This window comes from Ictalurus furcatus, chromosome 23 (genome assembly GCF_023375685.1).
Source record: "Ictalurus furcatus strain D&B chromosome 23, Billie_1.0, whole genome shotgun sequence".
NCBI classification, from domain to species: Eukaryota; Metazoa; Chordata; class Actinopteri; order Siluriformes; family Ictaluridae; genus Ictalurus; species Ictalurus furcatus.
This window is the reverse complement of record NC_071277.1, coordinates 4,086,908-4,158,996: the sequence shown is the minus strand read 5'-3', so window position 1 is coordinate 4,158,996 and position 72,089 is coordinate 4,086,908. Positions and strand designations below refer to the sequence as shown.

General features: G+C 39.5%; 3 protein-coding genes across 5 annotated transcripts in view; 2 read left to right on the top strand and 1 right to left on the bottom strand.

Moving 5' to 3' along the window:
• Positions 1 to 20,202: 20,202 nt before the first annotated feature.
• Positions 20,203 to 28,544, bottom strand: xkr9 (XK, Kell blood group complex subunit-related family, member 9). Its single transcript, XM_053611645.1, has 4 exons — positions 28,132 to 28,544; positions 27,235 to 27,618; positions 22,863 to 23,059; positions 20,203 to 21,628 (listed from the first exon to the last, which is right to left on the bottom strand). The coding sequence occupies exons 2-4, from the start codon at positions 27,510 to 27,512 to the stop codon at positions 20,994 to 20,996; spliced, it is 1,110 nt and encodes a 369-aa protein (XP_053467620.1). The 5' UTR covers positions 27,513 to 27,618; positions 28,132 to 28,544; the 3' UTR covers positions 20,203 to 20,993.
• Positions 28,545 to 31,301: 2,757 nt separating this feature from the next.
• On the top strand, positions 31,302 to 43,288 carry tram1 (translocation associated membrane protein 1). Its single transcript, XM_053611644.1, has 11 exons — positions 31,302 to 31,749; positions 34,330 to 34,393; positions 35,920 to 36,041; positions 37,467 to 37,583; positions 37,671 to 37,729; positions 40,091 to 40,175; positions 40,299 to 40,369; positions 40,540 to 40,644; positions 41,173 to 41,316; positions 41,613 to 41,758; positions 41,987 to 43,288. Exons 1-11 carry the CDS (start codon positions 31,627 to 31,629, stop codon positions 42,058 to 42,060), a joined length of 1,110 nt encoding a protein of 369 aa, XP_053467619.1. The 5' UTR covers positions 31,302 to 31,626; the 3' UTR covers positions 42,061 to 43,288.
• Positions 43,289 to 50,755: 7,467 nt separating this feature from the next.
• ncoa2 (nuclear receptor coactivator 2) overlaps positions 50,756 to 72,089 on the top strand; it is a 71,937-nt gene continuing 50,603 nt past the window's right edge. Inside the window, exons 1-2 of one of the 3 annotated variants that reach the window (XM_053611138.1) lie at positions 50,756 to 51,758; positions 70,165 to 70,240. The gene's annotated coding sequence lies outside the window, so the exon portion shown is untranslated. Of the gene's footprint in view, positions 51,759 to 54,744; positions 56,196 to 68,843; positions 70,241 to 72,089 lie in introns of those variants that run through there. The other 2 variants (XM_053611140.1, XM_053611139.1) reach the window with 2 other exon arrangements.

Below are 72,089 nucleotides of genomic sequence, written 5' to 3'. Positions count from 1 at the left end.
GACGTTGGACAGTTAAAAGGCACAGAAGCAGCTACATTTTTAGTATGATGTGCATTTGCGTACTGGAACATGACAGGCTTTTATATTTTATGATGCAATACACTCTTTTGTCATATGCTCAGTATAAACTCAGTGACATGTTTAGATGCTCCTTGTTCTCTGCAGGATTTTGCAGTTTAGTGCAATACAGTGCCAAGTGTCACACACTGACTACTCTGCACACTGAAAATAACTCCACTGAAACGATTTAAAGGGGCAGTTTGGAAAAAAAAAAAAAAGCCATTCCTTTGTTGATTTGGATATATGCTTTGGGTCACTGTCATGCTAAAAGGTGAACTTCCATATTTACTAGGAAGATGCTTGAATGCTTTGCACTAAAATCAACTAGTATTTGTAGCTATTCATGATTCCCTCCACCTTGATAAAAGCCCCAGTTCTGGCTGAAGAAAAACAGCCCTAAAGCATGATGCTGCCACCACCATGCTTCACCGTGGGTATGGTGCTCTTAGTTGATGTCTTTAAAATACTTTAAAGTTGGTGTGTACATTACAGGCTTGTTATATTCAAACACTATTTCTTACTGAATAAAGATAACAATACAAATGTGTGTGGTGTAAAAAATATGAGATGATTGCGTTCAAGGCTACAAGATGTTATCTGACACATTTAACCAACAGTGTTCACTGAACTGAATGGCTTTTTCCTTCTACTGTACAGTTCATTAACAATTATAGTTTTGGGGCACGCCAGAAGCAATGCTACAGGAGATTGGAAGGTGGAATTGTGTAGTAGAAACGATTCAAAAGATAATATAGTTCCAATTAGATTTATTTATTTATTTATTTGTATTTTATCTTTTTAAATACATAATTACGACATGTTGTTATTTTGAGAAAGTGCTTATGTGCTACTGGCTTTACTGAGCCAAACAAGGTCTTTCAACGTGAGTGTGTGATGATTTATGGGTACAGTTTGTCCAATTATAAACTGGCAGCTATAAGCATCTTTTACCTGACAACTACTGTATATTGTAGCTCAAGTACTAAACTAAACAAGCAAACATCAGACACCAAACTTGACTGATTGACTGAATTTGGGGGCAATAAAGTGGATATTTTTTTGGCTGAACTGTTTCTTTAACACTGAAATATAACTAATATTTGGGATCTAGATCTTGTCAGTTTTACCTCAGCTCACCTCTTTAGGGAATCACATAATGCATCCTTTGCCCCAAGTCCCACTAATTCACTTTAACTCATTATCTGTGTGCAGAACATCATATTTTATTCACACCTGGCCATTAATAACTAAACACAGCCATACACACCACAGGCCTGAGGCAGGATGGCTCAGAGAAACACGTACGCATGTGTGTGTGTGTGTGTGTGTGTGTGTGTGTGTGTGGCCAGTTAGCACCCACTGATGGATCTCCTACGTGTCTTTGGGACTGAAAACCTCTCGGGCCCTTAGTGTATCGAATTGCCTGTTAATTATACTGACTTCAAACCAGTAGCTGCTGACGCACTTGTGTGTGTGTGTGGGTGTGTGTGGGTGTGTGTGTGTGTGTGTGTGATGCCACGGCAAGAATTAAAGCCAGAACAACCTGATGATATCTCCTACACTTCCTCATTAAACTGTATTAATAATAATAATAATAATAATAATAATAATAATAATAATAATAATAATGAGAAGAAAAAATAATATTTCTTAAGACTGAGATTTCTCTTTTTTTAAACTACTTAGTTAGCTAAACTATGAAACCCTATCTATTTTCAATTATAGACGCTTCGATAATGAGGATCAGCTGTAAGTTTTTGTAAACTAGCGTAATAAATTAGGGAATTATGAATGTAATTCCTGAACTCCTTTTGGACAGCAAAATAAAAGAAAACAAATCATGCTAAATTGATAATCAATGCATAATTGAAGTAACATGGTCCTCTTTAAGAATCTTTCCACATGATTGACATTGATGGAGTCGATATTAGCTATTAGATTTTGGTTAAACTACAAAGAAAACATCAGAGAGCTCAACTTTGTTGGCTTTGGACTTGAAAAGTTCCTTCCTGTTCATGGAGATTTTTTTTTTTTTTTTTTCTGTGTTTCTTTTTATTTTCCAGAAATGTGTTTTGTTCCTCAGTTGATGGTGGGATTTCCTGAAAACACACCACAGTAATAATGAAAATGTGTTCCAGCTGAGGAAAAGAAAAGCATCTCATGAACATAGATTTTGGTGAGGCAGAGCAACTTTAATAACAACATAGTCTCAAACAATATTAAGTTGAGAGACTAATTTTACTATAACTGACTTATAGTATAGGCTACTTTATACAACACTAAGTTCCGGTCCACTAATTTGATCGGTCGTGCGGCATTCCAAGAGTGCTTATATTTAGTAGAACCGCAGTGGGACGTTTCACTGTGTGTGTCACTGTGTGTGTTCGTCTGTGTTCACCACATAAAATTCCACTTCCTAGTTTGAAACAGTTACTACAGTAGTGTTAGAGATGACATTGCAAACTATATTTTTCATGAATATACTGAAAATTTTTACTTTAAATATACAGCGGGGGAAATAAGTATTGGACCCGTCATCATTTTTTTTTTCAGTAAATATATTTCCAATGAGGCTGTTCACATGAAATTTTCACCAGACATCAGTATAGACTCAGGAAATCCGCACATATAAAGAATTCACAACATTAAAGTCCGTAAATAAAGTTATGTGTAATAAAGTGGAATGACACGGGAAAAAAGTATTGAACACGCTAAGAAAAAGCAGTTCTCCAAGGCAAGGTAAGGCAAGGAACCAGCCGAAATCTGTAAGTAGTTATAAAGTAATTATACCTCCTATCTGTGCAATTAATATCAGCTGGGTTAGTAAATTGAATGTCTATAAAAATGCTTTTCATTATCAAGATATCACACAAGAAACATCTCATGATGAGTAAAAGCAAAGAGCTCTCCCAAGATCCTCGCAACTTTATTGTTGTGAAACACATTGCCAGTCAGATGAAGAAGAAAAGGAAGAACAGACAGCAATGTTAACAGGAATGTACAAATCACTGTGAGTTAGCTAGTACGTGAGTGTAGCTTCTTTGGGATCTATTTCCGCTGGCAGAGCAAAAATAAACAAATCATTTGGCCATGTTGAGTCCGAAATAGCACATTTGCCTTGCACCTCCAGGGTTGGGGGTTCGAATCATGCCTCCACCCTGTTTGTGCAGGGCTTTGTTCTCCCCGTGCTGTGGGGGTTTCCTCCGAGCACTCCGGGTTCCTCCCCCAGTCCAAAGACATGCACTGTAGGCTGATTGGCATTTCTAAATTGTCCACAATCTGTGAATGGGCATTTCAGTGTTGCAATTGTGCCCTGCGATGGGTTGGCACCCTGTCCAGGGTGTCCCCTGCCTTGTGCCTCAAGTTCTCTGGGATAGGCTCCAGGTTCCCTGGCAACCCTGTGTAGGATAAGCGTTATGGAAAATGGATGGATGGATGGATGGATGGATGGATGGAGAACTGGTGTGATACTGCTTAAATCGAATGAAGTTTTAAAATAACTATGGAACAGAGAGTTGAGAGTTGACACTATACAGTTATCCAGCATACAGTATACAATCTAGCAACTCTTTCTTAGTGTTTTTACACTTACCTTTGTTCAACGGTTTTCAAGGTAATATCATTACCCAGGGATTATAGCTTTCAGAAAAATATCCAGCCATACTACATCTCAAAAAACACAGGTATTTCTGATATACAGACATTACCCACTCCACAATCCCCTTTCCTTCTCCTCAACTTTGCAATGTAGGTTACGGTAGAAATGTCTGTACATCTCAAAAACATTGTCTGTACTACTTCCCATGAGCATGGGGCACCAGCGTATGGGGCAGAGTGAGTCTTTTCCCAGTGGGCGTTTATTAGCATTTGTTGACTCTCATTTTCAATCATTAGAAACTCAGTTATTAGGTTAAGGTATATTCTTATTATTAGGTATAATAAGCTTATATGTCAAATAGCATATTTTTTTTATCATTGATCACTCAAAAAAGTTGTAAATGAGAATTTTTTGTCATTTGTTGAATTTGCTGATACACCTGCCCCAATGGAAAAGCACTGTGTTATAAATTTCTGCAAGATTTTTGCAACTTTTTTTTTTTAAAAAAGCACCGAAAATAAATGACTAAAGGCTTAGAGCGATCCTCTTAAAAACGACAGGCTAAACATTCAAATGTATGCAATAGCGACAGAATGTTTACCTGCAGCATTAATCAATTCAATTCAATTCGATCCAATTTTATTTGTATATAAGAGAACTAGTCTCCTTTGAACGGTGGAATAGTTCAACAAACAGACTTCATGTAAAAACCATAACGAACTTTCTTTTACTTTCACACTATCCGTTGTGACCCAGATGAGGACGGGTTCCCTTCTGAGTCCGGTTCCTCTCAAGGTTTCTTCCTCTTAACATATTAGGGAGTTTTTCCTCGCCACCGTCGCCACCGGCTCACTCAATTGGGATAAATTCACACATTTAAAATCTGTATCCCATGTTTATATATTTCTATAAAGCTGCTTTGAGACAACGACCATTGTAATAAGCGCTATACAAGTAAAATTGAATTGAATTGAATTAATATGCGTTACTAATCCGACTGAGAATTCGATCAGAAATTCCTCTCCAATCGAATGAGGTGGGTTATCCGTTAAATAATCCCTTAAACAGAAGAATAATAGTCATTTAAATGTTCGTCTCTGATTAATTTTACTGTCAGAATCTGCTTCTTTCAGCAAATGTGTGTTTGGGTCTTGATGCACTCACGCAATAAAATGGTCTTGTAAGAAAACACAGCTCATGTTACAGATGTTAATCGATTTAAAATGATTGTGAGGTTGGCTTGGCATCAAAACTCACATTTTGAGGCAGATGTAGGACCTCACTAAAGATCTGCATTTAATATTTGCCAGAAATGGTAAATAAAAGCTTTATTTCTTGTACAGTCATTCCCACACTGTCGGTGATATTAGAAGATGAGTAAAAGCATTATAGTGATGGATAACGTCTGGTATGTGAAAATTTTAAAGTAAAGGAATCGTGCGAAAAATGTACAGTGTGAAAATAAAATTCTGAAAATAAAAATTCTAAACATCATGTGAAACACCAATGGGAAAATAAATGAATCAGGTGAAATCATGTGAAAATGAATACATAATTTGTGAAAGAATCACGTGCAAATAAATCCATTGTTGAAATAATTAACATGCGAAAAAATTAATTCGTCATATGAGAAAATTGTGTGAAAATAAATGAATAAAAAATGTCAAACGAATGAAATGAATAAAAAAAAATGAATGTAAAAATGACATTTAAAATGACAGTTCATTTACCGACCGATGTGAAAAGAAACGAATCCATGTGAAAATAAATGAATCATTTATAGTGCATACTTTATACTCACTTACTGTAAGTACTAATTTAACAGCAACACTAAAACACTACGTTCTTTCCATTATGAAAAGCGTGAACTGATTTCACTAAAAATGAAATTTCATAAAATTCATTTCATTCTGTTTACAGATGTTCACCCAGATGCAAGGCAGGCTTTGTGAAATGTAATTTTTGGAAACAAATCACTCGACCAGCAGCCAAACAAAAAAAGTTGCTTTTTTGTTTTGGTTTTTAACTTTTCTTGATTTTAATCATCTACATTTTTAGCATTTATACAATTTACAGATATTTGTGTGATTTTTATGTTGTTGTTTTTTTTCTTTTTGATAAACTCAGATCTCAGACAACATACCACATGATTTAACAGTTTTGGCTGCACATAACGTGTTCATTTAAAAAATGTATTATTCATTTTAGAACGTCTGTATTCAGATGTTTAATAAAACAATATAATATAGATATATAATAAAACAGACAAAATAACACCTTGGATAGATCTTTGTTATACTATAGCAAAAGAGAAAGCAGATATATTTTAAATATTTTAAATAGATACACAGACAGACAGATAGATAGACAGACAGACAGATAGATAGATAGATAGAGTGCATGTGTGATTTTTTTTAACAGTAGGTTACTGAGATTAACGTTTCTTTAGAAGTGAAATTTGAACAATGTGTTTAATTAAAGTCTGAAATTCAATATTGAAGAGCTTGTGTGTGTGTGTGCGTGTGTGTGTGTGTGTGTGTGTGTGTGTGTGTGTGTGTGTGAGTGTGTGTGTAACCCACAGCCAGCAAACATGCTTTCCATATAAACCTCATCAGCGTTTATTCATATTTCCTCAGAGTGAATATGATTTAAGACGTAAAAGTTTAAAGCTGCGTTTTAGTCGGCTGGTTATTTAGAAGTCAAATGAAATGTTGCGTATAGATATTAAACATGACCGCTAATATTCATTACAATTGTTATTAAAAAATGGAAGTATATTAGAAGCAATGTATTACCCAGGTGTAAACCGGTGATCAAATCAGTGTGATATTAAAGATATGAATACAAATCATGTTCAGTTCGGATGGGGAGTAATAAATATAATTATGTTAATATAAAATTCAATTACTGAGATTAGAAACAATTAGACTTCCTGTATATAAATATGAACATGATGTAATCTGAGCTCATTTACATGCACGATCAAAAAACATGCCTTTTTCCTCTTCTTCTTCTTCTTCTTCTTCTTCCCCTTCTTCTTCTTCTTCCCCTTCTTCTTCTTCTTCCCCTTCTCCTTCCTCTCCCTCTTATTATTATTCTTCACCTTCTCCTTCATCTTCTTCTTCCCCTTCTCCTTCTTCTTCTTCTTCCCCTTCTCCTTCTTCTTCTTCCTCTTCTTCTTCCCCTTCCCCTTCTTCTTCTTCCCCTTCTTCTTCTTCTTCTTCTTCTTCCCCTTCTTCTTCTTCTCTTCTTCTTCTTCTTCTTATTATTATTATTATTATTATTATGTTTGTTAACATCAAATCATAAGCCAAAGCAGAGAAGAAGAAAAATGTTAGACATTAACTATTCATTATCTATCAATAAGTTATAATGGACTGGGTCAATCAGTGTGTGTATGTATATATTGCAATAATAATTTTTTTATATATATATTTTCTTTTCTTTAGACAAAGATCTCAAATTATACATTAAAGATTAAATAATCTGGTCATTTAAAACAGCTACAAAAACTCAACAACTTTTTTACAACTATAAACAAATGACAAATAATGACGTAACAAAATCAACAAAGGTAAAAAAAAAAAATTAAACAGTGTACACTTTTATTGTACAATTATCTTTTTTGTTTTGTTTCGTAGTTACAATGAAGTCATCACTGGCTGTTTTTTATTTCCTGTTTCTGTTTATTTTCCATGCAGTCGCAGCGCCATCTGCAGGACGATGATAGTAAACACATGCCAACCATCATTAATTCACATGATGATGAACTGACTCACGATTGACAGAGTTGATTCTTCTCAGGGTTTTGTTCGTTCTGAGCTTCATCTGAGTTAGTTTTAGGATTATAAACGAAGTGTTACGGTATTCTGTAAAATTCAAAGCAGTAAAAGGTACACTTCACTGTGTCCTTTAGCTCTTGCTAGTTCTTACATCTTTGTATAATTATTTAACTTTGTGTGCAAGTGAAATGCAAGTGTGTGAATATAATGGAAAATTCATTGAGAATCTATATATCTATTAGTCTACAGTGGATATAAAGATCTCCACACTCCTGTTAAAATTGTTGTTGTGATATAACACCCAGCAAAATTCCAGTGAAAAGCCAATAGAAATGTTTTGGCGGTTGGACGATAAAAAAAAAAAAACGCACCAAAAAAAAAAAAACATTCAAACTCATGAAGTGATTCTGATTTACCCCAAATAAAGACCAGCTGTTTCTGTAGGATTTTCTTCACATCTTCTTGGTTTCGTCCGATTGCTGAAGCCATGGTCTGCAAAGAGCTTACAAAGCATGAACAAGATCTCATTGTCAAAGGTATCGATCAGAAGAGGGGTACAAAAGAATTTCAAAAACATTACATGTACCATGGAACACTGTGAAAGTCATCATCAACAAGTGGAGGAAATGGGCCACCAGAGTGACATCACAAAGATCATAAAGTCTTGAAACCTTATCAGGGAGGCTGCCAAGACACCTACGGCAACATTAAAGAGCTGTAGGAATAACTGGTCACTCCCTGCATGTGACAACAATCTCTCATATCCTTTATGTCTGGGGTATAAGGTAGGGTGGCTAGACGGAAGCCCTTTCTCACAACATCCAAGCCCACCTAAATCACCCCAAATCATGCGGAATAATATGTTATTGTCTGAAGAGGGGTTTTTTTTTTTAGTAATTCTTTGCCACAAAAACAATACAGCTTCGCCCAAAGAATGCCACACCCACGGTGAAGCATGGTGGTGGCAGCATCATTCTACAGTGCTGCTTCTCTTCAGAGAGATAGATGGAATCATGGATATCTCCAAATATCAATCTGTTTTGGTGGCTCAAGGGGTTGAAACAAGCTCAAAACCTCTGGGTTCCTGATCAGAAGGTCGGGGGTTCAAGCCCCAGCATAGCCAAGCTGCTACTAAGTCCCTTAACCCTCCCTGCTCCAGAGGGGCTGTTTCATGGCTGACCCTGTGCTCTGACCCCATACCTGGGATATCCGGAAAAAGAATTTCACTCTGCTGTAACATATATGTGACAAATAGATGCTTCTTCTTCATCTTCCAGCACAATAAAAATCCAAGTCAGCTAAGGAATGCCATCAGAAGAAGAAGATCAGCGTTTTGGAATGGGTCCAGTCAGAATCCAAATCTAAATCCTATCGAAAACCTGTGGAATGACTTGTGCCCAGTGCCCAGGAGAGCCCATGCGGATTGATAGATCTGGAGCATTTTTGCAAAGAAGAGTGAAATACAATTCCCAAATAAAGATGTGCAACGCAAAGGGTGCTTTAACAACGTAATAGTTAAGGGGTGTGCACACTTATACAATCAGATTATTTTGGGTTATTGTAAGTATTTTCTCCCTAAAAAATTTCTGTTGCTTTTTCACATTTAAGCTGGAAAAAAAAGATCTGACACGATTTATCTTGGCTTCCTTTTTTAACATCACCAAAAAAAAAAAAAAAAAAAACCTGCAATTTTAACAGGGGTGTGTAGACTTTTTACATCCACTATATCTAGCTGGATAGCTGTCTGTCTGGCTATCCACTCAGCTATCCAGCTGACAGAGTGTCTGGCTGTCTGTCTGCCTGTCTGTCTGCATTCCTCAAGTCCTTGTCAATCACTGGAACAACTGCTCCTTGATTAAGGAATTGTATAAAGAATGTGTTAGAAGCAAATACACACAAAATCATACCACACATGCTACAAATCCAAGATGTGAGCTTGACAGCATAATTATTTATTCATTAAATAATGCCATTTGTTCAGACAAAGAGCAACCACGAATACATTTCTGAAAATGAGAACGGACAGATTACTACCTGATCTTGGATGGCAGAAGTAGACCACTTCTTCACTTCCCTCCCTGCTGAGAGACGGAGGGTCCGGTTTTTATCACCCTGATAAAAAGCCCAGCAGCATGTTCACGTCATGCTTTAGCACAAAGCACACTTCCCATTTCACACACACACACACACACACACCCTTCTGAAGCCCATTTTCTGCAGCTCTCCAGTGCAGATGGGCTACAATATCACATCAAAGAGTGCTTAATGTTTTAGTGCGTCTCTCGGGTTTCGGCACAGTATCGAGTTCAAAACTGTGCTGCGCGTCACACTTGGGTTTTTTACAGTAGACCGAATGGATCATGGTCCATAATCAGATTAGCACTGGCTTAATGTAGAACAAATTTCACAAGATCCAGCATCAAAGAGCTGCCACACACCCGCTTCTTTCCTAATACAGTATTTAGACTTATTCTAGACAGATACAGAGACAGATGGCCATCCATAAAGCTATTAACGAAAATATGTGTGCCACCATTCATTAAAGCCAGACCAAATTGGTGTTTTTCGATATCAGTGCGTCATAGAGGCTCAGAAACAACTCGGCGTACTTTGGGGTGATTTAAACATTGCTGAATTGGAGGCTTTTCTCATATACACAGTTTGGATGATGCTACAGCTGTTAAGGCTACAAGTTTACCTCAGACACCAAACATGTTTTGACTGATCGAGTTAAAGGGGAGTTAAACTGTGTACATTTACTTTTTTGGGGGTCAAAATGTTGCTTTGAAGGTATTAGAGTTAAACATTTGGGGCAGAAAAACAGACATGCTCTATTTCTAGGCGTCATCTGTCTTCCATAGCGTTTTGAACTGTCTTGGTGAGGCAAGGAATAACTCAATTCAGTATTATTACCTCCCATTAAAATGGCAAGCTATTATAGTTAGCCTGGAAATGGTAATTAATCACAGGATTGTAAATTCCAAAACTAAAAAAAAACGGCTTGATGGCTTCCATGGCTTGTTTTTTTTTTTTTTTTTTTTTTTTTTTTAGGAAATGATGTAAGAACACAAACACAAAAGAGCGAGCTGCATGTCCAGATTAATCAAACCTAGTTTCCTTTCTCTCTCTCTCTCTCTGTTTCCTCATCTATAATTCCTAATCTTGTTTCGTTGCTGATTGTAAGCACTGCATACATAATAGACATCCCCGTCCCCCTAAACTCCAGTCCTGCACAAATAAACACACGAACCCTGATCATCCATCTTCCTCCGACTCTTACAGAGCCACAGCATGACCAGCACGAGCACGGCTTCTGTTTTCTGTCTCTGTGCAAGAGGAGACCAGGAGAAACAGCGAAAACAAATAAGAAACACAGCAGTGCAAAGTAAAATGAAAAGATGAAAAGGGAAAAGGTGACGAAGGAACCTGAAGATTCTTCACAAGATTTAAGGTAGCTAGTGCAAAAATGCTAAATTAAACTGTAAAGCGAGCATCACATTGAACGCTCTCTCTCTTAATTTTACAGTGTTTTTGGGGAAACCTGACTATGAATAATTAAGGCTAGAGTTAGAGATGGGGTCTGGGTAAGGGGTGGATATAGAGTGAGGGGTGGGATTAGAATGATTGGTGGAATTAGAGGGAGGGGTGGGGTTAGAGTGGGGGTGGAGTTAGAGTGAGGGGTGGGGCTAGAATGTGGGGTGGGGTTAGAATGATTGGTGGAATTAGAGTGAGGGGTGGGGTTAGAGTGAGGGGTGGAGCTAGAATGTGGGGTGGGGTTAGAGTGGGGGTGGAGTTAGAGTGAGGGGTGGGGCTAGAATGTGGGGTGGGGTTAGAATGATTGGTGGAATTAGAGTGAGGGGTGGGGTTAGAGTGAGGGGTGGAGCTAGAATGTGGGGTGGGGTTACAATGATTGGTGGAATTAGAGTGATGGCAGGCATTAGAGTGAGGGGTGGAGCTAGAATGTGGGGTGGGGTTAGAATGATTGGTGGAGTTAGAGTGAAGGGTGGAGCTAGAATGTGGGATGGGGTTAGAATGATTGGTGGAGTTAGAGTGAAGGGTGGAGCTAGAATGTGGGGTGGGGTTAGAATGATTGGTGGAGTTAGAGTGAAGGGTGGAGCTAGAATGTGGGATGGGGTTAGAATGCTTGGTGGAATAAGAGTGATGGCAGGCATTAGAGTGAGGGGTGGAGTTAGAAAGAAGGGAGGAGTTAGAGTGAGGGCTGAGGATAAATGAGGGGTGGGGCTAGAGTGTGGGGTTAGAGTGTGGGGTGGGGTTAGAGTGTGGGGTGGGGTTAGGGTGATGGGAGGGGTTAGAGTGAGGCATGGAGTTAAAATAAAGAGTGGAGTTAGAGTGAGGGGTGCAGTTAGTGATGGGAGGAGTTAGAGTGAGGGGTGGAGCTAGAATGTGGGGTGGAGTTAAAGCTGCCTCAAAGTTCCTGACATCAATGAAAGAAATCTGTATGTTAAGTGTTTAAAAATACACAATGAATGAGTGAATGAATCCATGACCAAGGAACAAAATAAATCAACAGATTAACAAATTCAGAGATAAATTAATTATCAAGCAAATAAATAAATGAACAGATCACCAAATAAAATAATCAAGCAAAAAAGGAAATGAACAAATTAATGAATGTACAAATAAATGAATTAAAGAACATAGGGTGAATGAATATGTGAATGAACAAACAAACAAGTGAATGAATAAGCAAATGTTTGAACAATGAAATAAAAAATTTGTTGAATGAATGGATGACAACAGGAATATCAACAAATAAATGAATGAGAGAATAAATAAACAAATGACCGAACGACTGAACAAATTACCAAAAAATAAATAAATGGACAATAAGATAAACAAACAAATGAGTATGTAAATGAACATTTTTTTAAAAAACACAAATAAATGAATAGATGAATTCAACATAATATAAACACTTAGAACAGCAAACGTAAATGTAAATCAATTTGTTTATAATGAAAAAGCTCTACTGGACCCTCCCTCTCATCCCTTATTGACCAGAGAATTTCTGATATGCTATATGCAGCATTCACTCTCGCCATACGTTCATTTGTATTCAATAACTGCAATAACAGCACTCCCTCCAAACAATGACTACGTTTACATGGACAGCAGTAATCTAATTACTGACCTTATAGTGAATAAGACAATATTCTGATTGAGGTGTTTACATGGACAGCAGTAATCTAATTACTGACCTTATTCTGAATAAGACAATATTCTGATTAAGGTGTTTACATGAGTTGCTTTTAGAATATTCCTTTCATGTTCCTGTTTTACATGTTATAGAACATAGAGCGATTAACGGCACACGTCATTACGCCGTCTGACGTTCCCTCCAGAATTTCACGTATCGACATATAGTTGGTCTTCGTTATGGTACCGTATACAGTTTCGGGTGTTTTATTTTTAATCTTACGAAAGCTTCAAGTGCAGTTAATTATTTGTTACGCTATACGTGCTAATAGACAACAGCTCGAAGCCGTGGGCTGCGTCCCAAACCGCGTATTTACCGAAATACATGTATTTCACCTACTATACAGCAGGTAAGTACGCGGTTTGGGACGCAGCCGTGCTCTCTTGTTTGCCGTCAAACGATTGAGCGCTGCCGTGTGTGTACGTGTCCTGACGCAAAATGCGGTGAAAACTCCCACACAACGTTAATAGTGTGTGGACATGTCTGTAATACACGTTAATAAGGTGTGTACATGTCTGTAATACACGTCGATAACGCGACTAAAACAGGAATACTCCACACGTCTTAATTCAATTTGTGTTTGTATGACTTTAGTCGGACTAAGGTAATCAGTAATCACTGTTTACATGCTAGTTTCTTAATCAGAGTGTCGTCTTAATCGGGTTAATATCGGATTATTGTTGTCCATGTAAACGTACTGAATGGCGGAAACATTTCTAGAGTAGTATAGTATAGTAGTGTAGCGTAAATTTGATTTCAGACTGTTTGAAATTTGCGTGTAGAGGTGAAATACGAGGTGTTTTTTGTGGACAGTGTGTAAGGAGTGTGTAATGACACTGAACGCAGCTGAACTCTTTCAACGACGGCTTCAGTCGTAGAGAAACAGCTGCTGGTGGAAGCAACGGTGAAAACTCTAATGTATAATGAACGTGATAACGATACGAAATAAAGTTTTGCGCTGTTGCAGTAAACCACAGTAAATCACAGTTTTCAAACAGGGCTTCAGCAGGAAGTCTGTTTAAACAAGCATGCTAAAATGTTCACAGCTGAGATTTATTAGGTCGCGATTTCAAAACAACGTGAAGCTGAAATAATAAGTTAAAAGTTTAAGTTGGCGTGCGCCTCGGCTAAATCATTAATGAACCAATCGCTTATTGCTTAATCACTCCGATAATAACGCCCCAGCAAAATAAACCTTCTCGCTAGTACGTACATTTTTATTTTGAATTAAACAGTTGAATAGCCACAGGCGACTGTTTTCATTTATTCCACTACGAGAAACAAGTTTAACAGACAGAGCTACATAACTCATGGGCTGTACTGTTTATTTTCATGCATTGTAGTTTTATAATGAATCGATTGTGCTTTTATGTATTATTATAAGCCCTTTTATACAAATGGACCTGTAGAAAATGTCCGGGGAGCAAAACTTGTGTCGTCATCCTGTACAAATAAACCAAACTGAGTGTGCATGTGTGGGTGAGTGTGCGCATTTAAATATAGCACGCTATAACGTTATATCCGAGATATTTCCTGTCTCTAGCGGTCTATATTAGGGGTAAATGAAACTTGAATCACAAACTTCACGTGACATCAGTACTATCCTTTTTTTCCCCCTTTTCTTTTCATACCCATGCTTTACCTCTGATTGTTAAGCTACGTTCACACATGTGTGTTTGTCGCTGTACTATGAAGTCACCATAGTAACATTAATCAGTGAGCGACACGACTAGCATTCCACTTTAGACAACAAATCAGGCTTTCCTGTCTCTAAAATGAAACATTCTGGAGGAAGAGCGCTTGCATATAAAATTCCCCAGTGTATATACGCATCATATCCTACGAGCTGAAGACGCTGAAGCCATTACGACTATCTATCTGCGGCGAAAGTGCAAGTGCTGGTTAGCTTAGCTTAGCTTACGGCCTTAGCGTGTTTAAAGCAAAATAATAGCTAGTGAGTACAGGAGGGTCTTCATTCCCGTTGGTAGTCACTGTACCAAGCTGCTCCAAATTTGCATAAAGTTGAACTTTTCTCAACTTTGTCGCAGCGCTGGACACGCCCACATCTAGTCACCAATAGTCGCCGTCGCTCGCGTCGTCAGAAGTCACCAGCTCTCGTTGAAAATTAACGGTCTCCGGTCGCTTTGTCGCTACGAGTCGCTGTATGTGTGAACGTACTTTTACAAAGCGCTGGCACTGGAGACTCCTTCAAGAAAGTACCAGCGCTGTGGTATAAATAACATCAGCTAACATCAACAAGCCAGCTACTTAAACATTAGACTCTGCTAGGCTAATGCTAGCTATTGTTACCATTACTTCACAGTTGCACCTATTTGTTGTTAAATAGCAGGCCAGTTTTTCTCGGAAGCTTTAGATAAAGAAGTGCAGGGATGTGAATATATCAGTACAACGATATGCTGTTAGAATACCGGAAATATGTTGTAAGTTAAATTGTTAGATGTGAAATATTTTAGATTGTTAATGATGTCACTATACTGATGTAGATGGTTCTGGCGCTTCATATCGCTTCACCCCTTAATTCATTTGTATGATGTAATCTCACTTTGCCCACTGCATGTGCACTTTATTTAGAGAGCAGAAACAAAATGATCTAATTAAAATACCCCCCATCTGCCCCTATATATGTCACTGCCTTGGATAACCTTTTTAGCCCTTTCGCTATGATTAAAGGACCTTCGGCACTCTTTGTGTAGCACACCAGAGGCTCATTTCATCCCCTGTTTCCAGAGAATTCTCCAACCATGAGGCAAAGGCTCCCTGTTGTCAGAATTCGGACGTTTATGAATTGTTTTCGCTGCTAATGTATCTCTGTTCTGGCCTCCGTGAGCTCAGCCGTAATAATTAAAGACACACTGTTTCACCAAACCACATTAATCAGGCTTTATGCAGACTTTGAAGCCTTAATGGAAAACAGCCACGGTTAAGTCTGCTCTCCGTGTGTTTATTGTGTCTGGACAAATTGCGGAAAGATTCTGGCTCTGTATGCTGCATTACAGAGTGGTAATCAGTCAGGAAATCACTAAGGAAGAGAGGAGATTATCAGTGGTTGTGGGTTTGAAGAGACTGTCATGGTTGTTTCAAGACAGAACACAAACTGAGGCTTGTGGGGTCAGATATACATCCTCTGAAGCTTGTTCTCTGTATTGTTGGTGGTGTTGTGTGGATGTTTTAGTTGCAGAGACTCATTTGCACTGAGCTGTTTTCTGCTTTTACTAGCATTCAGGACACTTAAGCAATAAATGAATAGTGAACTGAGGACATCAGTTAATTATTCAAGACACTGTAATATACAGTATGACAGTGGGGCGGCTGTGGCTCAGGCCATAGTGCGGGTTGTCCACTAATCATAGGGTTGGCGATTCGATTCCCGGCCCACGTGACTCCACATGCCGAAGTGTCCTTGGGTAAGACACTGAACCCCAAGTTGCCCCCAATGACAAGCTAGCGCCTTGCATGTCAGCTCTACTACCATTGGTGTGTGAGTATGTGTGAATGGTTAAAAAAGTGCTATATAAGCACAGACCATTTACCATGAACAATATACGTACACTTAAAGGAAAAATCCATTCTGTATGAATCTTTATATTAATCTTCCATGACTTATTATTGATTCAAAGGCAGTTTTTTTTTTTGTTTGTTTATTCTTTTCATCAAGATGTTGGTCTCTTTTCACTTTAGTTAACAGTTTTCTACATTACCCACAATGTTGTTCGACTGCCTGCTGATAATGGAAGTCTTGATTCATCTCTACCTTAAGAGAGCGATGCAGCAGAGCTTTAATCCTTTAGTCTGTCCAGCTTTCTCACCTCTTCATCTGTACACTCTGCTCAAACAGATCAGCTTCCAAAGCTCCTATTAAACACCATTATACTGTGTATACTATTATGTCCCCCTGTAACGTCAGCTTGGTACACACCCACTAACTGCTCATGGGTATAATGAAAATACAGCACCAACCAACTAATCGGCACAAGAATTGCTAATCACATCACAAATATTTTAATATAAACGTACGTAAATGTGTTTCAGGGCAATTTTTACTCTTACTCTTAGATGTAGGCTTGCAGGGGGGCATGGTGGCTTAGTGGAGTTTGCATGTTCTCCCAGTGCTTCCTCCGTGTACTCTAGTTTCCTCCCCCAGTCCAAAGAAATGCGTTGTAGGCTGATTGGCATCTCCAAATCGTCTGTAGTGTGTGAATGTGTCTGCGATTGTGCCCTGCGATGGATTCGCACCCCGTCCAGGGTGTTCCCCGCCTTGTTCCCAAGTCCCCTGGGATACGCTCCAGGCTCCCTGCGACCCTGTGTAGGATAAGTGGTACAGAAAATGGATGGATAGATGTAGGCTTGCACGTGGTATTACTGAAAATCAGTAAAGAAGAGCAGAGAATAATCAGTGGTTGTGGGTTTGAAGAAATTGTGGTTGTTTCTTCAGGATTGTGGGAACTCGCACAATTTTCTCTCTTTTCTTAATGGTGTTACCAGGACTGACCTATTCAACTCTGTAAACTCAGCAAGTGACTATGAAAGAAGCCAGCAGAATGTACCAAAATTATTGTTTCAAACATTATCGCATTTAGGGATTTACAGTCGGTTTAATATATAAATTTCCCTGTTATTCACTATTAATGATGAGATGATGACAATGATGGTGGTGGTGGTAGTGATGGTAGTGGTGGTGATGATGTACAGAATTATTTCTCCATGCAAGTCCTGGTCTTTTCCAATACGCATATTCCGTTCCATTTTCCATTTTTTGTAGTCGTCACACTCACACTCACGTCTGAACCGTCAATCAGTCTGTTGAAGACAAAATAAATACTGAGAGATTGTGAGCTTTAATACACAATGTCCGAGGGAGTTATGGCTATTTAATTTTTAAAAAAGAACCATTTTTAAAGAAGACATTAAAGTACACAGTATACTTGTGGTATGCTGGTAACATCCAAATCTCACTCTTTTACTCTGTTTTCTATCCACCACTTCATCTCCCTCTCATTTCTCCTCCCATTCTCTATTTACAGGACTACACACATCCTTAATGGCTAGTCACAACAGAATTAGCTGGGTTTGTAATGTTTTAGCCCTGCATGTCATGACCCAGGCTCTGGCAAAGACACACTCACTGAATCCAGGGATTACTGTGTTCAAAGGTTAAACAGGCTTCTTTTTTTCTTTCTTTAATCAGAAATACACTGAGAGATTATGATGTCTTAATCTATTGTGTATTTCAGTGGTTGCTAAAGATACTCTTCCAGTAGTGTATCATCAATTCTACATTTCTAGTGCATTTTTGTGCTTCTAATTTAAAGCTGGGTATTACATGTATCTGTAATAATGTTACTGTTAACATAATATCTTTATTAGACTAATTCACTAATAATAAACTCTGTAAATTGAGTACATACTCAAGGCATGTTGATAATATTACACAGACACACTCTCAGTCCAGGGATCTGGGGACCTGGGTTTAAGGTCAAATTGTCAGTCATGTTTAATCGTAAAGATATTTCCAAATTGTGCTGACAGACACTTGATTTTCTTTCTCTCTTTTTTTATTTATTTTAAAAGAAGATATGTGTTTCATATTAAAATGATGCTTTAGAACAGAAAGCGTCTAAACCAATGCTATGAGATATTAAGGATGATTAAGGATAGCTGATAAAATTGTGGTATAACTAATAATATCACTACACAAAATAGGTTTTAAATGTTTGTTCATAGCTGCATATATTCATATAGGTTAATATATGATTTAACAGCTTCCCCAGAGAAAGTGCCTGTAGTCCATATTTTTGAGGCACAGCACCACCTGGTGGTTTCTTCTGCACAGTACCACCTGGTGTTGGACAGTTACAAAGTAGCTTCTCACTAGAATTTTAGCAACTTACCGATATTTAACAAATTTAAAAATAATTAGACATCATATACATAACTTATTATTATATAACTGTGATATCAAGAATGCACCATGTAAAAATAAATACATTTATTCCTGATTATGATATGAGATGAACAGATGTATGAATGTTTGAGTCTTTCTGAAACATTTTTTAAAAAACTAGATTAGAAAAATCTATTTTACAGCTATGCCTACAGCAGTAAATGTGTGTTAGTGATAAAGTTCAGCTTTAAGTAAAGTGCTTCAGTGTTGCTTTCATAATAATCCTTCAGTAGTGCTTAAAGTTCAGTCTTTTCCCCGTGTTACAAAATCCTTTCCACGAGTAGTTGTAAATAGTTAGGGTCTAGGTTTACAATGCCTACACATATAGAACTATAGGGATGATATATGAGCTGAGGAACATTGCTTATGATATTCATATCATTTAATGTGAAATGAATACTTTATCCCTCTACTGCATGAATAATTACATTTACATCACAAATATGTTGAATAAGTTCATCCATCCACCCATCTATCTTTTATACCGCTTATCCTACAGGGTTGCAGGGAACCTGGAGTTTATCCCAGGGAGCATCTGGCACAAGGCGGGGTATACCCTGGACGGGGTGCCAATCCATCGCAGGGCACAATCACACACACATTCACACCCCCATTCATACACTACGGACACTTTGGACATGCCAATCAACCTACCATGCATGTCTTTGGACTGGGGGAGGAAACCGGAGTACCCGGAGGAAACCCCCGCAGCACGGGGAGAACATGCAAACTCCGCACACACAGGGTAGTGGTGGGAATCGAACTCTCAACTCTGGAGGTGTGAAGCGAACATGCTAATCACTTTGACACAGTCTATTTACCTGTAACAGAACATGGTAATGTGGTTGTAAATACTTTTATTTCAAAAGTTAAAGGTTTATATAAATATTACATCAAAACAATGGCATTAAACCATTAATAACTTCTTATGAAACATTGTCCTCGAGCAATTATTCAAGACAACTCCACACACACAGGGCCGCGGCGGAAATTGAACCCCCAACCCTGGCGGTGTGAGGCGAACGTTCTATAAATTAGTTCAATAAATAAAAAATATATATATATTAGGGGGTGTAGTTGGTATATTGTTGCTTCATGGCAAAATGTGCAATGGTGGAAAGTATAGTCATACTGTGTATATATAGTCAAATAATTTAGCATATAGTCAAAAAATAACACAAAATGTATGAGATGGCACTTTTTTTGTTATGTCGAAGTTAAAGTAACTGTGTTGATTTATGTAACTATGTAACTTTTTCCAGTTACATAGGAAACTAGTCGTTTTGTATTACTAATTAAAAAATTGGAGCGCAATTAACCATGCAGTAAAGGGTTAAATCACGTACAGTGAACACGATAGGAAAATTTTATTTGTGTGTATAATCATTAGGTTATGGGTTAAGGTTTGAGCTGAATGGGTTTTTGTTGTTGGTGGTTTTATATATAAATATATATATATATATATATATATATATATATATATATATATATATATATATATATATATATATATATTATAATATATATATATATATAAATATTTATTTATATATAAAATGACAGTTTTATTTTTTCTCTCCTGATGATGATGATGATGATGATGTACAGCTTGATTCCTCCCTACAGGTGCTGGTCTTTAGCAACACTCAAACCAACCCTCTATTATGCATCAGCATTCAAGAGGTTAGTTTTCACTAACAGGGTTAGCTTTTGCTTCCTAGGTTAGCTTTAATTGCAGAGGTAGATTTTGCTCACTAGTTCACGTTTGCATACTAACTTTGCTTTCACTTGCTAGGTTTGCTCTTACTTGCTAGGTTAGCTTTCACATGCTAGGTTAGCATTCACCTGCTAGGTTTGCTCTTACTTGCTAGGTTAGCTTTCACATGGTAGGTTAGCATTCACCTGCTAGGTTTGCTCTTACTTTCTAGGTTAGCTTTCACTTGCTAGCTTAGCATTCACCTGCTAGGTTTGCTCTTACTTGCTAGGTTAGCTTTCACTTGCTAGGTTAGCATTCACCTGCTAGGTTTGCTCTTACTTGCTAGGTTAGCTTTCACTTGCTATCTTTGCTCTAGTTTTCACTAGATTAGCTCTGCTCACTAGACTTGAACACATATAAAAAAATAATTTAAAAAAAAACACACACACACACACACAGTTTAAGGGGGAATGTGCAGTTTTCATAAAAGCTCTGTGTGTGGAACTCCAGCCGCTTTACAGGACAAGGAGAGTACTTCTAGTTAAGAGTTTGTACACACTGGGAAGTCTGAACGTTACTGAGTCTTTTTGTATACAATACAAACATTCACCTTATAAAAAAAAATGTAGTGTCCCTGATGCTTTAAACATTGTCCTCAATCCTCAGACTGCAAGGTGTTAAAGTCTTAAAAATCTGTCTGAACGACTTGTGGAGGAACTATTTGTGTTCCTCATGACCATTCCATCCACTACATCTGACTCGTCTTGATTCCGTGGGTGTAAAGCACTGTAGTAGAGGATCAGGAATACCAGTCCCAATGTATTAGAAATTAATATGAAAACTGTAACTGGTAAAAAGAAGTCTGATTCTGCAATCACCGGTATGAACAGATACAAGAAACCGGGAGCTGAAAAGTTATGCAGTATGCTCATCACATAATATATGCTCATCTCTGTTTTGGTTTTCTTTCCTTTTATGTTGAAAAAGGTGAAGACAAGAATGACCCCGACAATGCTGCGATAAAGCTCCTCCAAACACAGCGACGTGCAGAAATCAGTTTTTACTATGTGGGCCCACACTGTCACTGATAGCCAGATGAAAAATAACATCAGGATACTCCAGGGGGTCAGCATGATGAACATTGTGAGGCTCAGAATGCGGGCGGTGATTGTTAAGATTTTATAAAGCAGGTAGATGACTGTAGGAGTTCCACGTGACGTTTCTGTGGTGTTTGGGAGCGATCTGCGTAAACAGCGCCAGTAATCCACTGTGCTCCAGGCTACATTTAGGAAGGACACGACCATGCTTAGATCTGCAAGACAAATAGAGCAAACAGTGTGGTTTACAATGATGGTATTTTGACATTGAACCTGTGTGTCGCGTTCAGTTCTTAGCAATGCTCTGTCCGGTTCACTCTGTCTCAAGTCATTCAATGTAAGCAGTGAAATTCTGTAACACATAGTAATGCCTATTAATATTAATATCTATAAAAGGTAGCAGAACTGCAGAGAAATAAGAGACAAGTGTGGAACACTAGACACTTTTTTTGTACTCATGGTTTTGGAACCTGCTCTTTGTAGCTGAATGCGGGATCCATCTAGCACTGTTGCGTTTTGAACATTTCAAAATGGCCGACACACTGAGTTAAAATTCTACTGCGGTGAGACAGCAATTTATGTTTTGTACTGTAAGTAACATTAGCTACTGAGATGTGTAATGCTGGCTTATTTAACACCTTGTTTTATTTAACACTTTGTTTTATAAATTGATATACTCTAATAACAGTCCCTCACTGTAAGGCTAACTAGCTAGCTTTATTTAATGCCTCATTTAATAACCCTAATAGTGACAACCAACCTCCAGTGACAACCTCATATTGCTGTATTAGATACCTTATTTACTAGCATGCTAACACAAACAAGCTAGCTTTAGTAAACTGTAACCATGTTTTTAATGGTTATGTTTCATTTATTTCAGTCTCTCATCAAAAATAATGTGACCTGCGTATAAGCAGCATAGATACTGTGTAGACAGCATTAGGAGCAAAACATTTAGGACAGCCATTTTGGGTTTTAACATGCAGTGTTATTTCTGTGGAGGTTGTTCCCGCAGTGATCTGTCATTTCCATTTAGGGTTTATTGTATAGAAGCGTTTGGTAAAATTTGCGCACTGTGGCAGAGTGAATCCTGTTAACTGAGGCACAGTTTGACGTGTTATTTTCTGTTGTTAAAGACGACTAGGCAAGTCATATTTAATTACAAGTTGACTAGTAAAAATTAATAATGAGCGATTTAAGACATCGGAGAATTAGTCACGTCACTTCACGCTACAGCGAGTGGACTATTCATTTTGGAAGAATGTTGTTTATCATTCCAGTACAGTACTACAGTTCCAGAGACTTCATGCCAAGGGGCAGTGAAGCTGTTCTGGCAGCTTGTGATGACCCAACAACTTACTAATACGTTTAGGTTTTTGTCCTTTAATTTATTTATAGCTGGATATGAGATTCTTATTAATATTATCCTGATGTACACTGAGGACTCACACTGTAGTTTGGAGGTGCGTTGGTGCTGCAGCATGATGTATGTCTGTAGGAGGAGCTGAGGAACACTCTCCAGAAATGTCTCCATCAGCCGCAGCATGCTGAGATCAGCCGCCAACCCAAACAGCTCCCGCGCATTACTTGACCCGGAGTCCGCCCTCCATACACAACTAAAGCTCCTCTTCAGCAGGTCGTAGTACCTACAGAAGGAAGCAGTATAGACACTACGAAGGTAAGGAGTTGCTCCGTCATTCATCACACACTCACCTGACACACTTGTTCCTGTGGTTTCTGACACTGTATGATCCATTGTTATCGATGGAAAAAGGATGTCAGAGAGTTAAAAGCAGTACTAGTACAGCTTGCACTCCTTGCAACATTGCACTCAGACTCACTTTTGGCCAAAAGAGTTCCTTTAGGAATTGGGGAATGTTGCATTATTAACGACAAAACGATAAAAACAACAAGAGTTGATTAGACCTATAGAGACATTTTAGCTTCACGTTATATACACTTTTATATATTGACTGAAAATTGGTAACCACAACAACATGGCCATCACTGAAATATGAATGGCATGTGTAAGGAAGCAGATGTTAGCAAAATGGCTTCACAAATAGGGCCTAAAATGGATTTATATGCATACACTCTTTTTATTTTTGCTGTCAGAGCCAGCACATGAAGCACCACCTACTTTTACATACACCAACCTACTTTTATCAGCAGCATTTAAACTCCAAATTACTTTGTATTGCTCATCATGGTATTACTCTATTCTCTGGCTGGATTGAGCTCATCACTGTCCATGTGTTTTGTTATTGTTGCAACCATCTGTTAGAATGTTTCTTGTAAGCGTTGTTATTGTTTGGTTGGCGTCTCTCAGGGGTGCTCGGCCTTTAAACGATGGTAGGAAAGAGCCTGATGGAGACGCACACAGATAACTCTCCCTGACAAATCTGACAAATTCTCACCAGACCAAACTAAGCCCTCATCGGCCCTCATTTATCTTTTAGTAAAGTTGTAAATGTAAATGTTTTCCGATTTAAAATCGTTTTGGTAATGCTGATCTTGCAAATAGTATATTGACAAATGGCAATCACCTGTAAATGATCGATTGCAATCACACCACAGCTGATTTTGCATTTAGTGACTCCCACAAAACTCAATAAGAGGCAAACCTTACATAGAGCAGAAGGACAAAATGACGATCGAACACAGCTTGTGCTCAATCTTCCAATAATGCAGCTCAGCTCTGACTCACTAACAATAACAGGGTGCCATTACTTTTGCTCTAATTTAACGGCTAGTCTTTTTTTTTTTTCTTTTTTTTCCCCGTAATTTATGGATGTATTGTGGATTGTGAAATTGCGATAATTACGCAATTTAAACATCGACAGCATAACAACAAGCATTGATAACATAAGCCATATAAACATTTGCAGCAGCTCAGGCCAATTATATCATTTAAAGCTTGAGACACAAACATTTTTCCAAACTAAATTTGATAAATACAGAACTGCTGAGGTGACAATTAATATACTGAAGCCACAGGTGTCAAGTTTCTCGATAAATACTTACCTGATACTTTCTACAGTAAATGTGGCTCCTGCAATCATTGCTGTAATATATAGGAAAGCCATTTTAAGACAAAAAAATCCTATGATATTAAGTCATTTATCAATTCTAGTACACAATATTCCAGGGGCGCTGTATCATGGCTGACCCTACGCTCTGACCCCAACTTCCTGACATGCTGGAGTATGCGAAGAAAAGAATTTCACTGTGCTGTAATGTATATGTGATTAATAAAGACTCATTCATTCGTTCAATATGTAATTTATCGGTTGTCGTGTAGCTGTGATTGCTAAGAGGTGCTTGAAGGATAGGGTCTTGGAACGCAAAAAATGCCATCAGAAAACATGATATGGATTACCCCATGGCGAGATATTTTCAGGTAACGCATAATGGCAACCTAGACAGTCTCATAGTGGAAGCATTAGATACAATAAATAAAAACATATGAGGTGGAGATCGTTTGAAATTATTATTACAATGGGAAACGTTTTAATTACATCAGATGAAGGCTATAGAGTTTCCTGGTCTAAATGAAGAAATCGATTTTAGCCCTTTTCTCTTAAATCCAACTTATTTCTCCAATGCATGGTATTGTATATGTTAAATATTTTTTAGACCTTATGTGTATACGTTTTTTTGTTTATATTTATTTATCACTTCTCATTGTGGACACATTTTAGACTAGCTCTAGATTGACTCCACCTAGTGGCATTCTGACACGAGCCACTTCTTTGTCGTTTCTTTTGAACAGGTGTGTCTAATTTAGTTGCTTGAGGCGAGAGCCCATTAGAGGCGGTTTTGTAGTTTTGGGGGTTTAGACCCTGAAGAAAGCGTCTCTGCTGACACGTGTGGGTTTGTAGCCCATTACTTCACCTTATTTGAATATTTCTACTACGTAATGGCCATTTAAAGAAATTTCAATTCGAAGTGTGCCTTGGGTTACCTTTTTTTGGATACTTACTACAGTGTTTTAAAATGAGCGAGTCAACAGATTTAGATCGTTGTGGCTACAGGGACCATGGAGATGATCGGTAATATTTACACTTTAATCTTGGACTGCCGACATATTGGAGTTGTGACGTGATTATACCATTAGCCTGCATCAACTTTAAGAAAATGATCAAAGTGAACATTTTTTCATCAGCTCTCAACAAATAATTCACTGGACGTCGCATGTAAAGTATGACATTCCCATAATATATTGAGTTGCAGGCGCAAATTATGCGATTCAAGGGCATGACTTTGTTTATCGTGGCCTCAGTATATTAATTTGTGGACACACCTTATTTCAAAGTAACCACCATGTCACCTCAAAGACTCTATACATGAATACTACATTCCTTGTGTAAACACTCCTGTGAATGATTCACGAATAAATTCATTTGGTCTTCTGCAGTGTTATTTAAACAGTATATAGTTTTGGTTTTAAAATAGTTCGATCGGTTGAGGGTCGAGCACTATTTCTTTTGAATATTTCTTCTGTTTTGTGTTAGGGACGTCGAGTAGAGTGTCGCACTTGTGTTCTCGTTATGTCCCAGATTTCCAGGTTTAGATAGTAAGGCTGTTAAAAACTGTATATTGTTTGTTAATGAGGATCACAGTAATTCAAGTTACCATGTGCTGTATAGGTTAATGTTCTCCCCATTTCCACATTAGTTTCTTTTGGATTCTCCTGGTTTCCTCCCACCTCCCAAAAACAGGCCAAGAAGCAAGTGGAAAAGGGCCATATGTACATCATCTCACGTTTGGCCACTAGGCATCGCCTTCTCCCAATATGCTGTATACTACAGGGTGTCTCAAAAGTCTCCATACACTTTTTAGCAAAATATCTTCCAAATTTTTCCTACTCAAGTTTTTTTCTTTTTTCAGAGAGCCTTTAAGAATGCCTTTGACAAACGAAGAACGTATTGAAATCATTCTCGTGGCTGGATCGGGACGCTGTCGTAAGGTTGGGATGGATTTGAACAGGAAACATGGAAAGCACATCAACGCGCAGCGCTGTTGTGAAATTTATTAGAAAATTCAAAAAGACTGGAAGGGTTGCGGACCGACCGAGAAGCGGACGTCCACGAACATCCACTGACGAAGTAACAGCCGATGTGGTGCTGGTGTACATAGTCCCCTGTGTATGGAGACTTTTGGGACATCCTGTATTTCTAATCCGTCTCAACTGTTTGAAATCATGTTCTCATTAGTCAGTGTATATACTGTACACCACACCTGTTTCGTTTTCATCTGAACTTTCGAATTTGTCAGCTTCAGGATCAAGCCAGCGTATTCTCCTTTCGGTGTGAATGTGTCTGGTTTTCAACTCTGAACTACCTTTGAATAAACTCTGCCGTTCAACGCAGAACAGCGGAGTCGTTGTGTTACTCTGAATTTTACATACTGCAGCAGATGCATGTGATCCTCTGGCTTACTGTCCTTTCGTCAGTTTAATCAGTAACTGTAATACGTGTGGCCTATTTATCTTTAAGATGTTCCCATTGGTGGTGGTGATAGGATAGTGCTGAGTTTACAGAATGATTCACATGCCATTCCATTAACTTGTGCCGTTAGTGAGAAAGCAGCGCATACACTCGAGAATGAAAGCGTTTGTGTTTTTAGAGCGCCGCGATCTTCAGTGCTGGAGTAATGTAATTCATAGAGTTTTTAATATAGCGTTTGATGTTAATTCTATGAAGTTGAAAGCATCGTATACATTTTTAGGGGTTTGTATAATAATAATAATAATAATAATAATAAAAGCCACACCTTTTTCCAAGAACTACTTTAACTGTAGTAAGAGTTTCAGCCTTACCTGGTGAAGAAGCCCAGGTGTAAGAGATGGAGCAAGCCCATATGAGTCGTTTGCGTATTTGTCTCCTCCTCGCCGTTACAATCATCTCTAAACCAAGAGTAGCTGAAAATCTGTGTGCACAGAGATCCGACGAGAATAAACGAGAGTGTCAGAGCAAACCAGGTGTAGTGTCCTTCCCTGAAATACTGCAAGCTCAGCAAGAAATCAGATGCTATATCCACCACGGAGAAGATCAGTCCAATAAAAGTGCAGATCCACCGGAATCTAGAAAACGCCATCGCTTTGATATCAGAGACAAGCTAGGTGTACATCCACGTTTGTGTGGTTCCGTCATTTTGTTCTAGCAGGATGTCCAGACTGAGAATCCATTTTAACCTTCATAATCTGTTCAGAAACCAAAACAGTGTTAATGTTAGACAGGTAAAACAGATTAACATAGGCTTATCACAATGTACTTGTCCATTTTAACTTGCTATGACTAAACGCTGTACTTTGCTCCTCCAAGTATTAAGCACGGATTTCAAACTGGGCTACAGTTCAACATATTGTTTGTCATAAATCATAACGTAATCCTGTACAGTCCCGGTGAGGGGAAATTATTGTTCCCTAGGAAGGCAGCATTAAAAGGCAGCATAAGGACAACTGTTTTAATGGTTTGGGCACTGGAGCACCTAGATCTGTTCACTAGCTGATCTTTCCATGAATGTTTAACATAACTAACATCTTCTATATTCTCCTATACAATACAACAACAATACAATCTTTTATATCTGAACCATTAGGCGAGCGCAATGTAGTAACAATGTATTGTGTTTTGTGAAATCAATATACAATGTTATCTCAAAGAGGATCCCTTTGTATCTGAAAACGTATTTAAAATAGCTGTAAAGTGCTCACCTCACAGGAGCTCACACACTGCTGCTGCTTCCTCCATTCCAAAGTGGATGTCAGTTTCATTTAAAGTCAGTGTGTTCTCATAAGCCGAGATCACCACTCCCTACATTCTGTCTCTGTGTGAAAATTACAACGTGACGTAATATTCACACACACACGCACACACCCAGGCTGGAATCATTCAGCCAAAGAGCTAAACCTGAGTATCTGAGCATTTATTAACTGGATACACTAATATACTGTACGCCCCTAAATATAGTGCTTAAAGGGTAAACTGGTGAAGTTTATAGATAAGTGACATTTGATAATCGACATGGTCTGTTTCAATAGTTCTTATTTCTTTTTATAGTCAAGAATCCAGAATTATCGGCACCCGTTGTGAAAAATGAGCATACTTTATTATAGAGCATAGATATTACATTAAATCAGTAGCTTTCGGGCAGAATGGTGGTGCAGTGGGTAATCTTGCCACTTGTGTGCCCCGGGCTCCGATTGTATCCTGAGCTCAGGTTATTGTCTGTGAAGAGTCTCCACTTTTCTCCCACTTTCCAAAAACATGCAGGTAGGTATCTACACTATCTACACTCAACTGCCTCTAGGCTTGAATGAGTATGTGATGGACTGGCATCCCATTCAGCGTGAATTCTTCCGTCTTGCACCCAGTGTTGCCGGGATAGTCGAGTTACCTACAGGATACGTAAATATTTATTATGCTACTTGACAACCCCAGGAGTCCAATAAACTCTGCAATTCTGAAACTGGAGTCTGGAATAGTTATATACACAAAACATTCACATGAACAAGCTGGAAGTAAAAATTGAGGTGAAGAGTCCATTGTAATTTAAAACTCTATTGAGCTACTCAAATTTGCAGCATGTACAGAGTGAGTGGTATAGTACGTCATGTAATTCTAATATACTGTACGTATCATTATGTGTACAGTATATGGTGGATGTAATAACTTGTTACTCCTTGAAGGACATGTGTAGTGTGCTTGAGCTCATCATAACAATCTGTAGAGGAAGTATGAAATACAGAACTACAGTGAACATACCGATTATAGTTTGCATTCCAGTCATTGTGTTGGGCTTATTTGTGTGGGTTTTGCTATAGCTACGAGTTCATGCTGTCCAGCTGGTTTGTGCTCTACGTGACAACGATGGCTCTACTTTTGATTCAATTTAGCCTGAAGTTTATTGTCCGCTTAACATAATAAAAACAAAAAGGCATGTGATTGCCACGCTGGGGTTAAAATACACTCTGTAGCATGTCTTCTGAGACATTCAGCATTTTCGAAAGCAGATATAAGACCGAAACTGTTCCTCTGGCACTGGAAACATGGGTCTGAAATGACCTGGGAAATCGTTATGGAGTTTTGGAAATGGGATTAATGTGTGAAGGGATTGTTGAAAATGGTCATTTTTATCCATTTCATAGTCAGTTTTGTAAATTTGTAGCTAAAGCCTCTGTGTGGCTACAGCGTCCATTTTCATGTTGTGCCTTTTAGGTACTTCTTTTTTTAAAAAGCATTCACTTTTTTTTTTTTTCTTTTTCTTTTTTAAATAGATTCCATGAATTATTTCATTCTGTTTTTTAGATCTGTAATAGCCATATAATTCCAGAAATACCTTAAAACTATGAGTCACAATATTGCCATGCAAAGGATCTTGCTCTTTTCTACATTTCTGGCCTGTAAATTAGTTCTGCCAGAACAGATCTGCTCAGCTCCTCCCCTTTTTCTGAAAAGGAACTTCAAGTTGAAGGTGTAATTTATAATTTCCCAGTCTACAACCAGTAAAAGCTACCGAACACACCCACTCGAGTTACAATTTCAACTCCTCAACTTGGGGTAGTCTTCTTAACTACCTTCCCTGCCTGTTTAAGGAAGGTTCCTTCCTTCCTGGTTCCTTCCCTGTTTACAGAGTGACGTCAAATCAACATGGCCACGCCCACTGTGAACAGTCGACTTTTTCTCTACTTTTAAACTGTAGCAGTAGGTCATTTAGATCAGCTAATATACAGACCCAGTACTTGGCTGAATCTATAACCCTGACCATACTGATCGCTGTTTTGAGAAGCTAATCATCAACTTGAGAGTTATCACTAATGTAAGCTGGCTAGCTTGTTGCTAGCACTGCTCGCTATTGTCTGCTATTGTTGCTGTTCTGCAATTTCAGTCCAAAATGTTGCACGAACATTTGTACTTCACTTTAGTCGAATACTACTAGTGCCCGCTCAGGCTTTACATGCTCTTACACGGCAAACAAAAAGTCATGTTTTCGTGGAGGCATCCATGTTTTGTTTTGTTTTCCCACTTCGCACGTCAAACAACGTAAACGAATTTTGACTAACGATGCACCATGAACGCAATATTACAGCACATACTGTATGTAGTTTTGACAAAGGAGGTGAGCTTGGTTGTGAAGGGAAGTGGAAGGCTTGCCCGCTGTGTTTTCGTTGAAATGCCGTTTGTCTTGCAGGGCTACAACATTACAAACTGCTCCTTTAAGTTTATGGGGGAAATTGGATGGAAATCTATAACTCAGAATAACAAAACCAAATTTAAATGAGCAGCGCTAATAAATAATTAATTACGGCGGTCTGAATTCAAAGAGGCCGGAACAGTCAGTAGTGCTGACATGGATTGGGTTAGGGTCTGTGTGGAGTTTCGCATGTCCTTCCTGTGTTTGCGTGGGTTTCCTCTGGGTTCTCTGGTTTCCTCCTACCTCCCAAAAGTGCCAGTAGATAGAGTGACTATGCTAAATTGCCCATAGGTGTGAATATGTGTTCCCAGGATATGGTCTGGATTCACCATGACACCTACCAGGATAATGATGAATGAACGAATGAATTTAATTTAGATTGTTCTCTCTTCTGGGCTGTAAACAGTAAGCATGACCATCCACAATGAGAAGAGTCTGTCTGCATCCTGCGAGACTACAAACCACACCTATTACAAGGAACGCCTTCTAGCTAATCACACAACACAACACAACATTCCCACGATAAGCGTGCAAATTTTGTCAATTTCTACCTTCATGAATGTAAATACAGCTGGTTTACCTCAAGATGCAAACCACTGGTAACAGTCAAGATCAGAAAGGCCAGATCAGACTTTGTTAAAAATCATATTCCAGAACATACCACATCATCTGTAAAACATGTGGAGGCAGTGTTATGGCGTGGGCATGTATGTCTGTGAGTGGGTCTGGAACTGAATCATTGGTGTTTATTGATTGTTATTGAGGATTTTGTCAATTTCCTTAACCTCTGTAGCACTCAGACGGAGACGCTTGTCCAGAACATTTCAGAAGCCCTCCTCCCAGATAGCAGGGGGCAGCAGTGAGCTAGCTCGGTCTCCAGAAGAAGGGGGAGAAAGAAAAAAAAAAGAAGAGAAGGAGCTTGGATAGAGAAGTGGCTTTAGTGCTGTTGGTGCCATTGAGAGGTTCTGCTGTGCTCTGTGTCTCCAGTTTGGCCACGAAAAGTTTCTCAAGCGTCATGGGAATCAGAAAGAAGAACAACAAAACTCCTCCGGTTCTCAGCCACGAGTTCGTGATCCAGAACCATGCAGATATCGTGTCGTGTGTGGCCATGCTCTTCCTGCTGGGACTCATGTTCGAGGTGAGGACCAACAAACCAGACTTCTCTTATACACACACTGAAGTTCCGACCCATACTCAGGGAGGGTGAGGGGGCTGATCTTGGGGTCTGGGATTGAGAGTCTCTGATATCTTCAGCACGAGCTCCTTCAGACTTGTACACACCTACTTCCTTTAAACACAAATGAAGAATTGTTGCTTATTGTTTTCTCTTTTTTTCCTTTTATAGTATACACCAGTGTGTCTGTATCGCTGCCCCACTTCTCTTTCTCTGAAATGAGCTCTCTGGCGCTGTGGTTGTGGTTGTGATTGTGATTGAGTTGAGTTCAGGGATTTATGTGCAGTCCAGCAGGGTGGTTTTTTTTTTTTGGTAGTACTGTAACATTTCCTCGAGCTACATTGTCGCGGCTGCGTGGATGATTCCTGAGCGCGTGCGGTGGATTTGACGGTTACGTGGCATTCTGTGCGCGCGCTGTCACTCAGACGCGAGCGCCTTTGGCCACGTTAGCGTTATTTTCCCTCAGCGACGCGTTTTCCAGAGTTATTCCGCCCTGACCTTTCTCTCTCCTCCGTCTTTCCTAATGTTACACTCACGTTTTTTTTCTTTTAAGTTTAGTTCTGAAAACCAGCGCCAGCGAGAGAAGTTGCGGTGCATCATGGGAGCTGGAGTTCTTTCATTCTTTCTTTCGTTTTTGTTTTGTTTAGTTTAATGGATGGGGTGAAGTAGCGCCTAAAGTCAACATAATGGAGTATGTCGTTTGTATTAGGGCGTGAAAGGTGTGTGTGTATATATATGTGCGTGTGTATTTGTATGCTATGTATGTGTGCGTGTGTATTTGTATGTTATGTATGTGTGCATGTGTATGTATATATGAATGTGTGTATTTGTATGCTGTGTGTGTGTGTGTGTGTGTATTTGTATGCTATGTATGTGTGCGTGTGTATTTGTATGCTATGTATGTGTATGTATATATGAATGTGTGTATATATGTGTGTATTTGTATGCTGTGTGTATGTATATATGAATGTGTGCGTGTGTATGTATATATGAATGTGTGTATTTGTATGCTGTGTGTGTGTGTGTGTGTGTGTGTATTTGTATGCTATGTATGTGTATGTATATATGAATGTGTATATATGTGTGTATTTGTATGCTGTGTGTATGTATATATGAATGTGTGTGTATTTGTATGCTATGTATGTGTGCGTGTGTATGTATATATGAGTGTGTGTGTGTGTATGTATGTATGTATGTACACACGCACACATGCATGCATGCATGCATACATAGTCTACATACACACGTATGTGTGCATGTATTATTCTTTCCATGCTGAAAAAAAACCCAATAGAATTTCAAATGGTTATAATGGGAATTGTATTGGTTTTAATGGAAACTCTAATGGTCCCTTTGGGTCCCTACTGGTAATTTGGTGTGCCTTCTATTCATGGCTTGTTATGTCTAGTGGATTCCATTAAGGACCGGTAATGGTTTTTATGGTTAGCTGATGGTTCCTAATGGAAACCGTTCGAATTTCGGTGATGTTTTCTATTGTGTGTGGTGTTGTGTTTTTTTTTTTGTTGTTGTTGTTTTTTAAATAAATACTTACTTTATTATTTTAAATGGAAATGCTTCTTGTGCATGCGCCATATTTTTTAGATGTACGGTTGAAATGGCATTTTATTTTCGTACTGCTCTGTTCTGGATCGAATTATCGCTTGGCTGATGAAATGAACGGATATTAAAGTCCTTTTGGCATATTGTCATCGTCAGAAATAAAAGAGCAAATCCTTAAAGTGGTTCTTAAATCCACATTGGCGTTTCACTGGTGTTTTTGTACCTGTCTTTTAGTTTTCCGAACGTCAGTATGACTGTATATCCAGAAAATGAGGAGATATCCGCATGCTGTAGTTTTTATTTTATTTGATCGTTTTCCCTTCTGCGAAACCGATTAACAAATTTTGATTGTTCAGCCTGTACTAGCCTTGTGTTCGTCCAATTAAATCCTCTTTAGAACAGGCAAGTCCCACTCCTTTGAGCGGTTCTTGCTTTACCTCATTGCAGCACCTCGTGTTTATTTTGAAGAGGGCAGTTGTGTGACTTGGGTTTAGGGGTTGTTTAATGCTGAAATGTCACTACTTCAGATTGGACAAGAACATGAGTCCGTCTTTATACGCCATCACGGCTTCTCCATCCATAAGATTAAATCGTATAATTTTATCATGTAGCGTACTACTTAAAATTAATTCTTGGCCCACCACTCAGATGTGTCGGCTGCTTCCCGATGACCCTGCGGCTCCTCTTTACCATCAGAGGCGCTGACGTTTGATCTCCAGCTAAAACATGTATGATGTACGTAACTCCAAAAATAAACGCCATGCCATCGTCCAGGAACAAGAAACTCTATTATAAAGCTAAAGCAACTTTAAAGAAAGAAACTTTATAGGGGTCAGTATGCCATTCTCTGACTTTTGCTTTGAATCATGAGTTATTTCTGTGTCTGGGAACCAAAACCTCCTATATATAGAGTATAAGTTATATTTTGTTTATGGAGTCATGTTGATTGTGGAGAACAAATTCGTGTCCCCTGTTGTGTTGCAGATCACGTCAAAGATTGCCGTTTTTTTCATAACGGTGCAATACAACGTCACGATAACAGCAAATGGTAAGTCACAGTCGTTAGTTTCATGGTGTTTAGTGTTCACTTCAGTGGAGGGAGTCCTCGCCGCATGTTTGTTTTCATGCAAATGGTTTGCACATCACTTCTGTTCTGTATGAGCAATTTTTGCGAAATAGGAAGAAATCGATACATCCATTTTTACTGTTCATCCTAACATTTCATGTAAAAACATCATATTCGTCCGGTGGGAGTTTTTTTTTACTTTTGCTAGAAATTGACCAGTCATTTTGGGTTTCCCCTAGACCACACCTGGGCTCTTAAACAAGTTTCATACTCAACCAAATGTACAAAACTCCTGATGCAAATGATTTTCGGTTCGGAGTAAACACTCTGAGACGGGTCGTTCTGGTAGTTTACGTGCATGTGCGGAAATACTGATGATTATTAATATTATCACATTAAAAAGAATTAAAGAGCGTTCATTCTGTCTGCCTCATTTCAAACTTTCCTGGAACTATAATTTTTGGATTGTGCGCTCCAGGAGACCTTATCTTGCCGCAGAAATATGGTGCTTAGTGAGCGGAATTTTAAGGGGTCCACCGCCATAACCTTGTGTGTGTGCTGGTTATCAGTGTACTGTTTGTTGTGTAAGTGTGTGTATTGGTATGAGCTGATAATACATATGACTGAAATACCACCCAACAACGCCTGAATTGTCTTTAGACTATTTCATTATTCACAAGCTGACAGGTTGCCGAGCCCCCCCGCCCCCCGCCCCCCAGTGGTTTGGTGCTCTTCGTTTAAATTTTTTCCATAGCCATATTGCTCAATCCAAATCCAGCAAGGTCAGTGGCGGTCAGTGCGATAAGGCCTGGATAGAGTTGAGTTTCTAACAGCACTTCAAGGTCATTAAACTGTTGGGATTAATGCATGAACTAACATGACCGCCCATAGTCCATGTGTTCAATTTTCATACCTTGGTACTCGATCACGGTTTGAGATTTTTATGGCATTTTGAAAAGCAAATGTTGACTTACACCTTATTCAGGCTTCAAATGTGGCCAAAATAAGGAACCTTACCACCAAAGATGGTGGGTCAGACTTTATCTGGTGGTATTTCGTGGTCAAACTTTATCGCCAAGATATTTCATGCCAGTTCACCTGAATGCAAAATGGCACAGGAAAAAGGGAGTTTAATGACCTTGTCTGAAAACATATTTTGCCTCAGTATTTTCTTAATAACTCTTGCCAAATAACAACACAAACAATTTAGCTACTTAACATTACCACTAAGCTCCTAGGACTGCAGACAATCACCAGATTTCCCAAAAATTCTGCTTTCCTCCACAATGTACAGTGTGTATGTTTTATTATACTATAATATTATTGGTTATATTACTATGCTATATTACTCTCGGTTATATTCACAGATGTACACTAAAGTCTGTTCTCTTGGCCCATGCCCCAGCTGTTACCTGATCTCCAATTACCTTATTGTTATACTCTAGTTAATTTAATGAGCTTTCAGCCTCAACACTATCATCATGTCTGTGTGTATGTCTGATTGTCAGAAGGTGCCGAAGAGACGCCAGTGAATTACTTCCACCATGGCCTGAAGGATGTAGCCACCGTATTCTTCTATATGCTGGTGGCCATCATCATGCATGCCATAATCCAGGAGTACATCCTCGATGTAAGAATCTTTTTATGACCTTTTTTTATATATACAGTATCTCACAAAAGTGAGTACACCCCTCACATTTTTGTAAATATTTGATTATATCTTTTCATGTGACAGCACTGAAGAAATGACACTTTGCTACAATGTAAAGTAGTGAGTGTACAGCTTGTGTAACAGTGTAAATTTGCTGCCCCCTCAAAATAACTCAACACACAGCCATTAATGTCTAAACCGCTGGCAACAAAAGTGAGTACACCCCTAAGTGAAAATGTCCAAATTGGGCCTAATTAGCCATTTTCCCTCCCCGGTGTCATGTGACTTGTTAGTGTTACAAGGTGTCAGGTGTGAATGGGTGTTAGATTCCCTTAGTTGTTCATAACAATGGGTAAGACCAAGGAATATAGCTGTGACGTGCGGCAAAAGGTTGTTGAGCTTCACAAGATGGGAAGTGTCTATAAGAAAATAGCACAAGCATTGAAAATGCCCATTTCCACCATCAGGGCAATAATTAAGAAGTTCCAGTCAACTGGAAATGTTATGAATCAACCTGGAATTGGACGAGTGTCTATATCGTCTCAACGCAATATGAAGAGAATGGTTTGAGTGGCTAAAAAATCTCCAAGGATCACAGGTGGAGAATTATGGGCCGTAGTTGGATCTTCCAGCAGGACAATGATCCAAAACATACATCAAAATCAACACTAAAATGGTTTACAGACTACATAATCAAGGTCCTGCCATGACCATCCCAGTCCCCTGACTTATAAACCCATAGAAAACCTGTGGGGTGAACTGTAGTGGAGAGTCCACCAGCGTGGACCTCGAAATGTGAAGGATCTGGAGAGATTCTGTACGGAGGAACGGTCTCGGATCCCTTGCCATGTATTCTCCAACCTCATCAGGTATTATAGGAGAAGACTCGGAGCTGTAATCTTGGCAAAGGGAGGTAGCACAAAGTATTGACTAAAAGGGTGCCAATAATTGCACACATATATTTAACAAAGATATATATTTTTTTTTGGATAAACCTGTTTTGTTTGCAATTGTTTGATATCCATGAGAGCAGAGTATTTTTGTGTTTTTTTTTTGTTTTGTTTTGTTTTTTTTTTTTACAAAATTTCAAAAAGTTAAACAATAGACAATTTCTCACAGCCTTTTTTGCTCATATTTACCAAGGGTGCCAATATTAGTGGAGGGCACTGTATCTATACCATTGCTAGCTGTAACTAATTCTCCAAACATGGCTATGCTTGTAAGAGTCCTATACTTTTCCGTTCATACTTTTTTTGGGTATTTAATATAACCCTCAGATATCGGGTATCATACGAACATTAACATTTTATACCCTCATGAAGTACATTTGACCTCAGTAGAAATGTTCATTTTTGTTTATTTTTTTTTTGCCCTTACTGGATCTCTTGGTTCTTCTCCATGCAGAAAATCAACAGGAAGATGCACTTCTCCAAAACCAAACACAGCAAGTTCAACGAGTCGGGCCAGCTCATCGCTTTCTATCTGTTTTCATGCGCGTGGGGAGCCAGCATTCTGATTTCCGTATGACTGCATTACAACTTTTCAGTTATTAATATTATAGCAGTGTAATCTGTGAATTTTAATCGTTTCATTGTTCTGTGTGCGAAGGAAAACATCCTGCCGAACCCCATCAGTCTGTGGGAAGGCTACCCACACACACTGATGTCGTAAGTCTCATTCTCTATCTGGTAATAGATAGCGTTGATGCCTGGACTTCAAGACCATTTCCTCTAAAACTCCGACAATCTTAATCATGCCTACGTTAATCAGACCACATTCAAGTTCATATCAGTATAGCAAATCAAGCGTTGGCTTCTTGTCTACAGAGACAAACACGCACATACAATTACAGGAAAAACCGTAAGGTGTTAAACCAAAAGAACAGCCTCATAGCACCTCAGCACTGATTGTACAAGTACATTACCGGTCAAATTTTTACATAAGTTACACACTTTTTTATTTATTTATTTATTTTTTCTCCCCCTCTCCACATTTTAGAATAATAATAGTCATCAAAACTCTGGAATAACACAAATGGAACTATGTGAATTATGTTGTGATGATGGATCCAAAATAAATCAAAAATAATTTAATATTTTGGCATCTTTAAAGTAGACTCCCTTTTCGCCTAGAATTTTACAGAAATGTATTCTTGGCATTTTCTCACCCGATTTCTTGTGGAATTTCCCTGAGTTGCTTTTTAAACGGTATTAAAGGGGTTCTGGCCTACGCTGGACATGAATTGGCTGCTTTTCTGAATATTTCGCTCCAAGTCATCTATTTAAATATATATATATATATTTGTGAATAAAATGTTAGTTTTCTAATGAAAGAAATGTACGGAGCCCCCCTAGTGTCAAGTAAGAAGAAAAAAAAATACAGCCATGTGTAATCCCCGCCCTCAGATTTATAATCCCCACCCTCAGATTCGTCATCCGTGCCCTCAGATTTGTAAACCGTGCGCACAGCGTTAAAATTGGGTTTATATTGGACATTCGCTGTACGTTCGAGCTTCTCCCTTCTATTTCTCAAGAAATAAACACACAAAAAGGACATAATGTGTATTGTCTTAATAATGTGTATTGAGTGGACATAGAACCAATACAACTCAATAGACTTTAAAATTTTCTCCCCTTAAAGCCTGCCGAAGCCAATCTTTGGGAAACTCGGGTCATCAGCACTTGATACTAATGGAGTCAGTAAGGGACCGCCTAAAAAGTGCATGACGTGGGCAACTGTATAAGATTCTATTAAGTTTATAGTCGTCTGCTTCACAGGATATCTAACTTATTGCAGTGTTAGGATACAGTATGGATCAAGAATTAGTTTTTTTTTATAGCATATATATTATTAATGATGTACCCTTTTTATTACACATATAAACTTATTGTGCCATATAAAAATCTTATACAGTTGCCCAGGTCATGCACTTTTTAGACGGTCCATCACTGACTATTTCTTGAGAAGAGAGAAGCTCGAATGTACAGCGAATGTCCGATATAAACCCAACTTTAACGCTGTGCATGCAGTTTACAAATCTTAGGGTACGGTTTACACATGGCTGTATTTATTTCTTTTTTTCTTACCTGACACTAGGGCGGGGCTCCGTAGAATTGAATATGTTGACACGATTATATTTCTGTCTACAACACCGTTTTCAAACATTTAATCATACACCTTCAGATCAAAAGGTTTTTAAGATCATGAGATTTTTTTATTTTCATCCTCATCAAACCAATCAGTGAACCCTCATGCCTCATGTGGGTGGAGGTGGGGTCATCCTGGTAGAGGCCACACCCATCAATGTCTTCATCATAGGATGAATCATAGGTGATCAGCCCCAAGAACTTTGTATTGAGATCCACTGTTTATTTTTTTTCTTTCTTTCTTCTCCTTTCTTCCTTTAAGTTGTCACCTGTCTCTACACTCGCACAATGATTTGAACATTGGTAGCACAAACAATTCACAGACTCCAGAGTGGTGTCAATAGCTGGACAGAAGTTTTAAGCAGTGGCAGATGTCCCACCATTCGGTAGAATTCAAACGATCGTCTTCATCACTGAAACACAAATTTTGTTGGCAAGACTTTGCTACTTTAAGATATTTAGGCGAGATTTGCGGAAAACATGAATATCCTGTGATTCCCGATCAGAAATTTTTTGTTATTTGAATGTCCAAATAGACTGGACGCGTGTATATCGAATAAGGTAGCCTGCATATTCTCCGTGATTCGGGAATTATTTCATATCCTCCTTGAGTGGAGCCACTGATTAGAAATCTGGCAACCTTAATTAGATTTCTATGGGGAATTTGGTTGAAGAGCTCATTTATGCCATTAGCTTGCTAATGCAAGATCATGTTAGTGGTATTTTCATGCCTTAACTATATTGTAAATTAAGATCTCGTTTTAAGAAAGTCTGTACTTTTTTTTCTGCGGTTCTCATTGGGAAGCACCTTAACATACAGATTTGACAAATCCATGATGTCAGGATCGCAGTATGCCATATAACTAAGAATCATGTTTCCAGGTTCCAGATGAAGTTTTACTACATCTGTCAGCTGGGTTACTGGTTCCACGCTCTTCCTGAACTCTACTTCCAGAAGATCAAGAAAGTACGTATAGAAAAGATTAGCGTTGTTTCTGGTCATTTCCTGCCATTGTGAGGGAACGAAAGGTTTTCTCCAGGGTCTGTCTGTTTACGTGTAAAAAATAATTTTTTTTAACTTGTTTTTCAGGAGGACATTCCCCGTCAGCTAGTTTACATCAGTCTGTATTTGGTCCACGTCGCAGGCGCTTACATCCTCAAGTATGAACAAAAATCTTTATTCAGAAAGACACGTGCTCCTCGTGTACATCTTGTAATTTGTGTACATTCGATTTTTGCATACTCTGAGAATGCCGCACATCCTTTTGACTTCATGTGTCGTATTAAGATTAAAACTTTTTGTTTCGGTTATTTCATTTGTGTGTTTACAGTCTGAACCGGCTGGGTGTGGTGCTGCTCGTGCTACATTATTTCGTCGAGTTGCTCTTCCACGTGTCTCGTATCGTTTACTTCAGTAACGAAGAGAGACAAACAGGGTGAGTGCCCACGAACCCGAGTTCTTCATCCATGACGATCTCCTTACTTGAGGATGTTTAACGTCCTTCTAAACCCAGGATTTCTTATTTCCCATCTGAATTTGTATCCAGATTAAAATCATTCAGTATCATTTTATTGCACGAACTACGTTACAAAAATAAATGCAAAATAAGAGACGCGATGACTAACAGCACTTTTCTGCTTCACTTTTACAATCATGTCATTTTTAATCGTTCTTTTTAAGCTAAACATGATCTGATCATCTAATACAGGAGTGTCCATTCTTATCCGGAAAGGGCAGGTGTGGTGCAGGTTTTCATTCCAACCGAGCAGAAGCCACACCTGAGTCTATTGAGCCAAGATTAACTGATTAAACAGGTGGAATCAGGTGTGGCGCTTGCTCGGTTGGAATGAAATTATATTTTTTTTAAATATATATTTTTAAAGAAATGATTGTTGATTACCAAAATTGAGATGGTCACGCAAAGGTTTCTGATCGTTGATCCAAACTGTGTGTGTGTGTGCAGGTTCTCAGTGTGGGCTGTCCTGTTCGTCCTGGCCCGCTTATTGACCCTGTCTCTCTCCGTCCTCACTGTGGGGTTCGGTTTGGCTGGATCTGAACCCCAGGGCCTCGACCTGGCTGAGGGAAACTACAACGTGCTGCTTGTCAGGTGAAGTAGGAAACATTCACTAAAGTAACATGTTCACACAGTAAAGAAAGACATTAACAAAGCACATAATGTGGCATCAAAGACTAACAAAATTGTTGTATTTTTATTTTATATTTATATATGTTATGTTGTAATTGAACAGTAGTTGCAAAAGAATAGTTTGATTTGGGTAAATACATAAATATTTGCCGCAGTTTTCATTACCAGTTGCATCATTTGCTTGTGTTCTTGTCTATTTATATTTATTGTGGGTTTGTTTTTTTTTTTGTATTTTGTGGTGCTGCTTGGTGGACCAGAGTGACCGTCCTGGCTGCGATCTGCATCACTCAGGCCTTCATGATGTGGAAATTCATCAACTTCCAGCTGCGGCGGTGGAGAGAACACGCTCAGGCGCCGTCCATAAAGAAGAAATCGTCCTCCTCAAAGGGCAAGTCCAGAAAAGGTTAGTGCTGCACTTCCACCTTTTATTTAATCTAATAGAAATTTTATTTTTTTATTTATTTTTTTTTGGCTCGTTTCATTTTCATCATTTCATATTGAAGCTGTGTATTTGTATACAGCTCTAAACTCGAATTAACATGAATAGCTGAAGCAAATAGTGAGACTTCTGTCGTCAATCAGTTATAATCCAGATTATTAACTACTTGTGTGCTGACGTCTTGTTTTGTAGCCAACGGCGTGAACGGATCACTGAGTGCCAATGGAGCAGATTCTCCCAGAGCCAGGAAGGACAAATCATCCTAAACAGATCCCGCTGTTCATTCCTCCTTGCCTCCTCTCTTTGTCTCTTTCTCTATCCTGCTTGATCATTCCCAGCTCTGCATTTCAGTCCTGCCTTTTTTTCTTTCTTTCTTTTTTCTTTTCAGTTGCGTTGCACTGCACACGATTAGCATTTCCCAGCTCTCACACACCTGATTACACTCATCAGTAAGCATGTGCCCATATGTTCATATCATGATACATCGCTGGATCATTTCCTCAATGAGAGGACTTGCCTTCTCTGCAATGGAGTTCAAAAAAGGACCTTAGAAGACTTTTTTGCTGTTTTACAAACAAAGGATTTGTATATTTTCTCAGTGATGCTGCCTATTTTTCACAATTGTAATATGTTGATGTATTATATAAGCCATTAACGGCGCATGCTTCCTGCCGAGCAGGAAATCAGTCAGCTAAATGCGCATAGGGAGAGCTGGGAAATGTGCTGTGCACCAGCTCAGGAACTGCCCTATAGGGTTTTGTGCACGGTAGGGAGGTTACTTCGTAACAAAGTACCCCCTTTTTTTTTTATTTTATTTTTTTTTTATTTTTAAAAAGCTGGGTGCTGAATAGTGCATTGCACGATGCTGTGTGTACATCACAAGAAGTTTGCTTCTTTTTCTTTTCACCTCCCTGACTAAAAGGGTCCAAACGCTGCAAGCTTTAAGTGGCATTCTGTATTTCCCAGGATTCATCAGTGCCAATGCAAAAGGCCAATAAACACTTTCAAGTGCCTGACTATACCAAAATTGTATGGATATTTAAAAAGGTAAAATAAAATAAAGAAAACAATACATACTGTGTTTAGAAGGTGTACGTGGTCTGTCAAGATTTCAAGGGCAATTGTGTGTGTGTGTGTGTGTGTGTGTGTGTGTGTGTGTGTGTGTGTGTGTGTTGTTTGTTTGCATTTGCTTAATTTGTCATTATATTAGTAATTTGCCATCATCATGACCCTAGAAGCTTCATGTGTAATCTTTTAGAAAGTACGTTTAATTCGATGCCTTCGGTTATTATTTGCACTGCAGTGCTTACATAGACGAACAGAGGAATATGTTATGGATTGAGGGGGAAAATTGCCCTTTTTTTTTTTTTTTTGGTTCCATCCATGTGAAACATTGTAGGTTCATAGACTGTAGTTTCTGCCATAAGTTTCTTACGAATTTATTTTGTTCTATGAAAAACCAAACACATTCAATAAAATGCTAATTGTAACTGGTGCCGTTTTCTTGTGTTTATTGAAATTATAGCTCAATGTTGTGTTTATTAAATTTGAGATGTGAGTGAATGGGGGGGTTGGGGGAATGGCATCTCATTGACTTTAATTGTGGGGATTGGTGACGGACAGGTTGCTTTGAGTATTTCAGAAACGGCTGATCTCCTGGGATTTTTTGTGCACGATGACAGGCTCTAGAGCAGGGCTGTCCAATCTTATCCGGAAAGGACCGGTGTGGGTGCAGGTTTTCATTCCGACCGAGCAGAAGCCACACCCGAGTCTATAGAAAGCCAGGATTAACTGATTAAACACTTGGAATCAGGTGTGGCTCCTACTTGGTTGGAATGAAAACTGCACCCACACTGGCCCTTTCTCGATAAGATTGGACACCCCTGGTCTAGAGTTTACCCAGAACGGTGTAACAATACAATATATGGTAACTCAAACAACCCCTCTTTACAACTGTGGTAAGCAGAAAGTCACCTCAGAATGTATGACACGTCAAACCTTGAGGTGGATGAGCTACAAGAGGAGAAAAGCACATCAGGTTCCACTCCTGTCAGCCAAGAACAAGAATCAGAGGCTACAGTCAGCAAAACTGGACTGAGTTTTGTTCAAGTAAAGGGGAATACAGCACTGCCAAGCTGCCACTGTTGGGCCCTTGAGCAAGGCTCTTAACCCTCTCTGCTCCAGGGGCGCTCGCTATATCAAGGTTGACCCTGTGCTCTGACCCCAGCTTCCTAACATGCTGGGGTATGCGAAAAGAAGAATTTCACTGTGCTGTAATGGATATGTGACTAATAAAAGACTCATTACTTAATGCTACAGCATATACGTGCGACATACAGGTGTGATGTTCAGGTACGTACACGTACTTTTGGCCATATTGCGTATATGATCCGTAACACGGTCAGCAATTCGTTATATCCTGAGGTCTCATTGAGACCATAATAAGAATGATGCGGGGCAGACTATTCAACACACTTAAAGACAGATAGGTAGGCGCATTTGCATTTTCTAAATTGTATAATGCTTTTCAAACAGTGTTTTCTCCAAATACCAAGCAACAGAAAAAGTGGAACTATTTATTTAACCTTTTCACTCTTATGGATGTGTTCGTCTGGGCTAGAAAGAAATCAGCTCCAGCCTTGTGTCTTGTGTTTTTCCTTTGCCGGTTAGTGGGCCTGTTGCCCTTTGTTCAACAAAATTACAAAATAATTGTGTCATTTGCTAACAGCAAATAATATGATGTGGATGTCAGAATGGAAACCTTATGTTGAGATATTTGCATCATCGCAAGGCGGGGTGGCTAAGCCCCGCTAGCCCATTTATTCCAGTCACCCTTGTATATGAATACAGAGAAATGGAGTAAAAGTCAAAAAAGTGAGGTGAAATAAACCCTCAAGTAAAGTATACTATAGATACTTAAAAAGCAGACTTAAGTACAGTAACACAGCAATTCTCTGCTCAGACGGAGATACTGGTGGATTCCTGACAGGATCGGCACCTTAAGCGATTATTAGGAAAGAAATGACGTGCATGTGACCATAGTGAGCATGAGGTGGCGCCGTGGGCTCATTTTTCATTGTTGTTTTTCACAGCCTGTTTTCAAACAGAGCTTTTGTGTGCGTAAATACTGTAGATACTTGAGAACTTGAAAAGCCTAGATACCGAGAACAATCCGCCATCCAAATAACATCAAGTAGTAGTCCTGTCGTGGTCAATTTTCACTGACAGACTGGGTGAACGGAACTACAAAGTGTCCACCTACAGTAAATGGTGGATTTTTATTTTTTTTTTAAATTGCAGTGCAGTTCAAAAAGGTTCCATAGCAACAGTATGACAAATTGTCCGTCATCAGTTGTGTAGGAAAAGTATTTCTCATGTCTGTGTGTGTTGGCAGTGTCCCCACAAGAATAGGAAGAACTAACAGGTTGATTTTTTTTTTTATCTTGTAGGGACATTTGGCTGGTCCGCACAAGGAAAACTGCTTTTTAGACCTCAAATCATGCAGTAATATTTCATCCAGTAAGGATTTTATCCTCATCAGGATCACGTTGGATCCAGAGCCTTATCCCAGGAACACCGGAGGTGAGTCTGGAATGCATCCTGGATGGAAAGCCAGTCCATCGCAGCATACTATGCACACACAGATTCACACACTCATTCACACCTCGTGTAGAATGTAGAATAGCCAATCCGTCTGCTGGCATTTTTGGGGGGGAGATTGAGAAGAAACCCATAGGAAACCCATGTGTACACGAAGAGAACACGCACAGAGCTCAGCCGAGACCCTGTATCTGTGAGGTGGCAATACCCCTACTAGTTCACTACTAACCCTAACCTTACTACCCACTATGCCACCTGTAGTTTTATTTTATTTATTTTTTAAACTAAAAGATCAAAATGTGAACTTTTGGATACTCAGGTTATAATTAGGGTTAGATTTACAGTAGGTGTAGGAATAGCATTAATTATCTGCATAGGGGCAGTGGTGGGCTTGGCGGTAAAGGCTCTGGGTTACTGATCGGAAGGTCGGGGGTTCAAGCCCCAGCATTGCCAAGCTGCCACTGTTGGGCCCTTGAGCAAAGCCCTTAACCCTCTCTGCTCCAGGGGGCGCTGTATCATGTCTGACCCTGTGCTCTGACCCCAGCCTCCTAACATGCTGGGATATATGAAGAAAACAATTTCACTGTGCATATGTACATGTGACCAATAAAGACTCGTTATTAATTATGAATTATGCCAGTGAAACGTCCTCACAAGGAGAGTAAGAGCATTCTGTGTGTGTCTTCAGAAAGCGTAATGCCTGCACATACTCGCACCGTTCAACAGGACGTGTGAAATTATTTTGGAAAGACCGACACAACACACAACGTTTTCCCAAATAAAACTGAAGAAACTACTTTCCTTTCCTCTCACTTTTTAAAATGTGTCATATTTGCTCGTGATCACATCGGTCAAACGCAAAACAATTTGTCATCCTTCGAGGCGAAATGTATTCTTTTCAATTGCTTTTGTTCTCCAAGGGACGATTGTTGCCTTTGACCATTTCCTGTTTCCCTTTAGTATAAATATGCACATTGTACACTGAAACTGCACGCTGTTTTGCAGAAAATGTGCACTAAACGTGTTTTGTTTTTTTTAAAAAACCGTACTGTACATGAATTCATATTAATAACACTAATGGCATTGGTTATTCATTTTTATGAAAGAGTGTAGCATATCAGACATAACCCAAGGCCTTGCGATGTTCCAACAGGATGTGAGGTGCAGGCAGGAATATCTACAAGGATCACACTCGAACAGTCCCAAGTCAAATTAGTAAAAAGCACAGAGAGTAGAAGATCCTGTGGGATTTACAGATTTAGGCAGATAGACAACTAATGAGCAAGCAACCAGGCACAGTAATAATAGAGTCGGAGCAGAAAACAGCAGTGGTCAGAATGAAGAACGAGTGGGAATGTGGAAGGTCAAAACCAAGGTTGTTACACTGGTGATAAGAGCGCTCAAGTTTGTATCCCTTAATCCAGATAACCGCGATCTTGGAGCCTGCAACAAATTTCGCTGCGTGTCTGCGTTTGAATGCGTTTGATCACGATGTAAGGTTCGCGTTTATTTTTGTCTGCCTAAATCAAACCAAAAGGCTAATGTTGAAAGCGTAATAGGTTTTCGATGAAGTTTTTATTTTGTCTCATGTTCAAGGTTTTCGATGCTGTGTGAAAGCATTGCATTACTCATATCACCTTTGTTTTGGCTAGGTTTTATGAAAACTAGACATCGACACAGAGAGGGGCAGATCTTTAAGTATCCACACAGATCTTGATTTTTTGTTCTACGTGGTGAACTGACTATTTGGTTGTAAATTCAATGTTTTTAAAAGTAAGAAGGCAACAGATCTTATTAGACATGTGTTTTCAGTTGCAGTTCCTCTTCCGCAGGGCTTGGCACAACTGTCATCTCTGTGTTTGATTGTGCTGCTTCTGTGTTTTGGCTAGCGAGGCTTGACACTCTGGTGCCAAAACACATGTCACGGTAGTAGAAGAGGCCATCAAACGATGAAGCGTACAGTAATGCATTGAAAATAAATAAATAAATAAATAAATCCCTTCAGCTAAATTACAGAAATTTGGAGTAAAATCAAACCAACTGACATGAAGGAAAAATGTATTGTGTATCTTTTGACCTGCAAGATGTCACACTCGTGATCTCATCTGTTAACTCTACAATGCTTAGAGGATGATGAAAGGTTAGCTACAGGAAGCGTAGCATTATTATTTCTAAACAACCGAACCATTCCCAAATACGAGTTTATGACATTATGCAAAGAGCTAAATTAGTTAGCATGTTAAACACTGTTACATAATTAAAGCACAACCAAAACGTAGTCAGTCAGCCAAGACCGGTTTATTGTCTAAAATTGGATTCTTTAATTTGGCACTTGGCCGATCGGGTGAATGTAACTAATAAGTACAGGAGAATTACACATTCAGTTTAGCATTTGAATCTCAAACCGACCATGGAGGTGGGGCCTCGATGGATCGGATTTGTTTGTCCAGCACATCCCACAGATGCTTGACCGGATTGAGATCTGGGGAATTTGGAGGCCGAGTCAACACCTTGAACTGTTTGTCATGTCCCTCAAATCATTCCTGAACAATTTTTGCAGTGTGTCAGAGCACACATTATCCTGCTGAAAGACGCCACTGCCATTAGGGAATACCGTTGCCATGAAGGGGTGTACTTGGTCTGCAACAGTGTTAAGGTTGGTGGTACGTAACATCTATATGAATATGAGGACCCAAGGTTTCTCAGAAGAACATTGCCCAGAGCATCACACTTCCTCTGCTGGCTTGCCTTCTTCTCATAGTGTATCCTGGTGCCATCTCTTCCCCAGGTAAACGACGCACACATACCTGGCCATCAACATGATGTAAGGGAAAACGGAATTTATCAGACCAGGCTGCCTTCTTCCATTGCTCCATGGTCCAGTTCTGATGCTCACTTTGCTCATCGTAGGTGTTTTCGGCAGTGGACAGGGGTCAGCACGGGCACTCTGACCGGTCTGTGGTTACGCAGCCCCATATTTAAGATGCGATGCACTGTGTTCTGACACCTTTCTATCATAGCCAGCATTAACATTTTCAGCAATTTGTGCTACAGTAGCTCTTCTATGGGATCGGACCGGACGGGCTAGCCTTCGCTCCCCCCACTCAGATCACTGAGACTTGTGCGCCCATGACCCTGTCGCCGGTCCAACGGTTGTCCTTCCCTGGAACAATTTTGGTAGGTACTAACCACCGCATACCAGGAACACCGCACAAGACCTGCTGTTTTGGAGATGCTCTGACCCAGACGTCTAACCATCACAATTTGGCCCTCGTCAGAGTCACTCAGATCCTTCCACTTGCCCATTTTTCCTGCTTCCAACACATCAACTGATTGTTCACTTGCTGCCTAATATATCCCACCCCTTAACAGTCTCGTTACATTGTAACAAGATAATCAATGTCATTCACTTCACCTGTCAGTGGTTTTAATGTTATGGCTGATCGGTATATATAGAGAAACAGTGTACACACACACACACACACACACACACACACACACACACACATATATATATATATCTTGTGTCCCAAACCATATCAGCAAGTCTGTGTGATATTACTGAGAAATTGAGTGTGTTTTGCGGCAGGAAACACAAGGCTTTTCCAAGCCTTGAATAGAACTATCGAAGAAGCTGAAAGTGCCTGAAGTTTCCACCAACTGAATAGAAACAGAAAGTGTTACGACTAATCACAAACACACACTCAGAGCATAGCTGTAGACGTGGTTAATAAAACAATGACTATAATACAATAACAGTAGTGATACACACTTACAACTAAAATATAGTTACTTGTAACCACCAGGTCTACAAAGAGACGTGCAGAAGTCCCTTTGCAAATGGAGTACACTTTATTATTGTTAACAATGCATTCTAAAGAACACACAAGTATATTTTGTAAGATATTGTCATATATTTTCCGTATCTGACATTTTCACATGCCAGCACTCTGTCTGTTGGAGGAAATAACAACCCTTAACGATGTAATTACATGCAAACGCCAGGTAAACAAGCATTAAAGATGATTGCTTTAATGATAACCTTATTGAAGCTGTCAGTCCAGATAGTTATAGTGCCGTAAAACAGGGTGAGTAAGTACTAAACACGAGATGGTTCATCTGATTTGGGTGAAAATAACATAAATGGGAGCTGACATACTTATACGCAGAGCTGATGGTAGAAAACACAAGGGCTAAAATCAAGCAGATTCCACAGATGCTCTCAATCATTTTGGCTTGGTCTTAATTTGTGTGCTCTTAAGGGCCGTGGGATGTATCCACATGAAAAGCAGCTTTACCATCATTTTACACCATACAAAACTTTGATACCCTGGAGAGAATGGCAGAAATATGCTTTATAACTACGTAATTCAAAGGCCAGCCAAGTATGTCAGTAACTACAAATGCCTTGGGGTTGTCCTAGATCGGTATTTCTCAATCCGGGTTGTGGAGTACCACTGTCTTGTACATTTCAGTGGTTTCTCACCTCATATGAAGCCATTTCATCCTAGGTCCGGCTTGTTAATTAGCTGATGAGTTAAACTGGGTGAGCATGGAAAACACCAGGGAGTGGTACTTCCTGACCCGGATTGAGAAATATCGTCATAGATGATAAATTGAAGCAAGACCAATACGTTGATCAACAGAAAAGTCGTCTTTTCAAAAGGTACAGTGTCTTAACCGTCTTAATCACTTGTCTGTTGCGAAAACAATCTTCAGAAAACAATCGGACCACCTGGCAAATTGCACGGCATCTAAATCACCAGCTTGACCAACATTCATACATGTAGATCCCTTAGCAAAGCACTGAAAATGATTTTTGACCCTACACACCCAGCTTTTGACCTGTTACCTTCTGGCCACATGTTTTATACTCCTGTTTTTTAGACAAAGCAGACATTTCTTTTATACCACAAGCTATTCAAACCAGCTATGTGAATTATTCGAGAAAATGTGTGACATCGTATGGCGGTGCAGCAGGTAGCCTTGCTACCTCACAGCTCCAGGGTCCAGAGTTCAATCCTGAGCTCAGGTTACTGTCTGTTCCGAGTGGCGCATGTTCTCCCGAGTGTCTGTGTAGGTTTCCTCTGCGTTCTCTGCTTTCCTTCCACCTCCCAAAAACACCATCCCATCCAGTTTCTGTTCCTCTTATTCTACACAGCGTCGTGGAGAGCCCGGAGACCTAGAACCTGAAGAGCCTGGAACCTATCCCAGGTTACTCAGGGCACAAGGTGTGGGGGACACCCTAGACGGGATTCCATCCTGTTGCAGTCTCACACACGTTCACACCCTAGAGACAATTTAGGATGCCAATCAGCCTACAGAGCACGCTTTCGGACTTGAGGAGGACACCGGAGTACATTCAGGAGAACGTGCAAGCGAGCGTGTGGACGTGTGCACCGGACTGGCGTGAATTCTCTTGCCTTACGCCCAATGCTCTCCTAATAGATCTCAGATCCATCGCAACCCTGATCATGATAAAGCGCTTGCTTACTGAAGATGAATAAATGAATATTAGATATTAAAAATGCAATTCTTGACTCAGTTGGGACAACACAGTTCCAACTATCTTTGCAGGTGTGTGCTGATAATCGATTGTACAGTATATCGAATTCCATTAAGGAACAGGATGTCTACTACTTAGGCAGCATTTTGTGTAGAAATGAATTCAAGTCCTAGATTGATGACTGCTGGCTTCTTCTTTATTTAAATAATAATAATAATAAAAATAATGATAAACTTTTGTATGTGCATCATGTCTTTTTTACTATGATTATTTTTTTAAAGGCAATCCCATAATTCTAGTTCTAGGTGTGATAAAATTATAATAAATCCTAGTCTTGTGCTATATACATTTAATACCATGTCTTAGTGTGGCTCCCACACCAATGCTCTTTTATTTTTTTATTTTTTTATTTTTTTACTTGCACGAACTGTACGTGTGTGATTAGTTAAGTGTGCTTGAAAATGATACGTGACTTGCCATAAGCGTACTGTACCTTTACTTGAAAAGGGTACAGACACTCCACTGACACTTTCGCATTGTTATTCATGTTCACTGCGAGCTAGTGAATGCAAAATGTTCACTACTTAGTGGACTGAACTAGGCGGCTGTTGCTGGGTGTACAGTGACTGAGCTGCAGCTCAAACGGGGACGATACACACAGTGTGTGGGGGAGGACACACACACACACACACACACACACACGCAGTCAGAGAGCGAGAGCGAGAGAGAGGAGCAACAGCAGCAGGAACATGGCGGCGCCGCTCAGCTCTCGTGCTCTTCCCCCGAGTCCAAGGTCAGAGCCAGAGCTCACGCGCAGGATTTAAGCGGAAACTAACTACTGCAACTCGCGCATCTTAGGTAATGTTACAGCGCGTGCCATTTCATAGCCGCTTTGCTTTGCCGTTTTCTCCGCGGAAAGACCTCGAGCCCCGGCTCAGTGTGTTGGTGGTGGTGGTGGTGGTGGTTCTCAGTTAGCGTGCTAAAGCAGCAGCGGCGCTGTGTGTGTGTGTGAGTGTGTGTGTGTGTGTGTGTGCGTGCGTTTGCGCGCGCGTGTGTGTCCTCGGCTCAGTTCCGGAGTTCCGCTCGCTCGTGCAGTCTCTTGAGCCCTTTGAGTCGGGTTGTTATTGTTGTATTATTATTATTATTATTATTATTTTTATTATTAGTTGTTGTTGTTGTATTTACAGGGCTGCAGCTCGGTATACGCAGAGGTGGTTGTGCGTTATACCGGAACTTCAACTCTGGATTGTAGCTCCTCATCTCGTGCAGCGCTGTTGCACGGACGAGTTCTCACACAGGTCTGCCTCTCTGTTTGTAGACGCCGCGAATAGTTTGGGACGCGGACGGAACGGAAACGCTGCACGCGCACCATGGCGGTGTGTTTTAAAGAGCAGGAACTTGGGGATGGAGCTGTGCTTTTCCTCTACAGTGAGGGATTGATGAGACAGCTGTTTGCAGCTGTATTGCATGGAGCACGCATAGGCAACTGAACTGTCGGTGGAAATGCAGTTAATGCGACTGTAGTCCTGATCACTTAAAGAAACGCGCACGCTTCTAAAGTTACACAGCCTTGGAACCTTTTACCTCCTTCGTAAAGCCTCACAAGTATTGATCTTATTCCTGAAGCCTCATAGTCCTTGGTTTCACTCTTGAAGCATTGAGGTCTCCTTTCCTCCTTGCTCCTGAATCCTCGTACCCCTTGGTCTCTCTACTGTTGCTCGATTTCCCTTGGTCTCACCCCCAGAAGTCTTGTGGCCCTTGGTCTTGCTCCTGAATCCTAATGCCCCTTGGTCTCTCTGCTGAAGCTTGGTGGCCCTCCGTTTCACTCCTGAATCCTCGTACCCCTTGGTCTTGCCTCTGAAGCTTGGTTTATCTGGATCTTGCTCCTGAATCCTCATGCCCCTTGGTCTCTCTACCGATGCTCGATTTCCCTTGGTCTTACCTCTGACCCCTTGTGGGGTCTTATGGCCCTTGGGCTAACTCCTGAAACTATCTCACGCCTTGTACCCCTTTTTTTTCCTCAGTCCTGGACCCTGGTGCCCTTTTTTCTCGCTCTTCAAGCCCAGTCTCTCTAGGTTTTTCAACTGAAGCCTTGTGGCCCTTGTGATGAATCAAAATTCACCTATGATGGAAAATTCAGGTGCTAAATACAGTAAATAAATGAATAAATAAAATGTAGCACTGTGTAATAATGGTGTAATAATTCCTGAGCAGCATTCCTTATTGGTGTGATAACACACAGTCACACTGTACACTAAAAGCTTCACTGGAGTTAGTGCTGGTTTTAAAAAAGTTGAGGTTTTGATTTGAGATAATTCAATTGAAGAAGTATTGCCTCTTTATTATTATTATTATTATTATTATTATTATTATTATTAATGTTCTATATTTAGTAGTTAATATTGTACTTTGTGAGCTGTATATCTATTCTTCCCTTATAACTGTAAATTTACTGCACAATGTAGACTTGACGGCATGATCTGTCTTGCTGTAGGTCTGCTCTGCCGCTGAAGCATTTTGTCCTGTTGATTTTTTTTTACGTTGGTTTCACTTAGCAATAGTGCTAATTGGTGCTGTTTCCAAGATCTAGACTGCATGTGTGCGTGACAGCTAGGCTGCAGCTTTAGGCCGTTCCCTTGATTCAGCGTTTTAGGAGTAGGTGTGTTGCTTGCATTCTATTGTAATAGCCATACGAGAACTAGATGGACAATTATCATCTGTTTATCCGCACAAAAAAAAATTCTCACCTCACAGGTTTCGTCCGAATTTTACAGATGTTGCTTAAATGAGAGTAGCTCTTGCGGAGAACGTCTTATCATTGTATAGAAAAAGATCTATCATAATGTGCTATTTGTACTGGAAGGACAACAAACAGTTTGGTTTGTTTTGCATTAAGATATTTATTTTGGATTTGTGCTTCATTATATATATGTTCAGTATTATGGTTTATGCTACAACACGGTTAAATTGCTTGAATCCGATTGGTCAGAAGGTCTTCTATTGATACTCTTTTAATATGTTTTGTTGTTATTCCTAGAGGTACCTCTTACACAGGGATACGTGTGGCAGACGTTGTACATAAACATAATTTTGTGTTTAATTGTTGCTATGGTGAAGTATTCTCTGATTGGACGTTTAATTACCATTTGTGGAAGGAGTCTCCGGTGTCAGCAGTTTGTTACATTCAGTGGTAAAGATGTAACTTCAGGATAGAGTTCCTTTTCGTTTCGTGAATTTTGTTGCGTTACAAACTTAAAGAGAGAGAGAGAAAAAATAATGGCCGGCGATTGATTGACTGTATGTGGCTGTTACGTGATAGCAGGAACTTGTTCTGCAGACATTCCTCGACATTAAACACAACTGTTAACTTATTATACAAAGTAGGACATGTCATTCTAATTCAAACACAAGAGGTGTAAAACTATTTGGGATGTGCTGTAATAGGGATGTAATCTACTTTGGTGGGTTAAATAGCGCACCGCACCAACCTGTTGTTGATTATTTTCTTACAACAGCACGTCCTGACGGTATATCTTACATAACTGGTTGCGTATTTTAGGTAACACGTTAATTATACAGTCCCTCCAGGATTTAACGATTTCGCGATGAACACAAAACCAAGGAACCACCGCGATATCGAGAGGAGCTCGGAATTTTTAAAAACTACCGCGGATTTTGTCCGAGACGCATCACGTGACGTCATCACACGGCGCGTTCAGCCGAAGCCCTCTTCGATTCACGTGTCGAGCGTGACTACAGCTAAAAGGTCTCGTTTAACAACAAGCGTTACCGCGAACGACCGTGCAAAACTATTTCAAGTAGTTTTCCACACAAAAAAAAACAACACAAAACATCTCAGCAAATGGTGTGGCGTTTTGAAAAAAGCCGCAGCAATAGCAAGCGTTTTTGGCCTGAACGATCAGAAAAGAACTCCTGTACAGACTGATTCTATCAGCAGAGATGGGTAGTAACAAGTAAATGTAAAAGTAAATTTACGTAAGTGGTAAACTGTAAGAGTGATTTGAATGGAGAGTATGTTTTGCCAATCTTTTGCCAAAATGAGTTGTCCTTTGTTGCATTTTTTTCCCCATTGTTACACTTTTGTTGGAAAAGCCGAGTCGTGTTTTGTATGTGGGCTTAGAAACTAGCAAGTGATTGTGAGTAAACACAGTGTGATAGAATTGCTGAAATGTAAAGAAGTTAAGTAATGGCGCTTTAGGTGTGTGTGTGTATAGTGCAAGGAAAAAACTACAGAAGAAGCAGCTTTTGTGTGTGTGTGTGTGTGTGTGTGTGTGTGTGTGTGTGTGTTCGGGACCTCCGTGTTGCTAAAACGCTTAGTCACATTGATGAGGTCGATACAGAACAGGTTGTGTTGCTGGTTGTTGTTGCACAAAGGAATGTGCTGACTGCAGTCAGCTGCGAGGCCTTTGTGGGTCTTCAGTAGAGTCGGGGTTCTCTCTCTCTCTCTCTCTCTCTATCTCTCTCTATCTGTGAAGTCCTCACTCAGTTATCTCAATGTAGCAGCTGGTGAGTACTTGTTGAGATCATGATAACTGATTTATGACATGATCACCTTTTAACCTTTGCACTTCACAATGTTATCTCTTTTTTTTCTTTTCGTTCTTTTTCTTTTTTTTTTAAATAAAGCTGCAGTTGTACTTTAAAGTCAGTGTTGGAGCGCCGTACGCGATGTTTTTCACACTTCTCTATAACACTTCTCTGGTGAACAGAATTCTATGCGTCTGAAATCATTCTTATCCTTCTTTTCGATGTGGGGCAGATCTTTTTTTTTACAAGGGGAAAGTCTCAGCCTACCTAGACAGCCTGTAAATGTGAATAGGAGTATCGATAGGTTCCAATAATGATTTCCTGAATAATATGAGATGTAACTGGTTTTCAGTTTGTGTGTACGGGTGTGTTTGTGTGTAAAAAAAGAACAAGTTTCGTCAGTCTAAAGCTGGTAAAGTTCAGTGTCCCATTCCATACGCGGAAAACTACACAGGGCAAATCCTGTCAGGGCTTTCCTGATCACATGACCGTTCCCATGGGAAGGGAACCGTCAGTTCACGTGAGCACAGTGCATTAAAGTCATGACTTCACTCCCAAAGCCGCTGACCTTTGACCCCCTCCGTTCACTTAGCCATTTAAACTTCGCCCTCGCCGCATAAGAATACATAAAACAGCGTTGCGTCGCTTCTGTGGTCACGGTTCGGGCAATTTGAGTCGGATTTATTTCGACATTTGACGTATGGTTTGTTAAGGAAAACAATACGATGCAAAATGCATGAGTTAAAGGTAAGGTTTTTTATCCTACGTATATAACGATATCACAGTTTACATGTATATAAGGATGTTACTATTGCTATAAAAGAATTCGGGACATTTCCGTGTGCTATGTTCTTGTGAGATTTACCTCACAACGCCTTCCGATTGCTCAAAAATGAAGGCCCTTGAAAGACAGCTGGCCTGATTGTGAGAGAACAAATTCTGCCTGCTCAGGCAGCCTCCTCCCAATAACAGTATTATATTTCAATAAATGATATAACCCATCGTAACTAAAAGGCACATGTCTAATAAGACAACAGTGCTACCAAACATTTAGCAAATATGCCAAAACATGATTACAGTATTATAAAGTGCAGCGCAGCCTCATTGTTACAGTTTCACCATAGACTCCAGTTGCAGCCGTAATGTGCTTTATGGAGTTGTAACTGAATTATGGTGAACAGGCCTAATTAGGAGAAAGCAGGGAAATGACGACCTTCTTGTCTGCCTTCATTAGCTGGGATGGATGTGAGTATTCTGTGTGTGTGTGTAAGAGTGCATGTTGCTGTTTGCATGCTCTGCCTGTGCAGGGATTTTTGCTAATGGCTCAGATTACACTGGGAGCAAAGGGCATGGAGGAAAGCAGGTCTGCTACATTACATTGCTGCTCACATTCAGCTGTAATATAGTTTTGTAGACTCCGTTGGATCTCTGAAGCCCTGAAGGGTTTTACTGTTGAACAATGACCAAACGATTTAGAGGTTAAAAACCAAGACTGCAACGGATATTCAGTGACCTCAATAAATGACTTGTTCAAATAACGAACGTTGTTTCACCACTTGCGGCTAACCTCTGTACCTTTTTTTCGACGTAATATCGGAACACACCTCTGCCAAAAGAGTGCTACTTTCTAGCTTTCTAGCTTCCTGTTTTTCGAAAGTGGAGCAGAAACAGAAGCTCTGTAAGGCCGCTGGGAAAAAGGAAACTCGAGGCGAAGCTCTCGACGCGTAAGACGGATAGTTTCGGTTCTAAACTCCGATCGGTTGAAGTCATTGATATGCGCACACCTGTGACTGCATCACAGTCATCGAATTATGTATCAGTGCGGCAGGTTTTACACCAATAAAACCACGCTTAATTGTTCTGTCCATAGACTACCCTAATCTTTGGCCCTTAAGTTGATTAGCAGCCAAAACAGACTACATTGCATAGTTTATTAAGAATTGTTTACGTTAAATATTATTAAAAATGAATGTAATTCTTTATTGAACACCTGTGATAAAATCACCTTTTGTGGCTTATGCAAAGTTGCAAGTTGTATTTCCCAGCCTACAACCAGTAAAAGCCACAGAAACCACCCCCTCAACTTTGGATAGTCCTCCATGCCAGTTCCTTTCTCAGTTGCAGGGTGACATCAAATCAACCTGGCCGCTTTTTTTTTTTTTTTTTTTCTTAAACTGGGTTTATAGCAGTATTGGCTTAGATCAGTTAACATACAGACATAGTGCTTGGTTAAATCTATAACACTGACCATACTAATCACGCTTTTGGAAAGGATATCATCAATATTCGAGTTATCACTAACGTTAGACAGGCGAGTTTGTTTCTAACACTTCTAACTGTTGTCTGCTGTTATCGCTGTACTGCAATTTCAGTCCAAAATGTTGCTAAATGTTTGAAGTTCACTATAGTAGAACTGCACCAATACCCATTCATGTCTGTAACTTTAAAAGTGCAGTTAAAGGAGCTTTACATGCTCTGACAGCGCAAATAAAAGTCACGCTTTTGTGAAGGCGTTCATATTTGTTTTGGGGGGTTTTTTTCACTTGGGTGGGAAATGACACTATTACAACTGCCAAATTACCACTTACAAGTAGGACTGTGCCGTATTGTATGGTCCATGATATACCGGTATGTTTCCTCTCCATGATAAGAATTTGTCATCTCGCGATATTGACGATATACACTGTCTGGCCAAAAGAAAAAAGAAAAAAGTCGCATGTGCTAATATTCCATTGCACCATTTTTAGCTTTGATTACACCACACATTCATCGTGGCATTGTTTCAGCAACATGGCAACACTTACTGCTGACATTTTTGCATTGCTCTTTATGCTCGCTAGCAAATTGAAGTCATTTTGATCTGATTAGCCTCACACTGATTAGGCCACACAGCTGTTTAGTCCCAATCCTGTAAGTTCTCATCGCATTGTGCATGTGGAAACGCTCTTACTTTCACTATTAAACATACCCGTGAGTTCTGCTGACGATTTCACCAAGCGTTTCAAAGATCTCCGATCGTTCGAGATTTTGAACGTTCATTTTTCCGACCACGTTTCTTCATTGTCTAATGTTGCTGTGATTGACAGGGGTTTTTTTTTTAATTATTTATTTATTTATTTATTTTTCTTTTCAGGGTAGTCCTAAAGGTTCTGTGTAAAACTTTGTTTTTCTGTCAGAGACGGTTCCATGTAGAACCGTTTTAGGAAGCCAGTAACCCTTGAACATCTTTTTTTTTTTCTGCCATTAGTCCTGCCAAGCATTCTTCTCTCCACCCCAGAGACACCTCAGATAGACATGTGCCAATAACCAGTTACACAATGTTTTCCCGATATACAGTATTAAAATGGACGCTTCCGAATATTCTGTTCCATTTTGCTCATGAGTTCAAGTCGCACCCATTTGGAAGGCAACCGAAGGACGCCGCATATTTACATTCCAGCTGTTTGCATTGCTACTTTTATTCTTAAACCTAAAGTTTGCACGGTTCACCCCAATCGATCAGTCCTTTTGGTGAGGACTATCTGCTCTGGGCTGTGTGCCTACAGCTTTACTGGGTCATGATGCTTTTTTTAAGTGCAGTCTATTGGTATCAGTGGTCGAACCTTAGCGCAAGTTTGGCAGCAGGCCAGGAGTGTGATATTCAAGGAAATTCCAAGCTGTCGTAGACGATGGTGCTGAGGCAGGTGAAGCTGAGGTGGACCGCCGGTTGAACTGGAGGTTGATCCTCCATTAGGTCGGCATTACTTCTCTTTCACTCCATAAAAAAAGGCGAACGCGAGGCTGCAAACTTAATATGAGGTCAAACCAGAGCCAAGTGCTTATACACACTTATAGATCTCCATAAAACAAGCACTCAAACGCCCAGGCTTGAATGGCCTTCAGACTTCCCTTCCACTACATCTTGTAAGCAGAGATAGCTTAGCGGTTAAGGTTCTGCGCTAGGGAATGGAAGGATGTCGGTTCAGATCTTTGCCAGATAGCCACTGTTAGACTCTTGGGCAGGGACCTTAACCATGAGCTATATGCTTGGATTGAATTCTGCCTTACTTGCCTATTGTATAAATTTTGCAGATGAACACAACACACTGTTGGGTTAAATATAGCTCATAAGTGACGTTTTAGTTTCAGTATCAATCTTGCTTAGGTCCTGTGATTTTTAAAGGGGCACTAAAATTGCATACGGACCCTATGGTTTATGCTGTGGTGGTTCTTCTTCTGGTTTTTCTTTTTTGCTATTTTGGCAGAAATGCTCTCAAATAAAACATGACCTGCACTATTCACTGATAACTGTCGAGTTGAAGAAGTTCTCAAAAACTTAGCATACTAAAGTATGCTGAAAAAAAAAAAAAAAAAAAAAATCTAAAGCATACAGATATGACCATGATATTGTGCACACATTAGATTAAAAAGAATTAAAATAACTTTGGTATCATTGTAAAATTTTGGGTGGGGAAAAACAGTAAAACTGTTTGTTTAAAGCTAGCTAGTTCTTGTGAGCTTGCTATTAAATAAGCTAACTAGTGTTGCAGTGTGGTCTGTGGCTGGAGTAAACTAGCTAAACAAATAACAAGCTAATTGCTCTAGTAAGGCTAGCTGGAAAATATAAATAGCTAGCTGCTATCTAAGTAAAATACAGTATTAAATGAGCAGGTATGACGTTGAGATGGGGTTACTGCAGACACTAATGCTGCATTTGTGGTGCCTTGTAAGTGGTAATTAATAATGTATATTAACCGAACTAAAGCTAATATTGCTATAATCCTGTTTAAAAGTAGGGAATGGGTACTTTGCACTGTTCACAGTGAGAGCAGCCATGTTGATTTCACGTCACTCTGTAAACAGGGAAGGAACTGGTAGTTGAGAAGACTGCCCCAAGTTGACGAGGTAAAAGTTTTGGTGGCGTTTACCAGTCGTAAGCAGGGAATTACAAGTTGTTGTTATTTATTTACTTATTTTTTTTATAAATTACCTCACCTCGAACGCAGCATAAACATTACCTGGCTGACTTAGAATGCTGAGATCTTCAGCTATATCTATCATGGATGAGGGACTTCATGTAAGGAGCTTCACACAGTCCTGAAGATTCTGAAACGCATACTTGCTAGGTCATAATTTTTTCAGAACACTATTAACATCACCCTCTTCATCATATCTTCCACACAATTTTACACCTCAGACACAAACAGCTGTAAAAGTCCTGGCTCTTAAGTTAGACTTAATCAGCAAAGTTGACCATGTGACCTTATGGCTAGCCAGCTCCATATAGTGCTTAGCATAAAATGTAATTGTACATAGTTTTTAATTACCCAATATAGTAGTTTAGTAACAATAGCTAAGGTAGCCAGCTATGGAAATGCAAGATATTATTGTTAGCTTGTGAACTAGTCTGGCTAGCTTAGCTAGCATTGTGGTTGCCTCTTTAGCAGTGACTATCACTACCGGCTTGCTCGATACGGATAAATACACCCACTTTCAATCTGTATCCTGTGTTTATATATTTCTGTGAAGCTGCTTTTAGACAATGTCCATCGTAAAAAGTGCTCTACAAATAAAATCAAATTGAAATTGAACTATTTGATCGAAAGCTAAAAAAACGTGAGGTAAACTATTGTGCTAATGTTGTGTGTCAGGCTTAGTACTATCTAATCAAATCTAACTCCTTGTGACCTTTGAAAGACTTTATTTTATTTTTTACTGCTGAGTAAGAAGTCTATTTTATTTCTAACTGTCAGTAATGTGGGCTTAGTCTTTCGGGCCCAGTATTTTCTCGTTATTTTTGTTCCTGATGTCATATTTCAGTAAATGGCCTGGAGATATAGTGTGGAATTATGGTTTATTTTAGAAAACCAGTGGCCAAAGAGCTACTTTTGGATAATGACGGTGTTTAACAGCTGGATGTTGTGATGTAATTGTAATGCAATTTCACGGCCGTGTTGTGCACCAGCAGGGTGATGACACGCACTCTCGCACGAGTGTAATACACCCAGCTTTCCCCACACTAAACTCGTTCCTTCTGTCTGTCTCGTCTCATTACGTGTGCTCCAGGAGAATAAGCAGCGCTCCTAATCCGCTAATGTCTGTGTGGGCCAATTATCCGTTACACGAAATATATTGTGATCTTCAGGGCGAAGTATGACGGTATCGTCGATAGCTGATATATATACCGTCAGTCCTAGTTTTCCATACTGGAGTAGCAGCTAAGATAAAGTCTGTGCCATCCAGTAGACATTATAAGGAAGAATAAAACTATGAGAGGAATATGTTTATACATGTGAATTAGCTGGCTGTCGCAGAAGGTTTCCTTGTTGCTAACGTAACACTATCTCACAGGCTGTGTGTGTGTGTCTCTAATATGCTGGCTAATGCTAGTTAGTCAGCAAGCTCACAAGAACCAACTAGCTTAGCTTGTTTCTATTCAAGCCAAAATCCTGCATGAGGTTCATTTACAGTCAAACCACTGTCCAATGAGAGCAGCTACAGTAAAACGTACCTTTTAAACCAATATTGTAATAATAATTGTGTAAACCTAATGCTCACACACATGGAGTAAGGAAACGCTTTTAGCCCTCGTGTCATCCCTGATGTGTAAAGATCAAAAACAAACACTTTTCAATGCGCTGAAGAGGACTAAGCTCACTCGGTGTGTTTGTCCTTCATGGATCTGTCTTGAAGCCAAACTGTCGATTTGGACTTGAGCAAAGTGAGAAAGAAGAGGATAAGTGGTATAAGGAAGAGAAGAAAACAAAACAAGTGTCACTTACAGAAAAGCTACTTCTGCACCAAACTGAAACTAATGCCTGGTGTGTGAGAGAGAGGGTGTGTGTGAGAGTTGTATCCTGAGGCAAGAGGAAGTACAGTGTGAGTCTACACTCTCAGCTGTTAAAGTTTGTCTGTCTATCTATCTATCTATCTATCAATCTATCTATCTGTCTGTCTGTCTATCTATCAGTTTGATAAGATGTGTCTCGAAAGAAGCATGTGTTAAACTCAATTCATATCCAATTTCTGCTATCCTACTTAAAATGCTTTGGCTGATTTAGTTGTTATTTTATGATATTATTTTGTAATTTGAGAAATACATCTATTCTGTTTTTCAGAAAGGTACACCGAGGTCTTATAGACGGATGCACTATAGTAAAATATCAAATTGTTTCGGCTTCGGTATTGCCTCCAGCTGTGTGTTTTTTGCGGCTGGTTAATGTCCGTGTCAGACACTCCACCCACTGCTGAGATCTCTTACGCTCTTCAGGTTGCAGTGTGATTCACTTTTCTGTACACCATAGTCTAATGGGAGAGCAAATATTTGAAATTCACAGCATCATGTCTTTGTTTGTAAACAGTAAATACGGTCAGTCACACGGGTTCTTCCTATAAAAAGTTGGCGGGTTTTTTGGCCACACATTTAGCAGGGAGAAAAGTAGAGACCGCTCGAACACTAATGGGTTTTAGTTTGAGTACCAGCGGTACAACAGACAGACCCAGTTTGCAATTCGCCCAACATTCAACTGTGATTGACAACCAGAAGGCGGGGCTTGTGGGGAGTAGGGGCTAGGTGGAGCGGGGGTCGGGGGGGGATGGATTCAGTATTCAGTGGGTTTCAGTTTTAGGATTTTCTGTGTAATATACAAATGTGGTGCTCGTCCAAGTTGACACATGATGTTTAAATAGTCATGCTCAGACTTCAGGCGAGGCGATGTGAAATAATATTGAGACTGATAAATGTTTTCACAGTAACCTTTAAGCTATCACGGGTGCCTTTTTATAACTATAAAAATTTTTAAATAACAGCTTAAAACTATGAAAGTAGCTGCATGGACTTTAAAGTTTGCTAACATTTTTTAATTGTTACAATTGTAAAATGCTAAATAGTTCAGATATATATATATATATATATTTCCCATTTTAAAGATTCAAAATGTTACCAAACTTTAAAAATGTTAAAATTATAAAATGCTAAATACAGCATGTCCCCAAAGTCTCCATACATAAGTGTTAATACAAAATTAACACTTTATAGCAAAATGTCTTCCAAAATTTATATGACAGTTTATATATAATATAAAAGAATTTTAAGAATGCCTTTGACAAAAGAAGAACGTATTGAAATCATTCTGATGGCTGGATCAGGAAGCTGCCGCAAGATTGCGATGGACTTTAACAGGAAACATGGCAAGCACATCACACACCACACTGTTGCCAAACTTACTGGAAAATTCAAAAAGACTGGAAGTGTTGCGGACCGACCGAGAAGCGGACGCCCACGAACATCCACTGACGAAAGCACAACCGGTCTGGTGCTGGCGAACCTGTGTACGGAGACTTTTGGGACACCCCGTAGTTCAGATATTTTCACTTTTCCTTCTTTTCAGTGTTGTCATTTTTGTAGACATGAAATAAAAGGATCACCACAGTTATTTTACAGATATGTAAATGCTATACTACTGTTCTGCTAGCAATTTCATAACTAACCTATACACAGTGATGCTTATTGTGTCTCATAGGAATGTCTGTAAGGTACAGTAGGACCCTCGGGTCCGCGGGGGATAGGTTCCGACCTCCCGAGAGGATGCCTGAAATTGCTGATAGTAGCGAACACTATATACTGTACATACTTATGATAACGTTTCATTTATAAATTAGGCACAATAAAGACGTTAACAACAATAACTAATAATCAAATAGAACAGTTATAATAATAAAAGTTATGTGAATGTGGTTTCTCGCAATTTCTCTTTTAAGATATTTATTGTACTGTACCCACCCTTCTTATTCTTCTTCTTCATCTTCTTCTAAGCTGGACAAAGGGATGATTAAGGGTCCCGGGCAGGACCGCACGAGGTTTCATGAGTTACGCACAATTTAAATTTTTTCTTTAATTTTTATTTTGGACTGTGGTCAACCGCGTTTAAGTGAAACCACGGTAACTGAAACAGCGGATATGGGGGTTTTACCGTATTATACTATGTTCCTCCTATCGCCCATCTGCGTGTGCAGAAATGTGCACACGTACGTATGATTGTTTTTGCAGATAGGTTTTTCACCCTTGAATTTTTTAGTAGCACTATCCTCATACAGCCTACCACTTTGCTACAAACGTTATGTAGATATTTAAGGAATGTATTATTCGATTGTACATATTGTCCGTGGTGCCTTGAACGAGAACCGCATGAACGTACACAGCACTTTTAAAGTTCTATCCTGTATGTGAAGATGACCGAGTTTGTTTAGAAGTAGTTCTCTAAAAATGTATTTATTTAACTAAAACAAGGGTGCGTTTACACTGTAGATGGCTTCACACTACTAATTTCACTTCTGGGCTAGACAAATGCAGATACTGTGCTGCTTGAACGCAGGGCCGGACGATTAATCGGAAAGTAACTCGAAATTCAGAACCTCTAACCGACGTAATTTAGGTTGTCGGTTATTTTGTTTTTTTTAAATCCTGTTACTACTTTCCCCTTAAAAAACGTAGTACGGCGTGTGTAGTCACGTGACTCCGCCCCGTCCAGTCAGCGGCATGGAAGCGACATGGTTTCCTTCAATTATTTTAAAATCAAAAAGATAAGAAATGCACGTTTTCATTGGAAAAAAAATATCCCACCTTTAATATTTGAGCATATTTCCAGTACAAACCTCATCAGTAAACTGTGAGGGCAAAAATAAAGCAAAAATAATCGTTCATTAATCGTAATCGAGGTTTTGATTTCAGGTCATGTCGTCCAGCCCTACTTGAATGCTTGCGAACCCTTTCGAACTTTCAACGTTTCTACATAAATATGACCTAAAAAAAAAAATCATCGGATTTTCACACGAGTCTCAAAAGTAGATAACAAGAACCCAGTTAAAACGAATGACACCAAAATATTATACCCGATCGTTTATTTATTGAGGATAATGATCCAGTATTACATATGACATATCTGTGAGGGGCAAAAGTAGGTGAAGCTGTAGGATTAGCCGTTAATTTGAAGGGGAAATTAGAACCAGGATTTTTCAATCAACGAGACAATCCGGTGTGAGTGTGAGCGCCGTGTTTTATGTAAAGAACAGGGATCTATCAGAGTCTGATCTTCACAACACATGCTTGTGGATGCGTATCGTAGCACGAACAAAGGAGATTTTTGAGAACGTCTGAGCGAGAGTTGTTGATTCTCATCAGGCTGGAAAAGTTCACAGAACTATCTCTAAAGAGTTATGTACAAACATATACATGTATAAATATGCTCATCAAAAGAGACAGGTTAGCGAAGAGACAGGTGGCAAACGCACACCTGTAAATATGTTCCTCCATGTCTGAACGCTGCATTTTTCATATGGAAGTAGTTAATGAACAGAATTATAGGATAGGACGTGGGCTGTGTGTTTAGCCTGAGGTTAGCTCTTTTCCTACTGTACTGCCGAAGAGAGAAAATGAAGGATTACTGACGCCGTACACAATCGTTCCCACATTCATTTACACATTATTTGCCTAAATTTCTTGAAAGTGCCTGAACCTGTGAAGCATATTTGGCTTATAATGTGGTTTAAAACAAAGCCAACAGGTGCTAACGTTAGGGTGTCTCCACGGGGTGCTGCTCAGGTTTGAGTCATGTTTATAGTTTCGGGCATTACAGTTTAACAGCTGTCAGTACATTTTTCTGTTAAGAAAAACACACATCTTTCTGACTTCCAGGATCTGTAAACAAGAGAGCAAACACCACACCTACCGGCTGATGGGTAACACAAAGGTTTTGTGTATGCTTTGCTTCCTTCTAATCAAATCTATGAAAATAGCAACTCAATGTCATTTGTGTTTAGCTAACTGAATGGAAGTGGAAGTTCCTGTCAGCAGAATTAGCTAATACTATTTAGCCATTAGTTCAGTTGCAGTGTATATTATCTTGATTTTGTTTGATTAAATGGCTGTTTAATCATATAAAGGAAAATCATTCCTTCCATTAATTTTTTTTTTTTTTTTAAATTTTTATTAATTCCTTTAACTGTGTAAGCATTTACAGCATTGCATACATCTTCAGACCCTTTGAGCTTTTCCAACCTGGAACTGAAATGGACATAATTGGGATTATATGTCATGAATAAGCACAAATTCACCCATAATATTAAAGTAGGCGAAATATCAATGGTGTTCATCTACCAATATTGATTAATATATCAATTATCAATTATTTACAGTGGGGAAAAAAAAAGCTACAAATTGCGATTTTCAAAGTATGCACCCCATTGGTGTGAAAAGAAAGGCCAAGAACATAACTAAACAAACAGCATGAAGACCAAGGAGCTACCAAAACAAATCTGGGACAAAGTTCTGGAAAGGGATGAATCTGGGTTTGGTTATAAAAATGATCCCACAGAAAAAGTGGGAAAAGTTCAAGCGACTGTATTTTATCTTTTTTTTTTTCAAACCACAGGTATCACCATTGCTAACAAAAAGCACCATTTTTATTACATATTATTCCATGCGCTGAGGTGATTCTCAGTGCCGAGTGTCGCTTATAATATTGTTCGCTACATTAGCCTTGAAGCTCCAGTACAAATCTCAACATTCACTTCAGGCACTAAATATATTTCGGCTGCCAGACTAAATTTGGGGTAAAACAGAAATTGTGCTCATTTCATTTAAGTCCCTAAAAAAATAAACAATAATAGTAATAATAATAAAAAAAAAGTTTTGTAGTTTCTTTTATGTTAATTCACCGCATTCTCTCGGACTGTTTTAGATCCTCATAAAGCTCAGGAATGGATTGTTTCTTGCCCTGGCTTCCAAATAGGACAGAATTTCTCACACTGCTCAAAAGTGCTGCCTAATTAGGTGGCCTCCTCCATGATGATATTATTGTATCAGTTGAATGTTGCAGTAACCTACAGATTATCTGCACACGCCTACAGGCTTTCTTGTCGATAGTGGAGGATTTAGAGCTTTGTCTCCTCTTGGGTCGGTGCTCTGAGAGTAATAGAAGTCATCACATCCACGATCCTGCTACTGCTTCACTGCTGCTGCTTTTCTTTTCTTTTTTTTTCTTCTTTCCCTTCAACTAATTTTGGAAGCAGAGAGAGATATGATTTAAACCTCCTTTTTTCGCTAATTACTTTCAGAACGTAATTAAAAAGGCGTACTTCATGTTACCATCTAATAAGCTGGAGCCGACTCCCCGGCGGACGAACAGGCCCCGAAGACATGCAGGACACGATTAAATCCGTTACCAGCTTCGGCATGATTATCAGCGTGATTATTATCCCCTCGTTCCTCTGCAGAATCTTTTTTTTTTTCCCCCCTCCCCACTTACTGACGAACTCGTTCTCTTTCATAATTGTTTTGGGATGAGTGTGTGCGCTGAGTGGAGAAGGTTTTACATTTCAGCTTACTCTTTATTGACGGCCTTCAATTATTATTATTATTATTGATAATGATGCATCTTTACCCAGTAAATGTTAATCTGCTGTGGGTCGTAAACCACGCCGAATTCAGCCGGTCACATATCCGCTCAGTTCTGAATTCTGTATCTTTGTGCAATTGTTGGTGGGATCTCATAGCCGGTTATGCTTCCGCAAAAAAATTAGTGCACTCATCTAGTGTGAGTTTGATGCCCTTTAACTGCTCAATATTCAGGATTGAGTACTGACTTAATTATTCTCGTGTTACATGAATATGAGACACATTACTTTAGGCAACCAGCTTTCTCCAGATTACTAAAACACACACACGTTTTTCTCTCTTCCTTCCTCCTTTCCATTGACGAGTTTGTCTCGATAATCATCTGATGACGTATAACTACTCTGAGCACTTCAGCTCATGAAACCGAATATTCTGATTATTTACAGCTTTCAGTTCAGGAACTTCTTCACCAGGTACAGGACTGTTTTAAGGCATACACACACACTTCACTGTCCCTTCCCCCTTCCACTAGAGAATTCCGCTCTCGAGCCAATGACATAAACCAGTAGCTGATCTATGTAATTGCCGCGAGCCCTCTGACTTCAGGTGCTTCCTGATGGATGAAGTCCAGATTCTCCCTCTCTCCCTCTCTCCCTCTCTCGCCCTTCAGCGAAGCAGGGCGTTTTCTGTCTCCAGATCAGTGCCGAAGCAACTCGGTGTCTTTAAATAGCTTAAACTGCACTCTGTCTGACTGGTCTGGGAAATCTCAGCTGTCTCACTGATACACACTGATATCACACAGTTCCCAGGAGGGCAACATCATCGAGCTGCCTGAGTCAGAATATAACTTTCACTGAAGTCAAGTCAATATGGCATGAATATATCATGCTGTATGTGAAGATTAGCTGAATACAGTGCACTATATATATATATATATATATATATATATATATATAAAATATATATACATACACACATTGGACGAACAGAGATGGAATAATGAGTCCCTGAACAAAGGCGGTGTAAATATTAAAAGTAACAGTCAGTATCTGGTGTTCTCCAGCTGCTTTAAGTTTTCCAGTGCATCTCATCCTCATGGACTGCCCCAGATTGGTCAGTTCTTGCTGTGAGAGGTTTCTCCACTCTTCCACCAAGGCATCTGCAAGTTCTCCATCACGTCTGGGGGGGAAACATGGTTACATGTGGTTTTCCACTGCAAGGACGATCAGCTGTCCTTCCTGTCTCCCTGTAGCACCGTCTTAGACGTCTTGTGTTACAGACATCGCAGTTTATTGCTCTGAACACATCTGCAGTCCTCATGCCTCCCTGCAGCAGGTCTATGGCATGTTCACGCAGGAGAGCAGGAACCCTAGGCAGCTTTCTTCTGGTGTTTTTCAGAGTCAGTAGAAAGGTCTCTTTAGTGTCCCGATGTAGTGTTATTGTAACTGTGACCTTAATCGCCTAACACCTATAATCTGTTCGTGTCTTAAGGACTGTTCCACAGCTGCATGTGCAATAATTGTTTATGGTTCATGAACAACCCCCCCCCTCCCCCCCAAAACAATAGAAACCATCACAGAAATTCTAAAGGTTTCCACTACAAATACCATTACAAACTATCAGCTAACCATTAAAACCATTACCATTATTGGTCCTTAATTGTATCCACTAGACCTAACATGCCACCAATAGAAGGCAACAAATAACCAGTAGAGATCCACAGGAACTGTTACAGTTTCCATTAAAACCAATACAATTCCCATTATAACCATTATTATGAGGGTTTCTGTTGTTTTTTTCAGCAGAGACGTCCTATTTAGACAGCCTTCTCCCAAATGGAAAATGAAGACGATGATAATATTGTGCATGTTCACTATAAGAACTCGATACAAAGAATTTTTTTATTGTTTATAATGTCTAAACTGCCTCGAAAAATTACTTAGGTAATGTTTAGCTAGTGCTGTGATGCTTCTTTGTGTAACCGTGATTTTATTTAATATTGTTTTCTGTAATCTTCTAATGTGTCAGTAGTTAATTAAGAAGCTAGTCAGCTATTTAGGTATTTATGTTTAGTTACTCAAATGACAACGAGCTAAACTGCCCGTACGGGATTTTGGGGCGTTTTGTTGTGAATGTTGTGGCTAAAAATGGTTGATTTTACTGCAGCTTTTTTTCTTTTCTTCAAAATTTGTCATGCAATTCACAGTTTTTTTTTGTTTGTTTTTTTTGCGGAAAACTACTTGAGTTACTGTATTGTCATCAATGTAAAAAATGCTTAATAACCTTTTTTTTTCTATGTTGAGTTCCCCATATAATGTCTGTATTTTTTATTCTTTTACACAGAGAGTGAAGCTGACGATGCCTATAGATTCCCGCCGCTGCAGGAATGGCCTGAGTGTGTCTGTGGACTGAAACTGAGGTAAGCTTAAACACACCGCACAGTATACCAGGATATCGGAAATGGTTATATCGCTAATGTTTTTGCGTCACGGCCCTGGTGACTGAGACGGTCTTCGTGGTCCCCCAAAAATTGTCCCCCAGAAAGACTTTAAAGGTCCATGTTAGTGTCGAACTAGTGAGCTGTGTGGATATGTTTAGCTACACCATTGTCAGCCCTCTTGGTTTAAAGCCAGCTAGATTATTTAATAGAACGCTAATTCGTTTTAAAATTCTTTTTCAGCTTTAAAAATATTTGTCAGATCATTTCAGTACATACGTAAGACATGTACAGAATAAATAGGGGGGAAGAAAATCTAAATCAAGGCCTGTCATAGATAGCTAGCTAAGACATTACTGGCTGTTTAGTGTTACACCAAGGTGTTGTCTTTTCTATAGCTAAACAAGAATACCTAAATAGCTAGCTAGGTGTAGGTAAGTGCTGTCAGTGCAGTAGATAAACATTAGATGAGTTCCTTAATGGTTCTGTCAGGTAGCCATTCTCCCCACACCATGCCTGCTAGGCTAATTTGAGCTAATCTGGGTTGTAAGAAGGTGTTGTGTTTTTGAAAGCCTGTTGGGTAAAATGATTCTGTGTTAAGATAAGAGATGAATGAAAGTGAGAGCTGGCGCGGTTTCTGCGGAGATGTGACGCTGTTTCCTGTTAAACCGGGCTCGTGCCGTGAAAGAGGAACTCTTTCTTGTTTACATCTCAGCGCTCACGCTCACATTGTATTTGCGGTTTTAATCGCTCGCCTTTTATCAGTTAGCAACAAGAAGCATTTTCCTATCTGTGGCCTACAGGCTCTTGTTTGTTTGGTTGCACTTTTGCCATTGAGGACAGACTCTGTGTGTGTGTGTGTGTGTGTGTGTGCATATATATGTGTGTGCGTGTGCGCATATATATATATATGTGTGTGTGTGTGTGTTTGTGTGTGTGTGTTTGTGTGTGTGTGCGTGCGCGCGTGCGCGCGTGTGCCACCTGCTCTGCCTTTTTCTGCCTTTGCTCTCATGGGTCACATGACTGAAGAGCCTCTCACAGTGTTGCCAGGTCAGCTGTTTTCCCTCTGAAGTGGGTTACTTTTGAATGGCTGTTGCTGGTTGATTTTTTTTTTTGTCTGTTAGTAAAGGGTTGTGTTTTTTGCATAAATGTTATAGATTATGTATATCTTTATATTCAAACACTTTGGAATACACACTTTAGTCATTTCAGTGAATTAGTGCACTCATTCTCATGGCTGTTCTTTTATTTATGGCAATATCTGTAATAATACTAGACTTGGTGAAAGGGCTGTTTATGGAAACTGTTTATTTTGAATACAGCTTTTAGAAATCGTGGCACAATGTTAGACGTCAGAAGAGGTTTTTGGTATTAGACTGTGTTTTTCGGGCTTGTTCTGATGGCTGGACATGCTTGTGTCCTGAGGATCTGGCAACCCTGGCCTCTTGTTCTGAGCACAGTGTCAGAAGCCGGAGGAATTTTCACGCGCTGGCTGTGCACTCCATGTGTGAGCTGTAAGTGTGTGGGGGCATGTTTTAACCGTTTGTGAGGACATTTGGTCCTTTTCGGTCCTCACAAAATAAAAGACTTTACAAAAATTTGCTGCTTTTATCTGGAAAACTATGAGCCAAAACATTTCATTTTGTTTACTGAGTTAGGGGTAGGTGTAAGCATATCTCTGTGTGTGTGTGTGTGTGTGTGTGTGTGTGTGTGCGCGCGAGTGAGTGTGTTACATGGGGAGGAGCAGCTCGAGATGCTCACATGAGATTTGCATGGCCAGTTCGTCAGCTGTCATTAGGAACAGATGACGGAGGATAAGCTCCTCTTTAAG

What these genes read in the sequence shown, in the direction of transcription:
- tram1 (XM_053611644.1), top strand. Translation starts at nt 31,627, where the DNA reads ATGGGAATCAGAAAGAAGAACAACAAAACTCCTCCGGTTCTCAGCCAC. An exon ending in GAGCCAGCATTCTGATTTCC is followed by an intron (nt 37,584 to 37,670) that starts GTATGACTGCAT and finishes CTGTGTGCGAAG; the next exon opens with GAAAACATCCTGCCGAACCC. An exon ending in GCAGGCGCTTACATCCTCAA is followed by an intron (nt 40,370 to 40,539) that starts GTATGAACAAAA and finishes GTGTGTTTACAG; the next exon opens with TCTGAACCGGCTGGGTGTGG.
- xkr9 (XM_053611645.1), bottom strand. Translation starts at nt 27,512, where the DNA reads ATGGCGTTTTCTAGATTCCGGTGGATCTGCACTTTTATTGGACTGATC. An exon ending in CACCTGGGCTTCTTCACCAG is followed by an intron (nt 23,060 to 27,234) that starts GTAAGGCTGAAA and finishes TTCCTTCTGTAG; the next exon opens with GTACTACGACCTGCTGAAGA. An exon ending in ACGCACCTCCAAACTACAGT is followed by an intron (nt 21,629 to 22,862) that starts GTGAGTCCTCAG and finishes TTTGTCTTGCAG; the next exon opens with ATCTAAGCATGGTCGTGTCC.